General features: G+C 46.6%; 1 protein-coding gene across 1 annotated transcript; it reads left to right on the top strand.

Moving 5' to 3' along the window:
• Window positions 1–12965: 12965 nt before the first annotated feature.
• On the top strand, window positions 12966–60608 carry LOC149356970 (uncharacterized). Its single transcript, XM_089576475.1, has 10 exons — window positions 12966–13082; window positions 16236–16272; window positions 18055–18141; window positions 18811–18904; window positions 30602–30719; window positions 38449–38491; window positions 48231–48332; window positions 57635–57754; window positions 58227–58321; window positions 60442–60608. Exons 1-9 carry the CDS (start codon window positions 12966–12968, stop codon window positions 58307–58309), a joined length of 801 nt encoding a protein of 266 aa, XP_089432601.1. The 3' UTR covers window positions 58310–58321; window positions 60442–60608.
• Window positions 60609–72089: the final 11481 nt, after the last annotated feature.

The following is a 72089-nucleotide window of genomic DNA, read 5'->3' as shown; positions in this document are numbered from 1 at the left end:
AAAGATAAACGTGAATAAGCAAGCTGCTGCTCATTCTGTCGGAGAAGAACGGAAAAAACTTGCTGTTGATCCGTATAGGCACACTGTATCCCACAAGTTGAAGCGTACTGCTAAGTGCATAGAGGCACGCGTCGTTTTTTCGCACGTGATAACTTCGATAGGCCATGCAGGGTTAACAAACCAGAAAGTCATGTGTCCAGGATGTGCAAGAAGAAGCACACAGCTTCCTTTGTTGAATGTAAAGAGAGTGTGGTGTGTTAGATTCCTCTGTCGTGTGAGAAACGGTATGTAATACAGACTAGTTGGTGTTTAAATGATCGACTCTGAGAGCACCATCGCAATGTAGAGAAAAAAATGGCCTATGGTAAGACAGTTCTAATTGGTAAAAACAAAGATAAGAGCACGCAGGAATTAATTGAAGCAGACAAGAGAGATCAATTAGGAAGTGCCTGCGTAGCACCCTCTCTGTTAATCTGTCTCAAAAAACTGGCTGTGGTTTAGCTCTGGTTAAACCTGGAGGATTGCGAAAGCAACATCTGCGCGTAGCCATATATTGTTGCGTGAGCTACAGTGCCCACAGTCTCGCCGTTTCGCGTGCTCTTGCACGACCACACTCCGCATACTGCCCGTGTGGGGCACCATCGGGCCACATGGCCAGCGACACCGGAGGCATAGCAAATGGCCGGTTTCTTGCGTGCGCCATCGATTCGCGAGGTGCGGACCGGTGCGAGGCAGAGAATGGTGAACGAGTGGAATTATAGGCGCCAGCTGCAGCCGAGCGAAGACGGTGCCGGGCGGCGGATAGGCAGGAACAAAGGGCTAAAGTCTCGGCTGCTCCACGGCTTCCATATACGTCAGCGGAGCATTGACCAGACGGGCGGATTTCAGTGGCGGGATATCAGCAATCTGCGCCTAGAGGACACGCTGAAAGTGAGGGCAACAGGTATGGCGTTGGGCGGGTTGGCATGCAGCCAATGATAACTGGCGGGCGTCCGGTCGGCTGATCGGGATCAGTGTTGCCTAGAGCCGAGCTTGAAAGTTCACCTTCCGAGCACTGGTATGAAGGGTGACAAGACGCAGTTTTCAGAGCTCGTCAAAGCTCTGTCAAAAAGCGACGACGTCAGAGACGGTTTGGGGATTTTTCACACTAACATTTTAAACGCGCCATCCTCAATCCTTTTCAGAATGTGCTTGATTTTGTTAGCCTCACTAAAAAATGGATTCAGGCGTGTACATAAGTCGACGGCATCTCTGATATAACTTGTCAAGTTTTGGCCTGCCTGCTGGGCCCGACTGCGCAACTTTTGTTCGGCGCGAAGTTTCTGGGTAGTGGGGCTGCAGAACACGTCGGTCAGGCTGATTCTGAGCGCCGCTCTGGTAGAAAAATTGTCTTCGTGGTTTTGTAACGGTAACTGTTCGCGGCGTCTGTCAAGTAAAAGATGACGTTAGTGATCTTAACGGCATCATCCCGTTCGTTGAAGGGGCTCACAAGTTTGTAGGAGGCAACCCAGTCTTATATGTCGGTGTCGTTCGTGCAGCTGAAGATGGCAGGGTCGCGGTGACGCATGGTACAGGAAGAGATCACAGCGGCGGAAACAGGCTGGCCAGGTTGGATCGGGTTGTCGATCATCGCGTTAGAGCCAAGTAAGGTGCGAGAGCATAGCCCGAGCTCCGTCAGCTTCGTCTTCGGTGTGCGGTTCCTCTTTCGGCTCCACTTTGTGCTGTCGCTTATGCGGAAACTTCCTTAGTTACATAGCAGGTGTCACAGGAAAGCCGATTGCTAACTTTTGAAATAAATGCTGTTGAGTTAAAGGGAAGCTGTTGCGGCATATTAGTACCAGTGTTGGCGGACGTCAAAAAACTGGCGAATTACACAAGATACTAAAGTGCCGAACTAAATTCTCATAGTGAGGTTTAAGCTATTACACTACTAAGAGATTTGCTGCCTGCCCTTAATAATAGCCATGTCAGCTTTCAAAATTTAGAAAACGCGATCACCGTCACCGAAGGGGCTCAACTAACTTGTGGCTTTTAACGCGACAGCGTTAAGGGTCCCGTCTCGCAGAAAAGCCGGTGACGTCGTCGGCGGCGTTGGCCGTGAGCGAAAAATATCTCTTCGCTTGGCGCGCACGTAGCGCCATCAGACGGCGGCCCCTGAAACCTCCTCCTCGCAATGTACGCCACTGCCCCAACAGATAGCGCGCGACGGCAGCGCCTCCTAAAGCCCCTCAATAAACTAAAAATGGCTGAGGCTTAACTTGGTTAAGCCTCGAGAATGCGAAGCATCTTCGTGTCGCGTAATTTGGAGGCGCACAACCACAGCGACGGCGCGAGGTGGGCCCCCCGTTTCTCCACTGTCGTGATGTCATCGTGTCACGTGGTGTGACGTCATGTATCACGTGATTTGGAGGCGCATAACCACGGTGAAGGGCTGAAGTGGTAGCTAAAGTAGTATGCTTCGCATAAAAGTAACGACATCTCGTCCCTCCTCCTCCTATGCCGGCGCTCCTTCTCTCGGCTCCTCCCGGGCGCCGACGGTGGCGGCACCTAGGCCGCGGGAAGCTAGCAGACGCTCCCAACGCTCGCCCTATGGCGCGCAGTAGACCGTGCGTGCGTTTTCTGCCTTGTCTTCTCTCGAAATGAGATCATGGCATGGGAGATGAAGAATTAGTTACTCAAATAACTGCCCCCAGCATCGTTGGATTCCTTTATCGAAACTTTTTGTACTGCGATCGATGTGATTCGGTGGAAGTGGCGTGCGCGGCCGAGAATATCCTCAGAGTGTTGTTCCTCAATGCTCGCGCTTCGGCGCGCAGTGGACCGCCCGCTCGAATCAACTTTTTGCATTTTCTGCCTTCGATTCAGCCGCAATGCGATCATGATATGGGAGATTAAAAAATTATAGGTATACTCAAACAACTGCCCTGACCTATGCTGCACTGCTTTATCGGAACTTTTTGAACTGCGATCGCTTTGATTGCGGTGCACACGGTGGAAATAGACACCTTTAGCATACCGTGTACCATGTTACCGTTGCCGTTACTGGAGTACCGGGAGACCGCCCACCACCGGTGAGCACACTCTGATTGGTCCCGATGCTGCAGGCGTGCGTGTAGCTGCTCGGTACGTGGTGCCATCTGGCGCCGTCAAGGCGATGTGAGCATGCGCATTGGCTGCGCGCGGGCTCCCGGTACTCCGGTACTGGTAACGGGAACACGGTACACGGAATGCTAAAGGTGTCTAATAGCATGCGCGAGCGAGCTCGGCGTCTTTTGCCAAATCTTAACCATAATTAACTCCGCCAATGGGAAGTGGTACGACGTATAAATAGACGTGCGGCCTAGGCTTTATATGAATGGATGGCGGTGTAATGCTGCCATAGTATATTCTCTCAAAAGCGCGTTTGCTCGGGCAATCGGCTCTGCGTAGGTGCCTATTTACCTAAGTTGCAAATTTTTTTTATTGCAGGAAAGCCTAGCGGTTATTTCAGAGTTACTATATATCTCGGACACTTCGCAGGCTGACGATCCCTAGTTGCGCACTGTTACACGGTTGTGAGGAGAATAATTTTTATGTAGGGTTAATTGTTTGGGTTGAGTAACAGCAATTAAAAAAGGCTTTTGACCGCTGCATCGCGCGCAGCTACAGCGCTTTACGACCCACTCTAATGTTTGTTTAAGTGATTGTCATCTTGGGTCAGCATACGCAATAATGGCTTATAAGAGGACACTGTCTTCAATCGTGTAATTGCCATGCATAATGCGCAACAGTCTGGACTGCCGCAGTTCATTAATCGCTTTCGGTCGAAGCAGCGCGAAAAAAGTTGGAGCTGAAAAACAAAAACTCAAATTCACTCAGTCCAGTTCGAAGCAAAACGTTGTCCGTTTAGGAAGTTGCTTCACGCGAAAGTTGAAAACACACAAAAAAAGTATGCAACTATGTTTGACGGAGGTCCTCGCATGCATTCTCAAGTATTATCCAAGCAGATATCGAGTATTCAAGCGATAGTTCGGTCGCTATTCCTGGGCACAGTAACGACCGATTTCGGTATGAACCCTGCCAGAACAAATGCGGTCAGCAGTGCGCGCAGCATGAATGATAGTCCTGCACCGCGAGCAGCATGAACAGTAGTAGAACTTTTTGACGGGTTAGTTGGTACATTGTCTTGCCTCTTTCCTGTTCTGTGTTTTTTCCTTCCTGTTTCGTCCTTTTTTGGCGTACGACATTCTTTCAAGCATGAACAGCGGGGGCTTCAACAGCGAGGACCGCCCCTTTGGAATCGAGTTCGTGCGCGAAGGAGTCCAGCTGCAACAAAACAAATGCGTCCAGCGATGCGCGCAACATGAAACCTAGCTAGGCCTGCACCACGAGCAGCGTAAACAGCAGACTTCAAACAAAATGAAGCGCAAGTTCTGAGTCCAGCCCGCGAACGAGTCCGACATCAACCACGAATACGCCACAAAACGCGCGCTACATCAAAGCTACGCTTGCAGAGCCTAGCAGAGCCAGCAGCGTGAAAGGCGGGGCTAAGACAACGAGCAGCAAGACTTTTGTAGCCCGCGAGCGAACGAATCCATCTACAGCCATGCCAGATGGCATTAAGTGCGAAGAAAGACTGCAGTCGCTCGCGCTTCACACCAAATCCTCCGAAAAAAAAAACGCGACTGACAACTGAAGAGCGGCACTCGCATCGTAAAGACAGGGATCCAGCTCATTATCAATGCTTTCCCCGCCGATCCTATGCAGCCAAATTTTTCGGCGAGCCGCATTGCTTTTTGCGGACGGAATGACGAAAAACCTTTCCCACTGCCTCCTTGGCTGTTGCACCCGCAAGTGCAACAAAAGCTCGGCGTCGCCGCAGCGCGTAGACACCATCAAAGGTGGGAAAACGCTCCCGCCAAAACTGTGTTGCAAAAGGAAACGAAGCCCCGGCAATGGCGCCGGCGTCTGCTGCGGAGCCAAAAAGCGCGCGCTAACACGTGACCATGGCGCGTCAGCCAATGAGAGGCTCGATTACCCGGCAGCGCGCTAGGAGAGGAGGTGTGTCGGAAAGTTCAAAGCTTTTCGCTACTTTTGTTTCATTGAGGGGCTTTAGCGCCTCCCGCTCGTCTCGTTCGGGCAACGCAGCGCACATTCAAGGCGTGTTCACCATGCGGCTTGCTGCCCGTTCGTTCAGCGCGGAAGCTATGCTGGCATTCGTGGCATCGGATTTGTTGAGAGGCCTCCTAGAGACTTCGAGCAATTTGTCCAACGGGGTAGGCTTCGTGCCGAATTGGCGATGGCGTTCCGCGGGCTCCCTGGCAGGCTGCGACACTCTGTCGCGTTACACTCTTAAAGGCGAGGCTTAAGCGTCCTTTAACTTTTTGTCGCGCTATTCGGAAAAATTCAAGGAGGCACATAAGACAACTTACCTGAGATAATCGGAAAACATTTGTGCTTGCATTATGGCGCCATCTGCTGGGCTAGCATTGTACTTTGCGTGAGAGATTTTCCGTGGGTGCCGCATGATGGCGCTACAATACGCCAAGCAATACAATACGCCAAGCGTCTTGTACTCCGTAAATTGCGGCATCTGCAATTTATATGTGCATGTACGCTTCTAGGACAACTCTGCATTCACTAGGCACGCTTTCATTCTTTTGCTAAAGTCGAACCACCGTGGCGCAGAACAATCGTCCCCGTCTCGCACCTAGTCGAGTCGCACGCCGCAGGCCCGTGTTCGATTCCTACCTAGACGGAAATTTTCTAATAGTTTTCTTCATTGACAGCTCGTGTCTTTGTGGATTATGGATTGGATTGTGGATTATGGTTTCGCTTCTTGCATTATGAATTACAATAAGGATTGGCTTGTTGGATGGCTATAGAATTGATTGTGGAATCGGTATGGATCGGGTATCTCGCAATGTTACGCTTTACACGCCTCACGGGGTGTGACGTTTTGATAGACGTCGCTCTGCACCCTCCCGCAAGAGCGCGGTTTTCGAATGGCGCGAGAAATGGCAGAAATTTGTCCAGCCACAGCGATGAGACTAATCGCGTTTTGAAATTCGGAACTCTGATATGGCTATCACTAGTGGCCGGCTACAGATCTCTGATTGCAATTAGGTGTCTATCAGTGATAGTTAACTATTAGGATCTATTTATTCACTTCACTACATAACATGATTCACGTATTTTTGGACGGCCGCCAACACTGGTATTACTATGCCGAAAAAAAGCTGCTTTTTACCTGAAAAGCCTTGTTTTAAAAACAGTTTAAACTTTATTAGGCATACTACTCAATGACGCCGAAAGGTTTAGAACGTTTAGAGGTTTAGAAACGGGTTTAGAACGTGTTTGGAATTTTGGTTTCCCGGTGGCTCTCCTTCCTAGGAACCGATGTGGAGTTGCCAGCGGACATAATTTTGCCTGCGTAATTTTCTGCTCTCTCAGTGTCTATTGCCTCAATGATTGTAGTGACAGGGTCAGTGGTGACAGAATCCAAGAAGGCGGCTGGAGGCAGTCCATAGCGCGCATAACCCATCAGAGGGCAGCCGCTCATCTTCAGATGCCATGTGAATTCGAGACGCCATTGGAGTGCTTCATGTCCCCAAAGCGTTCCTTGCCATGGCAACTGAGGGTAGTCAAGCGATGCGAATGCACAACATGATTTTGTTGCCTCTTCTTCTTAGAACGGCGTTCATTTGCATACAAAGCAAGCAAAATTCACACGTCAGCTAAAAATGTGGCTTTATTTAGCAATCTCAATCTAAATTTAGCAATGTTCTGGAGTTATGCATGGCTTGCACTAGTGACATAACACACTTGTGTTGGAACGGTGTTTGTAACATGTGTGCTCTTTCCGCAAGTTGTCGCATTCTTCAACTGTAAAGGGAAATGGGACCAAAATGCGATCAAACATTACGGCGCGTGTAGCAAGTGCTATGCTCAGGCCGAGAAACCTACAAATGAAGCCGAAAACCGCAGTCGTGAGCAGCTAACCTGTGGAGAGAGCGCTGCTGTGCCGTATCTGTTCCCACGCGCTGAAATCGAGTCGTTTGTTGTCATACACACAGTGGTGTCGTTTTATGGCTTCGATGAACCTCTCCACCACGCCATCCGACGCATGTGCAACGTTCGAGCCGCCGGCGCCACTCATGTTCGGGGAGGCATCAGCCATTTTTCTCTGTGCGATGCATTGTGGGTCGACGCAGTCGGCTGTTCTGGCGCGCGAATGGAGCAAGAGCTAGATCTGTGCCGGGTACTTCGGGGCGCGCTGGCAGCCGCCGGCTACGTTGGCGCTGCAGAGCGTCGGACTATATTAGCAGTTGTTTTCGCCAACGTAAAGCAGCGTGGGCGAGCGCGTTACGTCGGACTGTATTCACATTTTAAGTTGTCAGTGAACGTCTAGACTATGTTTCCCTACTTTCTGAGCCGCTGGTCTAGTTTCTGTTCGGTGCTACTCGCGCTTCTGTCCTTCGTACAACACGGGATGCTTGCCCGAAGTTTCTCAATTCAAACACTCTGAGCAGACTCCCTTGGCCAGTCCAAACTGTTCACCGCTCTCTTCTTCAACGAATTTTTGAGAAGCATAGAATAATGTTTCGGATCATAGTTTTGCGGAAACGCATCTAAATCCCAGATTCTTGCGTGCCTATGGAAGCATAACCTCTACAAGAAGGCCCCGATGAAACTTTTTGCTCATGATACCTTGAATTCAGTCAAGAAAAACTCCACGAGCGGGGAATCAGCCCCGTGTCGTTACGTTCCCGCTGCTGTGGTTTAGCATGGAAAGTTAATGACGGTTGTTCATATAATTGCGTTTCGGACGACGCATACAACGAATCCCATCGTTTCCGCTCGAAGAGAACTTGGATTCTTCTATTGAAATCGGTCTTCTCCTTCCGCGACCTGTCCACACCATTTACCTGTTCTCGCATGTCTCCTGGGAAGATCTAAAAACAGAAATCAGCCCTTTGCCTGTATCTGTACAAAACTTGTGTGCGCGTAGATTGCGCTACTGTCAAAGCCAGTGAAAGCTGGTAGAGTTTGATCTGATAGTTTGGGTCGCGAACAAATACCATTTCAGCAGGCTTAATCGTGTTATGTTGACCTCTCAACGCACTACTTATGAATATGTGCATCAATGCATGTAACCACAGAATATATCATTTTAAAACGACTGCAAGCTATTAATAACTTATAAGAGACGGAAAGTGGCTGCAATTGGAAGTGCCCATGAAAGGACAAAGATGAAAAACGAACTGAACGCAAACAGTAGCGCTCCCAACAATTCCTGGCGGATGAACACGGTGTTATTGCCTCCAAATATACTCAGAAATACCTAATTGATCTTTTTTATCGGTGATATTTTATTTTTACGAAAAATAAAATATATCTTTTTCTGCCCTAATCTATCTCGGACAAACTGGATGGTGCTGAAATGTACTATGGGGGACAAAATTCTTCAGGACGCGCGTCAAGTGATTTTGGCTAATAGCGGTGATCTTTGTTAGCGAGCACCTGCTATCCATGCCTGCTATCACTATCACACATGACAGCATGCGAGTCCGAATTCACCTCGACAAGTATGGTCTGCAGGCAGCGGCTAATCATAGAGCTATCAGCTTCTGTTCCCGATGACGCGTCCTGGCGACATTAGTCCCCGACAGTACGCTTGCAAGAGCGCAACTTATCTTTCGGAAGGACGTCTTAAATTTTAGCAAAGCCTGTATTGAAGGCCGTGGGTGGGATTCTTTTATTGGTCAAACCACAAATTCCCTTTGCCATCCTAATAAACTGACTAGAACGGTGTCAGAGGTTTCTCTTATCTATAAGAACGTGTTCGCGGGCTGTCAGTTGTTCTGCGTGAAAGGCAGTTGTCATATCTAGACACGCCTCATTTCTTTCTTCTGTGTCAATGTTGTTTTGTGCACACATTTTTTTAGTATGTTTTGAAACTTGGATCAGTTATTTTTGTCACCATATTGAGTGTTTTACAAATAATGAACGCTAATCTGCGAGTCGCCACTTGTTTGTCTGTCCTTTGTGCGTCCGTCGTATTTCTGCGCAGTATGTCTGCAAGATGCTGTACCAACTAGGTCGCATGGCAGTTTTATCTTCAGAGTCAAGCGAAAAGGGGAGGAGCAGCACACGGTCGACGGGGCATCGCGCTAGCTTGACGCCGAGCTTGCAGTGTGAAGACGGTGGTGGAATGGAAAAGGAGCTGTGAACAGCATAGGCACCAGCGTTATGATCGTCGATGGTCATGCTTACAGGTCCCTACGTCATACCGCTGACTTACCTTTAGACAGAAGGCGTGAATGGATTTCCATAGGCACGTTACTGGCGCTTGTGTACGATGTATGAACTTTGCGGTGTGGAGATAAGAGCAGTGACAGCGGTGACATCCTGGCACGGATACAATTAGCGGTCTAAAGCATCGTGCTAGCGCTCTCTGTACCGAGCTTTAGCTGACTTTAACTATCTGAGCACGGGCAGCGTAAGCATTGCATTTTCTCTCTTTTGAAGCATGTGTTCCGGCTCTCTTTTCTCCTTTGCAGTCGTGCCGTGGGGAAGGCATGAAGCAATGCCCCTTCTCTCCTGACCACGAGGTGGAGCCGTACATGCTCATGCACCATATTTACACGTGCCCTCTGAACAAAGCCATCAATTACACCGAGCCACGTACGTCGACCAGCTGGTCATTTCTGTATAATTCTTGGGGTTATCCTGAGCTGATGCTTAAAAAAAGAGGCTTGAATTCCAGCGTACGAGAAGTGCATTATGACCAAATCGCCACACTGGAGCTTTGAAGCTTCACTCAGGCCGACTAAGTGCCGCTTTAAAAACGGTGAAGCTGAAACACCTAGAATTGCTGAATCTTTGTCATAAGCACACATTTATGTACAGCTCCAGATGCCTGTATCGCGCATTCTTTTCTTTTCTTTGCGACTAAAGTCTTAAAACTTTTTTTCTGTTTGCCATGTAGTGTCATCGAATAAGGTGTGATAGGAATAATTTACAATGGCTTTCGGTTGCAAATGGTATGCCTGCTTTCATCTGGGAGTGCATTAGATTGGTTTCCACGTGCATGCTTTATCATCCGAACATCAATAACTGTTCCAAGTTTGACTTCCCATGTTTGAGGGAAGCGGCTGTTTTGAACTTCATGTCCCGAATTCTTGTTTACATTCTGGTGCTTCAACTATGAAAATTGAGGTACCAGAGACCTGTCATTTACGGCCGTGGTTTGCTGCAATAAGCACGAAAAAGTGTGAAATCTGTTTAAGAGTGTTTTATGGGCGAGTACTGTGAGGTTTGGCACCTCTCCTTTAAACCGTCGAATTACCGAACTACACAACTATCAATTATCAAACAAACAATTCAGTGCGTTTTTACCTTACGCTAATAAGGATACTTGGTCTTTTGCATGATTTCACTAGTGCGCTGCAGAGGTCGACGAGACCCACTTCGCTAAAAAAAAAATCCATTTTGAAGAATATTTGAGCTGTTATCTTTTCTCATCAGTCAACTGACTCATAAGAGTTCATTAAGCAGTTTCCAATTGTAAGCCAAGTTGTCTTATACGTCGAAAAGACTCTGGTACAGATGCGTGCCGATGTTGAAATATTTTTTCGAAGGCATGGGTGCAACTGTGCACTGCTTTTTTTTAGCTCAAAATCTGTGGTCGAATCGGCTTGAAGGTAATGTCATTCATTTCTTAGAAACGCCCTGATTACAAGTCTTCCATCTGTATGCTTGACAGGCATGAATGCCGGTAAGCAAGATGCAGGCAGTGGGCGAGTATCGTCAGTGGTGTAGGAATTGCAAGGTGGAGTAATTCGTAGAGTTCATGGAGAGAAATAATTTATCGGTCTTCAAGACCTTCTTCCGGAAACAGAGCACAGGAAAAGTTATTGAAGCGCCCCAATGGAGAGACTCAACATGAAGTAGACTTTATGCTATGCGTTCACCCTGGCATAATGCAGGATGTCGAGGTACTCGTAACGGGACGTTATGGCGACCACATAATGCGAAGGTTTCGAATCAGGCATGGACAGTATCGAAGATGCATACATCTACATGTTCACCGTCTTCGCGCGTATAGACACAATCAAGATACATGTATCTTCGATACTATATTTCGATACCTTTTGTTTCTCGATATTAGGCACCTCTTGCCAAAAATGAAAGTATCGGCGTGTCGGTATCGAAAATACGTTTTTAGTGCATCGTGTATTTTAACGACACTCGATGCTCGGGTCAAAAAGGTCGAAGTGGGCCAGGGCAGGTGAGTTAGCGAGGACAGCAATGGGGCTGGAGAAAGCGTCCGATGAAATTGCTCACATCACTGGGCAAAAAGGGAGTGGTAAAGCCAATGACAGCGCGAGCTTTGTGGGGATCGGGCCGAAAGCTAGTAGTATCAGCCAGGCGGGCTAGAACTTTTAGCTTCTGGTGACAAAAACTGCATTTGTTTAAGTTAATCATGAACCCAGCGCAGCGGAAGCACGCAAAAAGGGGCGAAAATCCAGAAGGGGGTTTTCAAATGTGGGCGAGAAAACAATGACGCCGTCCAAGTAGTAAAGACAAGTTGTCCACTTAAAGGCGCAGAGCAAGAAGTCCATCATGAGTGAAAATGGGGGGGGGGCGCTACAAAGCCCAAAAAGCATTCCTTTAAATTGATAGAGAGTGTCGGGGGTAACAAAAGTAGTATTCTGACTGTCCCTTTCGTCGACAGAGATTTGCCAGTAGCCGCTACGAAGGTCAGCGGAGGAAAAGTGGCGAGCTCTGCGTAAACAGTCCAGGGCATCATCAATTCGTGGAACAGGAATGACATCTTTCTTGGTGACTTGTTAAGATGGCAATAGTGGACACAAGCGCGAATTCTGAGCTGTGTTATTAACGACACCAAAGGGGATTCCGGGGGCTATTGGAAGGTTCAGTAATGACGTTCGCCAGCACCTTGTGGAGCTCTCCATGTATGATGCAGCTTTCAGAAAGAGATACACATTACTGCCTCTGTGCATAGGACTGGCATCGCCGGTGTAAATCCGGTGAGGCACAGCAGACGTTTCACACAGGTCGAGTTACAAAGTCGAGAATGGTACTGTAGGACGTCAATAGGTGGTAAATATGTTCAGGTTACTCGGAGCTCAGCTCTTGTGCTCTTGTGCAGCTCTTGTGCAGATCTAAGAGGGCGATTGGAGGTGGATAACGGACGAGTGTGAGAAGGCGGAGCAGGTGTTTGAGGTAAAACGATTCAGGCGGCCAAAGGCGACAAATAAGCGAGCGAAATGCCTTCGGCACGAACTTGGGACGTCCGGCTGAAGTAAGGACAGGGAGTCAAGCGCTGTTCTGGGTGACACGAGAATGAAGTGCGGTAGAACGACGTTATGGTGCAAACAGCATCGGCAAGGGGCAATCGACGTAGTCGCCACCAGGAACAGGCGGAAAAGTATGCATAGAGAGGAAGACAGCTGCCAAGAGGCAGGCGAGCGAACTTCGTGGATCGAAGGCGGGTAGAGCTGGAGGGGGCGTTAGAGCATCGGGGCAAGTCCAGTCGAAGAAGGCCGCTTGAGCAGTCGATAAGGGCTTAGTGAGCTGTTAAGAAGTCCAGCCTAAGGATCACGCCATGAGGGCACTGGTTAAGGACGGTTAGCAGAACTGGGATGTAATGTCCGCCAACAGTGACAGGGGCAGTACTCATTCCAGTAACGGCAACAGTACTGCCATCCTCGAGGCGAACTGTGGGTGAAGCGGCAGGGACCGTTACTTCCTTAAGATAGCGGCGAAAAGATTAGCTGCGTACGGATCTTTCGGCGCCAGTATCAATGAGGGCATGGACAAGAGCATCATCCACTAGGACGTATAGGAGATGGCAAGGAAAAGCAGTCGCCAGCAGAAGATTTGCACTCCTGGGCATTAATGCTGCGTCGCCTCCTGGAGCTGCATCGCCTAGTTTCCCGAGAAGCGGCCGGCGGCAGATGGGGAGGAGCTGCGGCGAGGAAGAGGGCAACGAGAACGGTGGGTTTGCTGGAAAAGTGAGAAGCTCGGCCTATGAGCAGGTGAAGCGGTCTCGGAGCTGGGTGGCTCACAGCCAGGCAAGAAACGGCGTCCGTAGTCGGCACGACCATCACCGTAAGAGAAGGGCGTGGAGGCGTGCAGCAATAGCTGCCGCAATGACAAGGGATGTGACCAACCCGTAAGCACGCGAAACAGTTTGGCCGATCGTCAGGGGCATGCCATTCACCAGCATTGCGCGTTATAGGGAGCCTTTCGTGAAGGCGTTTGCAGGCGTAGCGGTAGCGGCCACAGAAGGGACTGGCCTTGATACAGGTTCTCCAGTGTGCGGCTAGAGGACATGGTCATGTTTGCAACCTCCTGGCGAGTAACGGCCTGAATGAGGGATACAGTAGCCAGCGTGTTGTCCGGCAAAGGCGGCGAGGGCCTCTATTTCACGGCGCACGATCCGAGTCAAGTTGTCAGGGTTCGAAGGTGCCGCAAGGTCGGTAGATCCTCGCGTGAGGAGCTGGCAGCTGGTTTGGTTGATGGTCAAAATGGTGCTAAATTTTTCGATGTTTGCCTGCTGAAGGCATCGGCACAGCTGTAGAATGGAATCATCTGTGGAGCAGTCTTTATACAGGAGAAGCATGAAGGCGTCGTCAGAAACGCCTTTTGTATGTGTCCCACCTTATCTGCCTTCGAATTTTCCTTATCAGCTTTCTGCGCAAAAGCAGGACTTCCTAAATATCGGAAATGCAGGATTCGATGGAAGATTGGACACCAGCAACAAGTTCCTCATTAGCGGTGAGCTGCTCTCCGAGAGGCTTCCCAGATAAGTCTCAGAGCTTCTGTTTGCATACATTCCGCACTTAAAGATCGTCCTTGGTTTCGAACCATACGCTTGCTTTTCCGGCAAGGTAAATTATAATGTTCGCAAGCATGAGCGTACTGTCCCACCTCTTGTGCTTGCTGAAACGGTCATGAAGCGAGAGGTCCTCGATATACACGTCGTCAGTGCCGCAGAAGGTGCCCGGATCACGGGGGTCAGCCAGGACGACAGTCGGTGCTGTTGGCATGGATGGAGCCGTTCGGTAGTCGTCGCCATCGTACCAAGGTGACGGCCATTGCGTAGGTTAAGCTTGTGGGTGCGCGCGCGGTGGTTGAAGGCGCCACCGAGCACCTTCACTAAATGTTACGGGCAGGTATACTAACAGCTGTGCGGCGCTGACAGGTACTATACGACCAGAGGCTCAGAAACGCTTACATGCACTCTCTCAGGGATGTCGTCTTCAAGAGCCCCGAAGGTGTCTTCCTTCTCGGCTCGTACAAAAATGTTAAGCTTGTGCGCACTCCGTGACAGAAGGATCAAAGAGACAGGCTCACTGATAAGGTAGAAATGACATTCTTCCACAGTGATCACAAAATGAACAAGGGAGGGGAAAACCTCAGGTTGCTAGAGCCAACGTTTCGACAAGGGGACTTGTCTTCGTCTGGGCAAAGCGTTCATCATCGGCAGGGATTATATAGGGCCTTCGCTCCGAGGAGGAAGGCCCCGGGGGTGGGGAAGGAAAGTGGTGTGGGAGGGGATGCGTGTCAGGAAGGGGAGGGAGGTGAATCATCATTCGCTAGGCTGCAATAGTGCAACAACCTATATCCGGGGGGTATGCAATGAACAAAAGGCTTTGAAGGGGCTGCGACGGGGGGGGGGAGGCGCTGGGTGAACCTGCAAAACTCAGATAAAAGGATTAGTCAGCGTGGTACAGGGAAATGATAACAAGGGGAAAAAAGGGGGGGGGGGCTGGCACTGGAAGGAGAAAGGAAGGGGGGCATTTCCAAGGAAGGACAAGGCAGGGGGGGGGGGGGAATGGCTCGTGTTCAGAGAAAGCCAAAAAGTGGGGGCGGAGGGGGTAACAGGAGTGTCATGGTTTCCGAGAACTGGTAGCAGGGGATTAGGAGAAAAAGAAAAAAAAAAGGTGAACAAAGGAAGAGGGTGACAAGGCCGGAAATGGGGTGGAAGATATGACTTGGGAAGGGTGCAAGGAGCGACAATATACTGACGCTGACTAATCCTTTTATCTGAGTTTTGCAGGTTCACCCAGCGCCTCCCCCCCCCCCCCCCCCCCCCCCCCGTCGCAGCCCCTTCAAAGCCTTTTGTTCATTGCATACCCCCCGGATATAGGTTGTTGCACTATTGCAGCCTAGCGAATGATGATTCACCTCCCTCCCCTTCCTGACACGCATCCCCTCCCACACCACTTTCCTTCACCACCCCCGGGGCCTTCCTCCTCGGAGCGAAGGCCCTATATAATCCCTGCCGATGATGAACGCTTTGCCCAGACGAAGACAAGTCCCCTTGTCGAAACGTTGGCTCTAGCAAACTGAGGTTTTCCCCTCCCTTGTTCATTTTGTGATCGCCAAGGACCATCTACTGCACCCTCTCTCTACCATATTCTTCCACAGTGTATTTCAAGTTGTGGTAGTTGCTAACAGAAACGAAATACTTTTGCAGTTATGCTGTGTAACTTACAGAACATTTGTTGATTACACCGCAAGCACGACAACGATCACACACTCATCCGCACTTGGTTGATTGGGGTCATCCTCGCCGGCGGCGTCAGTTGCATCAGCTGAAGCATTCATTTCATTAACAGGACTGGAACACTACAACATGGTGTAGTTTTCATGATACTGTAGTGAAACTTCAGTTTCTTAACTATGCCTCGAGCATCCTCGAATCGACGTGGCTATGCTTCATTTTTGTCGGCTGATAACAATTTTGGGGGCAATTAAAATCCGCCTTCAGAGTATGACGTCATAGTGCAAACGGGTCCCTTTGACAGCCTGGGGACCTCTTTGCTTATCACTTCCCAGACACGGACACGTCTCTTTATTTTGCTTCATTTTTTATTGTATTATGCTTACATTTTAGTGTTTCTTGCTCACAAGACTTCTCTTTAACCAAGTCTACCGAACGATGAAAAATCCACGACGTAATAAAGGACAGAGACTGCGATAATGAAAGTCGATTGTTGTTTCGGTATCTAGCCTCACTTAAAAATCCGAACGTTCATTACTAGCTAAGAGTGCTGCACTTTTGTAACGAATCACCTGAGTTGTACTGTATTTTATCCCCACTTCTTTCAACGCAATAAGGAAAAAACGGTTCTTCGGTGGTCAAGAACCAAGGGGCTACGGTTCGAGTCCCGGCTCGACAGTTTTTCTTTTTAGCCCGTTTATGTTTCTTTTTTCAGTTGCACTACATAATGGTGGTGAATGACGGCATGACCAGTGAGAAATTCTGTAGTGACGCCATCACTGTTGTACTGTGTGATTGTTACCGGGGTTATTTACCAGAGCAATTTAATGCGCTTGTGACGCCCCCCCGTTCTCCACCAGTCAGGAATTTACTCTAAACGCACATGAACTGAACGGGACCCTTAACGTTATGGCAGTAAAAGCCACCTTCATAAAATGATGCATGGAAACGTGCTCGCGTGGTGCTGTGTACCTAGGCTTTTTCATTTTCTTCGCTTAAAGCACGGCTGCATGGCGGGGCTCTTTTAGGACCAGCGGTTGTAGCGAAAGATCTTAGTACCGTGAAGTAAAAAAACGTATAAACTAGGGAGATTAGCAAGATAGGCTTTTCTATTAACAATTTTTACTTTTATCCTTTGCCTTTGTACTTTTCGTTCTAGCCTTAAACAAAGAATGTTAACCCTCAAACGTCTGCTGAACACAGTTATGGGGAAGTAACTGTCCAGCTTCGCCAAACGCATGGAGCTTTCATCTTTTAGCACATAGCAAAAGGAGAGGAACCGTTAAATATGCGGTAAGAAACGAAGAGCATTAGAAATATTTTTAGGTTGTTAGTGTGTAATTAAGGGCTCAGTGACCGATCCGCATGAAGAACGTTCGCCTTAACAAAAGTTTTGCAGTGATGGCAGTGATTGTTTCAATGCACCATGGCTTCATTGCAATGCTCAAATTGTAACGCAGCCACATGCTGTGACAGTGGAGCTAAAAAAAATCTGGAGAAATCTTTGCGGCCAGATTCTTTTGCACCCTTTCAAGTGCTCCATACAATGCTCCATGTCAGATGCAATAACAATTCCTGAATTTAGCAGACAATATAGCCAGATTTAAAATAGCTATTTCAGTGCTGCATCGGTGTATCGACGATACAGTATTGGAACTCAATTTTGGTTGGGTATCTTGTATCGGTATCTGATATACAAGTTTTGAGGGTATCTGTATAGAAGATCTTATTTCAGGCATCGCGCCCATACGTGGCCTTAGCTTTGCTGCTTTCATCTAGTTGCTGTCCTGGTGCAAAGTACCTTTCCACAACGACGAAAACACTGTTCCTCAGTAGGCGCCAAAATCAAGAAAACGACTGCTGGTCTGCCCTCTTAGGGCCGTTTCACATGCATGCGATTCTCGCCTGCGACGCTGCGAATTCTGCCTGTCTGCGACTGGGGAGAGCCGTCGGTCTAGGCGCAGACGGCCTGCGACCACGTTCCGTCCGGTTGGAATTCAGTCGCAGCGTCGGTGTGTTCGCTCTGCGACTGACCAGTGGGCAGCGCCGAGACTGCGCACGACGTGCTATCACGTGGGAGCTGTTGCCGCGGCCACGGCCGATCTCCAGGCGCGCGCGTCGAGACCGTCCGCGACAACAGCTCCCACGTGACGTCACATCACGCGCCGTCTCGGCGTGGGGTCACGTGGGAGCTGTTCCCGCGGCGTAAGCAAAACTGTTTATTCTAATCAAAACATACCAACTGTTGCCTTGCATCTAAAAACACGCTGGTCATAACATCAGCAACAAATTCTGTGCAGCGTTTCTGTCGCGTTTAATCGTGGGTTGCCTATGCGAACATCGAGCAACCTTGCGTGTCCCTTCGACCCAATTCGCTGGGCACGCGTTGCATGTGAAAGCACTGTGCGAAAATCGCACTGCGGCGTCACCGACTAGGCCGACTATTTTCGTTCTAGTTGCAGCATGTGCAGCTTGTTCTAGTGCCTATGGGTGGAGTGTGTCCGCCTCACACATTGGATGTCTACACTGCGCAGCCTCCGATGCAGATGTGCCAGTGATGAAGCGGATCGTGGCATATGACGGCAGCAAGGACATAGTGACCACGGAGAACTGGGAGAGCGGTACGTACTTTTCCTCGATTGCTGGCGATGTGGCTACCGCTTGGAGGAGAGAGTGTTAGCGCTATGACCTATTAACAGGGGTCAGCACGCCTGAGTTACTGCAGTGGGGTAGTCGACGCGTAACGTGGGCTAGATCACTACTTATTTTGCCTCTTTTCAGAAGAGAAGCAGTGCTGTATAGGCACTTGGGCCCTAACAGACACTCACTACTTCTAACAGGCACTCGGTGTTTAGAGCGCACAAAGAGAATGAAGCGTTTGAAAGGCAGGTTTCGTTTGCGGTCAGTTTCTTTTGTATGCATATTGCACCCAGCCCTTCATACCGTTAATGATGTCTCATAAAATCACAAAGAAACTGAAGCATCTATAACAATTTCTCGGCAACATGTTCTCAGAGGCGTATTTTGACAATATCATCATTGTCTAAACTGAATGCGTGCCAGACGTGCGCAGCGGAAGAGTTCATCTATGGTTACCTTTCCTACATTTATTATGCTGTAATGTGTGTCATGTGCCCTTCATTTATGTGCGTGTGAGGGATGTTTTTGAAGTTTCACATTCAAAATTACCTCGTAGCCTAACAAGGTCTCTTCTTACCCTTCGTTCTCTTTTGAGATGTTCCTCGTGAAGTGGTATTGGTTGCTATCGTACGTCTTCTCTTCGCATGCAGAGGCCAGTGAGCCAGGACTGCAGTTTCCTGGCACCTCCAACATGCAGTCTGCCACTCAATGGAGTCATCCAGAGGCTTCGCAGTACCACCATGGGTATAAGCTGTTTTCTTTTGCTTTGGCAGCAATACCCTGTTTCCTAGCTGGATCCGCGATGCCCACAGCGCTCAATTTGTTGAAGTTCAACAGGGGTGGCTTGTACAAGGCAAGTAAGAACGTCTTATTCCCAGTCTAATCTTACACAAGATCTACGAAAATGCGCATAGCTGGTTCACTTTGTCGGTGAGTGCCTCAAGTGCGCATGAACGCCGACTAAAACGTGGAGTTACTGAACTTTCAGTCGCAGTTCGTGGTGGATTTGAGGTGTCCACTGACAAAATGAACCAGCTATGCGCCTTTCCTTTTTTTTTCAAAACCGAGAGAGCTTTTAGACCGCGAATAAGATTAGACTGGAAATAAGACTGTCTTCTTTGCTTCGTGCAAGCCGGCCTAGGTATTCGCAGCGTTGGGATAACTTGAACTAGTTTTTCCGATCAGCTAGAATTGGGGTGGAGGTGCAGTGACGTAAACAGAACTCTTCTTTTAGCGGCGGGGAAAAGTTTACAGCTCAGTGTGGTGCGCCCTGAAAATTTTCTTGTTTATGTTCCTTGTGAGACACAGGCAACGTTTCTACGAGCACTGTTGCTCTCCGGTGGCAGCCAAACCACTCTGGCTCGACAGTTCTCACAGCTGCACATTTGCACGCGGCTTCCCTGAGACAAGAAATTTTGTTCCTTAATTTGAAACCCATTTTCTTACTCATATTAGATGTTACCCATCTTACACCTCACTATTCCTACCTGAGTCGACATGCTTGTCATACATGCTTGTCATCGACAGCATCGATATCAGTTTCGGTCCAATGTAAAATCTACGCTCCTCGCCACTTCGTGAAACAACTGCTAAATGGTTGTTCCTTGCGGTCAGTGGTTGCTGTCTATAACAGTGCAGAGAAGAGCTTGCACAAAGTACGTGACTTGAAGCGAAAGTGTTTGCCAAGAATTTTATGAATTCAGGAATGTTACATGAATATCCACCCTAGAAACGCTGATAGGTAATAGTGTCTAGAAATCGCATGTTGGAAAGAAGTGCAAATAGCCGAAATCGAAAGTGAGCTAGAGGTTTGAAGTGACCTCAAACACCTGAAACTTTTAGATGGTAGTCCCGAGATGGCTTTGCGTAGTCAAAGCTGGAAAGCAAGGCAGGCAACTTGCGCCGAAGTCCTTAAATGCAGGGCTGCTAACAAGGCATTGCTTTCCATCTGCGTTCGCCTCGAGCCAGCTTCTTCCTTCATTGCCTGCAGCGGCAGGCGAAAGTGTTCAACACGCTCCGGGCTCTGAGCTGAGTGGCGTTGAAGTGGCCAAAGCAGCTGTAATCCTCGTGCTAGTTCTCATCCTTGCTCTTACTGTCCTGGATAATAGCACTACATTTCCAAAACAGGTTTTGCACGCTGTCTTTTCAATGCCGTGTTTGTAGTCTTGAAACTGGCCTTTTCTCTCTTAAACTCGTCTTTGAGCTTCTTCAAGTTCTTTACCGCTGCTTCTCGCTTCATCTACATCTCCATCTCGCTCCATCTCGCTCCTTCTGGAGCGCCTTACTTTCCGTGACTAGCCCAGATACTCGACAGCCTTGGAGCTGCACTTGACTTGCATATCCTCTGCGGCCGTCAAGCGAGTTTCGCGCAGGCACTCTCATCTCGCTGCGGTCGCGTGAGAACTCCAACTGTGCTGCTTGTATTCTAAAGTGTACACTGTTCTCGTTTTCAATCTGTTCCATGTAGGAGCTGTGGTGTCTTTCCAGACGCGGCCTTGTTTGAGCAGCAAGCGCTCTTGTTTGCTTTGGAAGAACGTGCTGTGTTTCCCAGATGCGGAAAAGCCGCTTGTACTCAGACCGCAGCGTAGTTATCTCAACGAGAACAGAAAACTGGGCAAGTTGGAACGGAATCATCTTAAAGCAGCGCGATACACAGGACAAGTGATAGAAACAAGAGACGACACGAGCGAGTTATCTCAAGTTGAAGGAGTGGTTTGTCTTCGCCGAAATATTTTATTCCTGTCACTGAGGCCGGACATCGAGAGCATGCAGTCATAGCTGTGCCAGCGGTGGTTGTGTCATTGCTCGCGAAGTACAGTAGTGGACAATAAGGTACAGCATTTTCAATTTTTTCATGTAAACTGAAAACATAGCGAATATAAAATGCCTATACGCTATTTCTGAACATATTATGATGCAATGTTGCCCTCTTCTTCCGCCAGTAGTTGTTGAGGAAGAGGGGGGACTTCGCCTTCAGTCTGTTTTCTATTTTTGTCCTTTTCATCGGTGCTTTCTGTTGCATCCATTTTTCGTCTTTAGTAAGGTATTATTAACTTGCTGTCATTTTGAGCTGACATATTCTGCGGTTTCATGTATTATTGGATGTTTTTACTCGCAGCAGGCTTAGTGTGAGGCTAGCATTACGTCATCTAGACTGTTGAAATGGCAATGATCCGCGGCCACAACTTTGCTATGGAGCGCCATCAGCTCTCGAGGAACCTAAGAGTAGGGCACTCCATCCTTCTCAAAATTTCTTGCAGTATAGGTTTAGAGGAGGTTTGATTTTTCGATCTTCGCAGGAGACACTCCAGAACGACCAACGAAGCTGTCGCAAAAGACATGTTTCGCGTGAGGCTTACGTTATCCGGCTGTACAGCAACTCCATGAACTGCGAGACGTCCTGTTTCAATGTGCTGAACTAAACAATAGGAGATCAGCTCGAACCCCGCACATATTTGAAAATAATAGATTTCAGGGGGATGTAGGTAAAGGAGCACCTGGCTTTGATATATTAGTAAAAAGAGTGATTTCTTTAGACGAACGAAGTGACTGTTGCGCAGAAATGATAGGAATCATCGTATATGTTGCCTGATATCGTTTTTTTAAAATTCGCACTTTAAACCACACACAAGAGAACCTAATGGCAAGGGGCTGATTCTGTACTCCTGGAGTTTCTCTCCTTCACTGAATTCAAGGTACCATGAGCAAAAAGGTTGATCAGGCATTCTTGAAAATGTTTGTATCCATAAGTTGGCGAGAATCTGTGATTTGGATATGTGTTTCAACAGAATTAGGACAAGAAGTACTCCTCTACGCTTAAAAATTGGATGAAGAAATGAACGATGAAATTTATGCCGTGCCCAAGCTGGTCTACTTGATTATTTAAGTTCAATGTCTGTGGAAACCAACTGCACATCGTCCGAAGGATAAAAAAAGCCAGGGGCGCCTAGCAGAATGTCGAGAAACTGCTTTAAAAGTCGGCGAACATGAACTACACGCTCACTGACAGATTTCCTGGACGCCGTGATTCTGCGGTGTCAAGCAGTGATCGATGAAAAAGGGTTGCGTGCGTAAAACTGGCGCATTGAGTTATTGTTAAAAGGCATTATTTAAATTGTTGCTTAATTTAGTATTAAAAACATAATAGCTGCCACCTTCACGCAGCGTAGAAAGCAGCCCTTCGATAAACTGGATGAGGGAGCAAATTGTCTTTAATATGATGATGAACACTGGTTGTGGCTGTTTAAAAAGTTCAGTTTTGTCGTCTCACCAACCTCATGTGCACATTTTAGTCCGCAAACGAAAAGTTAAGTTCAAGAAAGTGATATATCTATTTGTTGACCACTGTAGATACTGGTCTCTTGAGGAATACCATTTCTGCGTCAAAAGCGTAAGCAGTTGCCCGATGTCGGAAGCACATAATACGGCTGGCTAACAAGGCTTCCGCAATCTGCCGCTACTCGCACAAGGTCTCGAAGACTTCCTTCGGCACTTGCTCAGAGAGAATATTTGCATATCACTTGTTGCGGTGCACCTTTGGTTGAGGGTGTAGGTATGGTTGCACGTGGTTTCACTCAGCAAATACCATTCATTAAGGTGGGAGTCTTTCGGTTATTGACGTTTAAATGTGCACTTGAAACATCTGCCAGTTTTCGCCAGCCAGCGTTTCTTCTTAAGCACGTCGACGTCAGACGGGTAGCTTTCTGTGGCGTGCCTAGGTGACCGGCAGATGAAACACTCATGCCTTGTTTGGACGCATTGCTGCGCAAAACAACGCGAGGAGCCTCGAGCTGCAGGGTTTACTTCTATCCTTTAATGAGACGCCTTGGGAACGTGACATTTTGGATGAGTTGGCTATTCTTACTGGAAATGTTGTACTGGATACGCTGCTTAGGAGCACTTATTCACTTCGGGCTGGCGCCTCGTGCTGCGCCCTGTGCTACTCTGGACCAGGTACCATTAAGCTTCGGCATTGACGTGCACCGGCATCTCAGAAAAGCCAATCTTTTTACCCTATCCTGATCATCGACAAAAAGGTAGCTGTACTTATCATTAGCAGCTTTCTTTAAACTTTAAAATTAAAACGAGAGCGCCACGTAGAAAGTAACTAGTATTTTTGAAGAAAAAACATGACTCATTTCATTTATCACAAGAAACTAATTCATTTTTGTAATTCCAGTGCTAATCTGATTTTAATTGCCCGTCACACATTATTGCACTCAAACCTATCAAATAAAATCATGTTTATTTCGGTCACCAATTTTGTTAATGGTCTTCTTGTTCTCATGGCCGTTCGTCTGTATTTTGTGCGACAATATTTTTCTTGATTTTCGTTTTGCTATTAGGCAACTTATGTCATGTTTGATAAAAAAATAGAAGAAATGACATATAGCAAGGAGTACCGTCATGCATTCCCATAAAATATAAAATATTTCAAGGGTGCCGCAGCAATCTATCAGACTAGGAAACCTCTGGGCATCCGCGGTAGATTTACGGACGCTGAACTACAAATAAATCCTATCGTGCCGGTTGCCTCATTGTGGTATCATTGGAACACTATTTCGAAACGGAGTTCTTAGTATCAATGAGCATGATTGGTAGATAGAGATCCCAGGTACTCTTGAATATTTTTCTCCTCCACCCAAATACTTATCCTGGAACTAACATCCAAGCGCACACCAGGTGCTCGCCCACACTCACGGCGCTGCCACATGGCCACTATAGATCCTTTTTCCCTCATTTTTGAGAGCCTCTCGTAGGGAAAAGTCGAAAGAAACAAGCAAAGAAAAAGGTCTGTTTAGAATATTCTCCTATCTTCATTAAATTTGGAAATGGCTTAATTTAGGCTTCTCTTATTTAAATAAGGTCATGGAAAAAGATTGCGAGGTGCAGGTTTGAGGAAAATAACTGATTTCTGCGTTTCCTCACTAGCCAGCCAGCTGATGTTTGTTCCAGCGAACCGAGCATCCGCGTCCTATCGTGCCTGTATGCTTTGATTGACCTCCTTTGCTTCAGGAGGACTGCAAAGTGGAAATGCAGCTGTTGAGGATCAGGTATAAGCAAATGTGTTGAAAGATGACGGAATGATTGTGCTAGAAAATGTAGCCACCCTCTATGGGCAATATCTTATGACCTCGATCATACCGTATTCTCCGAAGAGCGCTAACATCATCGTAATCTATAAGAAAGGAAACGTCAAGTACCTGGAACATTATTTACTGATTGGCTTACTGTCCATTGCCTTCAAACTATTTACTGAGGTAACCGCTTTCAATCGACCGAATGATCAGGCAGGCTTTCATAAAGGATACTCGACAATCCTTCGCTTTTAAATTTTCGCGATATTATGATTTACCCCGACCAGACGAGTTTTCGTCCATCTCTCTACTTCGTTGACCATGTTCACAATATCATTCAGCTGATAGGGAAATGTAAATAATATAACTAAACACTATATATATCCTTCATTGATTAGGAGAAAGCATATTACTCAGTGGAACCCTGAGCAGTCATGCAGGTATTTCGCAATTTCTTCGAATAATGGAGTCGCTTAATGATGTAACCATTGTCCAACCGGATAGCATACTGATTACACTTGACGCCGTCACTTTGTACACAAATATTCCCATAATTAAAGGGATCGACGTGCTCTCGATCGCTCTAATTCAAAATCCATAGCCGCATAAATCTGTAGTATTTACCGTGCTACTTCAGTTGGTACGCACCCTCCACTATTTTGAGTTCGAATCTTTTTATTGCCTCCAAGTATATGGAACAAGTATGGACACTCCGTTCGCAACGACTTATGCAGATTTTTATGAGGTTACTGGAGTCTAAACTTCTAAATTCATTTTTCGAAAAACCGCCATGTAAATGTGTTATATAGACGACGTTTATATGGTATGGTAACAAGGGTCTGAGTCTGTAAAAACCTTCGTGTCAGAACTTAATTGATTCCGCTTTAGCATTAACTTTACCTTCCTGTACCCTTAAACGCAAGTCGTTTCCCGACACTGCCGTCCGGTTAGAAGATAGCCTGTTTGAAACCACACACTAAAAGAAGCCTACAGACCAACAGCAACCCAGATGGCCAAGATTGTCGTACGGACGTCCGATTAAGGTCCGTATGTCCGACGCCGAATTCAGACATCAGAAGGAAGGACGAATCAGATCCGAAAACTGACATCCGAATCCAGATTTTCAGTGGGCTTACGAGGGGCGTCTTTCTTCGCACTAATTTTGAAATACGGGCAGAATAGAAAAATCCCTTTTCCAGTCGGCAGTAAACCAGTATATTTTGTGTCTGGTTGCTGGCGGAGGCGGGAAGGATTAGACAACTTCCGAATGCGGACTCCTATTATTAGAAGCTCGAATTATCTCGGCGGCATCTAGTCTATTACTTGTGCTTTGCACCTCTAATTTGCAGCCGGAAAACTTATCTAACTGTAAGCTGCAGGAGCAGTACATGGAATGGTGTCTGCATTGTATTCTTTAGCACAGTCGCTTGAACACAAACGCCGCGCTCTGTTTGCATTCGGCAGGTACCCTGTCGTTGCGTCCTCCAATATGTCAGCCAATATCCTACAAGTACTCCTCTTACCCCTCTATAAACACCCCTGTTTCCAGCAGCTCACCCCCTCTGTCTTGGCCACTCCCCCGTAGTGGGTATGTGCCAATTTGAGGCCAACCAACCAATCAACGTCCCCGGTGGCGCTGCTTGTCAAGCAGAAGACTTGTTTTCGTGTAAGCAAGCCACCTTTTATATGGAGACACAGACCTTCTAAAAGAGAATCTCTGCGCCGCTACACGCGTTCAATAAATCCGCCACGTGGACGTAACCTTCCCGGTGGTCTAACTCACTGGGTGGAGGCTGCACTCAGAATTCAAGTGGGCGCTGTGCTGCATCCTAAACATGATACACCCCTCCACTGACATGCCCTTTCTGCCCCACTCCAGCTATGGAAGCATGGTTAGCTTTTTGACAGCTTACTCCGGACTTCGTGTTGCGCGCGACTGACATCTACGCAGACACAGGTGCCACACAAACCACCCGCCAGATGTGCGCATGTGGACATATGCGTCTCAGCATCGAGCCTTAATGTATACCAATGGGTGAATTCACGCAATAAACAAAAAACGAGCCTCGAACAACGCGAACGATTGATTTTGGTGCAGTGCCCCGGTACTCTAAAGCGCTTTAATTCTGGTCCATCATGTTTTTCTTTTTTTTTTTGTGACGGAACAGCGCAAAACACCGGGACAAGAGACAAGCGCTGTCTCTTGTCCCGGTGTTTTGCGCTGTTCCGTCACAAATGAATAACCAACATACCCAAGCTGCTGTCCTGGCCATCATGTTTGTTTGCTTTTATCGGATATTCGCTACACTTGACTTGAACCTTGTATCCTGTATTGCTTTTAACTTAAAATAAATTTCCCAGTGGTTACCAACATTAAACTATAATTGTAAACGCTTTAAAAGCACCCTGTTAATCTTTATTTTTATTTTTATTCCTAAGAGCAAAAGAAAGGCCCGCGTAAAAGAATAAGACGGCAACGGTGGCGTCACCAATTAGCCAAAACTAGCCAAAGGTGATACCGAGCTGCGTTGAAGTAAATAACAAATATGGCTGGCGTTCTTTGTGGATGTGTGCTCGTGCGCTCGATTAGCAGGATTATTTTTCGTCGCCAAGCGCTGTTCGCCGATGATGTGGCTCTTGAGGTCGACGAATGAGTACCTCGCGCATCTAGAGGTGACATTTAATTTCGGCAAAGAACGTTCGACAGCAAGAGAAAGAGGCAATTTGCCATTATGCCTCGCTGTACTCATAAGCAGGGCAGTGGAACATTTCTTGCGAGAGTGGTTACTTAAGGGAAGCAAATGTGTGAAAATGCAGCATGGTGCCGTCAAGTGGTACTTTTAATTGAAAAAAAAAACGAAGTTAGAAAAAGTTTGCCTGCGTCGTGTCGTCTGACGTCCGTACACCTAGCCTCCACATCGTAACTCATCTGGAATGCGCGAAGGGTGAGCACAGTTCTCTGGAGCGCTCCGACGGTGCTCTGTTGAGAAAATAAAGTGAATTGTCGGAAAAGGTACTGAATTTGAGAAATAATATACACGCTCGACTCCAGACTCATAGCATTTCAACCGCGCGCAGGAAGAATTTATTCACCCTTATGCTGCATAAATTTCACATTATTAACGCTGCATGCCACCGCTCGAGACTTCTAGAAAAACGTGCTCAACTCTGTACGTGGACAGACCACCGTTGCTGTGTTTGCTGTGATTATGTAATTTGCCGTAAGTGTATATTGTTTGTACTGTTTATCGCTTCGGAAACAGCGTTCTCGTGCAATACATGAATTTTCTTTCCACCTCTTGCTAGTTATTTTTGTTCTTACAGTCGCCTGCCGACGTCCTGCGGCAAAAACCGTACGTAACCGCTTGAACAGCCTGGATATGCACGCTACCCTGCATTGTTCCGAGAAGTGTCCATACGTCCGCGTTCGGACGTCCGTCCTGTAAGCTGCACATAATCCGCGGTTTTTCATCGGATGGTCCGACGGACGTCCGGGGGTTGACTTTGGGCAAAAAATTGGATTTCCGACGGACATCCGAAAGTCCGAATTGGGATAACCGCTGTACTTCTGTCGGATATTAGTGGTCTTGTGGGAATACTCAGATCTCCCTAGCCATCATCCTAGACACTGTAAGGAAATCATATTTATAGTACAGGCAAAGCGCCGAAGAAGAATGTGTAACCATGGCGGCGACTATTTGAGACACCTCTACTCAATAAAAACACCCGGGAACTCCCCTAATAATGCTTTTCAACAAGCAACCGCTCTAAAACGATACGATGTACTTAAAGAACGGACAGAAGTTTACAGTCGGTGGCCTGCCGCCGCACTTATAACGAAATATTCGAACGCCCTTCCGAACATAAACAATATTCTGCGGAAATACCCCACTAACAACGTTCGTCTAGAGAAAGTATTACCTGACGCACCAAGGGTAGCATTCAGGTGGAACAAAAACCTGAAAGATAGACTAGGACATGCTAGGTTCGATAAGAAACCCCCGTCGACAGTGTGCTCATGCTCTCGACCTAGAATCAAGACACGCATGCATTTAAAGAGCGACACTACTATTAAAAGCACGGCAAGCGACTTCAGCTTCGATATTAATACTCGCTTTATCTGCGCGTCGTTTGTTGTGTGCATGCTTCGATGCTCCACTTGTCAGAAACAAGACATCGGAGAAACCGGGCAATCAGTGAGCCACAGAATAATTTACAACCGAGCGGACGCAGCAAAGAATGCAGAGAAGACAGCTTCGGAGCATTTTAATCAACGGGTGATAGCTTCGACGTACATAAACTGTTCATTCTTCACTCAGGCTTCGAATATGCAAGGGATAGAAAATAGAGAGAGACATTCCTAATCCACAGATTTAAACCCTTACAACCATCACGGATCAACATATTCAGAGGAAACCTCGTAGCCCTCAGGCACATTCCTGTACTGGTGACATTGTTCAAGGCGCTCTAGCACGTGGTCAGAGCATTGCTCAGTACTTTATAGCACCACTTTATCGTGTCTATTACCCTAACCCTACACCCCGCCCGATCGTTTCCTTCCTCACTTCCTCTTTTCTTCCTCCTTTCCTTTTTCCACTTGGTTTATTTGTCGTTCTACTTTTACCTCATGCCCTGCACCTCCTATCATTTCTCAGGAACCATTGGCTTCAAAATTCCTTCCCACCTTCCTTTCGCGCTTTCTCAGAACTCGTATCCATTTTCTGTTTTTTGTTCAATTTATTTTCTTGCTTGGCGTTTGAAGTCGGCGTTTGAAGAGAAAGAAACAGAAACCTGTGGAGCGCGAAAAGGTCAACTTCGCTGGCTGCTGTATTACATCAGTACACTATCGCCGAAACCCACCATCCTGCACGTTAAACTGCCGGTCCCTCGCGTTGTGGTTTCGTAGTCCTCGTCTTCATCATCTTTCATCTGCGCGAAAGTCAGTACAAAAGCAGCAGACGAGCACTTACACTTGCAGGCCAAAATTTGAATGCGTCGCCTCTTTACTGACATGAAGGAACACCATTTTGGAGGCGTGCCGCAAATCTATAATAAGGCTTGTTGTTGGCCCAGTTGAACAGAGGAAGGAAACGTGGACAACGCGTGTCTGTATTTTTCATCTTCCCAGTCTTGTATGCTTGCGCTGCTTTCCACCTTTTAAAAACATGCAGCCAATCACACAAAACAGCGGGAGACTTGAACCAAAAAATGGAATTGTCATCGGTGTGGATTAAGCGTTTGCTATCGCATTTTGTACTGCTCCGGGTCCTGAACATCTGCGAATTTTCATATTTTCGCAGGCCTCAGTCCTTTTTGTGTTCGCTCGCATTTCGGCCCGTAATTGTGCACTGGCATTGTAGTGATTTTTACAACAGCTTTCGCTAAAAAGGTAATAATCCTGAAGTCATTCTGTAGTGCGCGCCAAATGCACACTAACGAATCCTCATTTCCTACTGATGTCACTCATACACCAATTTTACTAATATCATTCAACTTATATACCACCCCTCAATATTTGTTTACCTCACGAAGTTTTCTGAAGTATCTGTTTTTCCTGCTGACTGTCATGTTTTTCCCATTTAAGAAGTACTGTTGTGTTCTGGGTGTACAAGCTCCGATTCATAGGCCTCGCATAATCTCTAATGTACTCGGCACAAGGCCATGATGTAAAACTCGGAAGCATTTGTGGTATTTTCGGTAAACTTTTATGCCTGGTTGTTCCTAATATAAGGCTCTGGATACATCTAAACACGCAGGGAATAATAGTGAGACTTCTCCAAATTACTCCTCCAAGACTTCTCCTCCAAGATGTTCCAAATTATTCTAGGCATGTAGGAAGCTACTCACTTTGCTACACGAAGCGGCAGCTCTGGACATTTCAAAGGTATAACGCAAAACATACTGAAAAGGACGTGAAAATGATTATAGTACAAGAAACCGATAGCCAACTTGTGCTGCAATTATTTGAAAGTGCCTGAAACTACTCATTTAAAAGCGTATTTGCACCAGAGGCGTGCTTTCTATTTTCAGTTTTCAATATCAGTGTGATAATGGATGTTTTTGGCAGAGAATCTAGCCTCGATATTCGCCACATGCTTCCACGAATACCAGAATTGCCATCTCCATAGGATAATGATCGGGCGGTTATGTCACCGCACTGGCACGGCCGCCGTGCGCGCTGTCGAAGGGGTCGTTAACGAAGAAGCGACCTTTCTTCTGGCACAAGGGTTCAAAAAAGAGCGAGAGGAGCAAGGAAAGAGAGGACGGCAGTAGGGTAGGGGATGCTGCCTATTTATGGGAAGGAAGGGCAGCTATTCTCGCGGCCTGGTTCTCACAGCCGCTGAACGTCTTCACACCACTGCAGGGATAGTGCCTCGCATGGTGGAGCCCGGCCCAAGACAACACTGCAGCAGCACGCTGCTCGGAGGCTATTCAAGCAGGACGGGTCTGAAGCGCCACCCCAGCCAACGTCTGAGCCGAAGGTGTGTAATCTACCTTCAATCGCACAAGATTTATCTATTCAGCTTCACCTTGCCAAAGAGGGAGTGCGCTTTCTGGTCTTGGCTTTTTGCTTTTTTTTATCTGGCACTGTGATGTAGGAATAGTACACAGCAGTGCACGCAAAGAAGGCAGACCTAATGCAAAAGTTCCTTCATACTAGCCGATTGGTTCACTAATTTTGGCTTTGTATTACCTCTTTCATTAATCCTTTCTCTGACTTCAGTACGGGGCTTTTCTGAACGGGACTTTTACGGGGCTTTTCTGAACGAAGAGAGGGCCTCACAGGCGCACCGTGAAGTCACAAAACTACGTTGAGGATTTCTTAGACACAATTCTATGTGCCGCACAATAACCTGTTAAACCCAGTGGGCGACAGCAGAGACAAGGCATCTTACTTCCGCCACAGGTAAGTACTGGCCTGTAAAGTGGGTCAGCCAAAGCTTGTAATGCAGGAAGACACTTTGCATAATACGTAAGGGCTTCCAGCAACAAACGAAGTTATTTCTTATTGGCTAGCAATAACATAAGGAAGGGTGTCTGGCAAGGAGACAACCTAGCAAATGCTCTTTACCGCCTGTTTACAGGAGGTAATCAGAGAACTGAATTAGGAAGTTGAAACTTGGGGAGAAAAAAAAACCCACCTAGGCGCAAATAATTTCAAAAGGACACAAAAAGAGACGAGGAGACAACGGACAGGCGCCAGGTGGGTTTTTTCCCCAAGTTTCAAGATGCAAAAGCAACTAGCCCGTCAACATGCCTTACTGAAATAGGAAGAGTTTGGGATAATAGTAAATGGAGAATAATCTAGTAATCTTCGATTCGCAGACGACACTGCTTTGCTAGGTCAACCAGGAGATGAACTGCAAAGCATGATCAATGAGTTAGATAGGGAGAACATAACAGTAGGTCTGAAAATTAATATGCGAAAACCCAAATTAATGTTTAACTGTCTCGGAAACTAACAGCAGTTTGCGTTCGGTAGTGAGGGGCTGGAAGTGGAAAGGGAATACGTCTACATAGGGCAGATATTGACCGCAGATTTGGTTCATGAGAGCGAAATAACTAGCAGAATAAGAATGGGGGGGAACGCATTTGGCAGGTTCTCTCAGACCATGAAGTGTAGTTTACCAGCATCCCTCAAGACAAATGCATATGCCAGCTATATCCTGTGGTACGCACCTGTGGGGACGAAACGTGGAGGGTAACGGAAAGGGTTTAACTTAAATAGAGGACCACTCGGCGAGCTACGGAGAGGAAAATGATGGGTGCAACGTTAAGAGACAGGAAGAGGACAGAGTGGGTCAAGGAACATGCTAGTTGAAATGAAGAGAAAAAAATGGGTGTGGGCACGTCTTGTGGTGCGAAGGCAAAGTAACCGATGGTCCTTAAGACTAACGAAATGGATTCCGAGAGATGGAAAGCGTAGCAGGAGGCGGCCGAAATTTAGTTGGGTGCATGACATTAGAAGTTTGTGGGGGTAGGATGGCCGCAGCTAGCACAGGACAGGGTTAATTGAAGAGATATGGGAGAGTTCTTGTTTTTGCAGTGTGCGTAGCCAGGATGATGATGACGATGATGATGGCTAGTACTAATGCCGCTATAGGTGTCTTCGGCTGACGGCACTCGTGGAGTTTTCTACGCACTCGTGCGGTGGCCACGTTCGGCTGGATGCCACTCGTGCAGTGCCGTACATTCGCGTGGGACGAGCACGACACGCGTGCGCGCCACCGCGCCGCCGTGGAGACCGACGTTGGAGCGCGGTGCAATCCCGTCGTGCAGCTCGCGCCAGCAGACGACGCTGTTCACGCTCGTTGGTTGACGCAGCATCGACGAAGACGAAAAGCGGACGAAGCATTGCAAGTGGGCACATTTTAAAGAAATGTTGAATATTATAGCAGCTGCAATGCATTTATTCGCGCTGCAAACAAGCAGCCTCCGGCCGGCGAGCCATGTGCCTTCCGTTATGAGGAAATTAAAGCTTTCTGAATATTGTCAGTCTTCCAAGTTCTGCCTTAGCTCTTGCAGCGAACGTCATATGCTGTTCATCCGGCATGCCTGCGCTTTATAACATCGTACTTTTTGCCAATGTATGCACAGCTTAAAGGATATCAATAAAGCGACAATGTGGGGCGCTTAGTGGATTGAGAATAACCTGCTGATATTTTCGGAAGTTACTCTAGCTGAATCTTGAAGGGCGTATGCATCAAAACTGGCAAGCATAACGCCTTGGTGTGGTGTCTTACAAACCTGCGCCCCCATTATTAATCGCAGTATCTCACGGGCAGGCCCGTGGGTCCCGCGTGTCCCGCCGATTCTATCAACGCCTGTTACTGCACTGTTCTGAAGAGGCTGTTGCTAACTATAAAACTGTTGACTGCGTTGCAACGTCACCATGGCGTCAAGCGAGGCGCTCTCAAAACTAAATGAAGCTTTCACGTTTTGGTTGCCTTTGCGCATTAACATTGCCAAAAGCGAAACATAATCAATCAGAAATAAGGAAGGGAATGGTCACGGCTTTAACCCGCATTACCCGTCATTATTTAAAGCCCACTGGAGAGAGTGTTCTCAATTTCTCTCATTAGTGTTTATAGCACAGTGTTCGTATTTTATCCGTTTGTACCTTACGGTACCAAGCTTATTACTGCTGAAGCGCCGAAAACTAGTGGCGGCCACGGTATCCACGTGAGGTCACTCACTAGTATCGGGTGGCCATGTGCAGTTGTACGAAGCATTCCGGTTGCAATAAGTATCTCTAAAGTGGAGAGCAGCTTCGCAGCACGAATTACATCATTTAAAGTCCAAGGCAGGTATTAATTAAACGGCAGTGGTGGCAAGTCACTGGCGGGCCAATAATAAAGCCCGCAGGTGATCATGCCATTTATTTCCATCGAAATAATGATGTTTGAAGATGTGTGTAGTTATTTCTCTTTGCATATGGTTGTTTGGTAACAAAGAGAGAAAGCGCCGGAAGTACATGTCATGATGGGTGCCTCATTATAGCTTCACTTAGGCGGCGCTATCGGTGGCATACTGCGGTCGCGCCTCTGCTCAAGGAAAGCAGGGAGACACAAACGGTCGTGTGGGAATTAAAATTGCAACTGATATTAAACAGCAGCTTGGCTGTTTAAGTAAATGCGAGTGCTGCGTAAGGAAGGCTTTCCGACATACTGGCAGCAAGAATGGCGGGCGCGCGTCGCAAAAAAGCCCGCTGGCGCCACTCCTGCAGTAAAGGAGCTCGGACGTCGAAAAAAGGGCCATTAGAAGACGGTTTTCGCGGCCTTCAAGCCTGTTTTAGCGTGGCTTGAAGTCCGCACGCGCACCGCTTCTGCTCCCGTTTTCGAAGTTTGCTGCCTCGGCGAGTTTAGGGTGGACCTAGGAAAGCTAACGGCGGGACGCGAGGCGCAGGACAACTTGTCATGGGCGGGCAAACCTAGGGAGAGGTCACGCGAAGAAAAGCGGTCTCCAACCATCTCCTTTTCCTTTCCTTGGAGTAGGTGCGGTACCAGCGCTCTTATCGGCCGTCTCGTGTGCGCCGCGTCGTTGGACTCATATTATTACTAGATTCCTCGCTTGCATAACGAAGTTTTCGCTCATCTTGATCTGTTCCAGATAAAGGAGCCAATGTTTTCTTGCTGACAATTAGTTTTTCACCGATAAGTAGTGGCATTCGTTTTATTTTTGGTATTGCTGTCTCTTCTATGTTGGGTTTGATATTATGCAGTGCAAAGCTGTCGATGCAAACATTATGTGAACAGTTCACGTTTTTAATCACGAAAATGTTTTTTATGCTAGCCATTTTACTTATGTATTTTGCTGTGCCATACGCTGTGCGGCATTTTTCTTTTGGCTGCACAAAAGACGTGACTGTAATGCTGTCTTGTTTCCTTTATTAATTTTTATTCGACCTAGACAGTTTTTGATTTTAATGTTTGTAATAATTGTGAGGCTTCCACTGTGGATTATAAGAGCAGTTTTCAATAGTCTAGCTGATACGCCTTGGTTGTGCTGCTCAGCTTTTTTTTTTGCGTTTTGCATCTTCCATGTGTTCTGTGCCAGGCACTACATTATTTCTGTCAGCCAAGAGAAGGTATGTTCCTATACACTATAATCCTCCAGGGAATTGTCTGTGAAAATTTCAGTTTCATCTCTGGTTGCCTAATGAGGTGTATTTTCTTATTTGTGATACCTATGAGAACCTATTTTTTATTTTTGATAGCTGCGGAAAAACTCCACTGCAGTGAGATAGGATCTAACATCCTCTTTCCTTTGCCCCCAAGGTTTCGAGGTTTCTTTCTGCGCAGGTACATGAAAAATAATGTTTTCATTGATGGGCCTGCCAGTGCACAAGATATTAAGGCGAGGATCATCACAGAATGTGCTGCAGTTTAGCCTGCAATGCTAGGGCGGGTGCCTGGTTGGGTACATGAGCGATACATGATTTGTGTTGCGGCGGAGGGGCAGCATTTCGAGAGTTTCTTGTAAAAGTTGTGTGCTTCTAGTACCGCTTCTTGTTCGCATGTTACTCCTCAACTTGTAATTTTCCCAGTAAGGCACAACTTCAATAAAGTGTTTCCATCAAATCTGGGCACGCTGCTTAGCTGCTGGGACGTAAGCATTCAATTCTCTTTTTTGTGGTTCAGAATTTCAAGTTGGTAGTTTTATTTTTTTTCTTAAAGATATCCAACTTCAAGAGTGCTGTCAATCAACCATGGTAGGAACGTTCGCTTCTATAAGAACTTGCGTTATGTAGGTTTTTTAAATAAGCAAGTTTACTTAAGCTAGCGATTAACAAAAGTGATTTGAATAGCGAAATGTATAAGGCACTGAAACTCATTTGCAGTGTCGAGATTTTGTATAATTTCATGCAGCCGGCTGCGAAGGTGCCTTTTTCTCGCGCCATAACGCGCACTTAAAATTTTATGAATGGAATTTTTTTCTCTGCTTTACTGCTTAGAGGACGAGCTCCAATTCTGCAAATACAACATGTCCTCTAAAACACATTTAGGGAACATGTCCTCTGAAACAAAGTAAGGGTTGTTAATAAACGTGGTTAGTTAAGTCGATAACCAATTAAATCATTCTACCTCTTACCTGGTTCCCGCCGTCTCCCTTGATATAGCTACAGAACTAAAATATATCTACATAAAGTAACCTTATTGTTTTAGTTCAGGTGCTTCTAACTAAACCGCCCTGTATAGTCGTCACTGATTGCGGAAAACATTTTAATCAGCGGGAATGTCACTAGTCGTGCAGGCACTGAGTGATCAGGGTGTAGAAGAGCTGTATGTAAAGGTGCCAGAAAATGTCAAAAGAGAACGCACAGCCACCAGAGCCCTTAACAGGACACGTCATAGAACAGCGATTGCGAAATGTGCCAAGCAGAGAGACGCAAGCTCTCCGCTGGCAATGGTAGCACTCTTGAGAGCAGTTTAGAGGGTGGGAGTAGGAAGGGCTGGCGATAAGTCAGTAGAAATGCTTGGCTGCGGCTAATCGAAACGGGCATTGCTGCGCACGACTGCGGGCCTGAACACGGGCAGGAGAACTGTGGCGCTAAAACTTATAGAGAAAAGTAATGTAGAGCAGCCCACAAGAGGAACAAAGGGCCCGCTTACAAGAAGCAAATTAGACAGCCTAGTTCACAGTTTTGTCTCATTTTCATGCAGTCTAAACCTTCAGTTAGTTTCGAGAAAACGAAAGACGCATAAATATATGACTTTGTAATAAGGGAGTAATTACCCATTGACATCCACCCGAGCGCAGCCATACGGCTACAAAGGAAAGCTATACAGCTTTCTCAGAAACTTCGTACTTAAAAAAAAATTCGTCCTGGTCCGGAGTTCGAACCCGGGAACACCGCTTCACCGGAGCAGTCGCTCTTCCAATTGAGCTAACGGGGACGGCCAGCTTATGGTAGGGCGAGAGCGAATTGATCAATAACTCGAAGTGGGAACTGTGTTGGTCAAATCTGGTGGTAGGGCGAGAGTGAATTGATCAATAACTCAAAGTGGTAACTGTGTTGGTCAAATCTGGTGGTAGGGCGAGAGCGAATTGATCAATAACTCGAAGTGGGAACTGTGTTGGTGAAATGTGGCGGTAGGGCTAGAGCGAATTGATCAATAACTCGAAGTGGGAACTGTGCTGGTCAAATATGGTGGTAGGGCGAAAGCAAATTGATCAATAACTCGAAGTTGGAACTGTATTGGTCAAATGTGGTGGTAGGGCGAGAGCGAATTGATCATTAACTCGAAGTGGGAACTGTGCTGGTTAAATGTTTGACCAACACATTTGACCAACACAGTTCCCACTTCGAGTTATTGATCAATTAGCTCTCGCCCTACCATAATCTTGCCGTCCCGGTTAGCTTAATTGGTAGAGCTACTGCTCAGGTGAAGCGGTGGTCCCGGGTTCGAACCAGGACGATTTCTTCTTTAACTACGAAGTTTCTCAGAAAGCTGTATAGCTTTCCTTTGTAGCCGCATGGCTGCGCTCGGGTGCATGTCAATGAGTAATTACTCCATTATTAGAAATCTACACAACCTTGGGGCTTTCTTCTAAACATCCTCCTAAGCAGTTTTCCTGTCCGTTTTGTCCAGTGACGCTGCTTCATGTTTTTTATTCCTGTTTCGCAAATTTATTACTCTTGGGAAGAGTTTCTATACTTGTACGCTCTATTTTGCATAAGACAATTGGGAAAGACGCTCTATGGGTCATTCAAGTACGGTATAACAAAGTATCGAGAATGCCTTAGTAGTTGTAGGATATTTGTGACGTAGTTTGGTTGGAATGTTTAGAGCTTACTTCTACTTCTCAGTACCGATACTAGGAAATAGTGCTCACCATACATAGGCTTAACCTAATATTGGGTCCGCTATTTTGGTAAATGCGAGAACCTGATAAATGTAGGACTTTTTGCCAGTGTGCGTTTTGGTACATATCGAGCCCGTATCCCGTAGGGTTTGAATGGATGCTGCTGGCTGTGTCCATCTCAGTTTAGGTCTTAAGCTCTCAGCTTCGTCAACACCTGGCTCGATGTGTTTTCGCACATTGCCGTGACGCGTTGGAGAGCATAGCAGAAAATGGGTGCTAGAACAATCTTGCTTCCTGGGGTATGCCATGTGCTTTGGTCGTAGAGGAGCTATCCAAAATGTCACAGCGCCTTTGTGGAGCAGCACGTCACTCGGAGCGTGTCTTCTGCTCTGGGTGACACAAGCATATTTACATTAAAATGTAAACAGAAGAGCCCCTGTGGTAAGTCTCGTTATCGGCATGTTTAAAAAGACTTTTTAATACAATTTGTAAAATCCTTATGTAATCCTTATAATGCGTAAAAGCTGATATTCCGATTAACTTCCTATCAGTGATGATGCCCGAAACCCTCTCTATGTTTTGCGCTGTTCATGGCGTTTGGGTCCAAAGGCCCATACTAACACAGCATGTTTGAGAGGCTTTCGGCCGTGCAGCTGTACAAACCATAGCAGGTGGAGCCTCAATAGCAAAGTAGCTCATCAGTAAACACTTTTGGGGCTCCAAGTGTATCCATGGTTTACATATTTTGTACAGTGTGCTGCATAATCCAGCCATGTCCCTTTCAGGTTCTGGGATCACATAGCCCATTATTTTCGTAACGCACGTCTATAGAACGTGGTTGTCGAAAGAAACCGCAGGTGCCTAAAGTTGCGTTTTGTTATTTTGTTTGCTTACTTCTTATAGGTTCTTCAGAGCCTAAAGATGAAGCCGCATCAAACACTGGAAGGTAAGTTTGTGCAAAAGGATTCGTTAAGGTGCACTTGAAGGTGGTATTAGAGCCTGCTTTCTCAGCCGGCCTGTAAAATTACCTTGCCAGCAGTGACCTACGCCCTACAACGTACTCAAGTCGTCATTGGACTGAGCTGATGGATACCTTTGGAGTGCTATCTGTATGAATTTGAACCTAAACGCCGGCAAATGATAGTTGAAACAAATAATTAAAGCACTATAGAAAACCAAGTGCGCCACAAAAATTTACTGTGTGCTGCTTTAAATTTCTAATGCCGTCTTTCAACATCAAAATTTTTACAGCGGCGTCTGTTAAGATCCCGTTCCTGTGTTTCGCGTCGTAGTAGTAGGTCGTAGTCCATGCGTTGCCATTTGAACCACTCGAAAGGTGGTTACTGCGGAAGTAGGAGGCTATGATTTTGTGGAGAAAGCCGTAACCGCTGGGTGGTTACCACAGGAACCATCCGGAGGGTGTTTACCGTGGAAGGAGGAGGGTACGACTAGAATGCAAGGCGCAGCCCGTTGATGGTTGCCACGGGAACCAGTATTCGCTCTGGAAGGTGGTTACCGTGGTAGGTGAATAGTGTGACGTGAGCGGAGGAATCCGAAACCGGCGGTTGGTTATCATGGAAGGAGGAGGTATCCTCGAGTGGGGAGTAAAGCCGTAGGATGGTTACCGTGGGAGGAGGCGTAACCGGTGGGTGGGTGCCACGCGAACCACCCAGTGGGTATGGCGAAGGAGGGTACCCTGGAAGGAGGGTATGGCGAGAGGATAGGAAAGCCTAACCGGAAGGTGGTTACCACGGGAATCGTTCACAAGATGGTTACCGCGGAAGACGGAAGGTGTGACGGGAGTGAATGAATCCCCAACGAGAGGGTGGTTATAGTAGAAAGTGGAAGGTATGGTGAGACACTACGGCGCATACAGGGCGTGGCTGCTACGGGAGCCTATCTGAGGGTGGTTACTCAGGAAGAAGGAGCAGGGCGGTTACGTATAAACAGGAGGGTTTGGTGAGCGAGAAGTAATTCGCAGCAGGAAGGTGCTTGCCACGGGAACAGTCGAGAGGATGGTCACCATAGAAGGAGGAGGGAAAGTATGGCCAGAACTTAGAAATTTAGCATGGTCCATCTGCGAGAGGTGCAGCAAAGTGCGCCGCCCTAGGAGATTATCTTTGGTGCCTATTGTGCGCCCGAAGTTTTATCGAAATGTGAAGGTCCTTAGATAATCACAAGTAGTTTAAGTTGCATTCTATGCACTTCTATATTGGAAATTATAAATATCATGGATACATGTATTACGTCCGTAAATTACCCTGGAGCACACTTCAAGAATGTACAGAGCTGAAAAAATTGGGATGACGGTAAGAAAAAGGTTGTACGAATATTTTTTCAACTCTGCCAAGGTATTTCCCACGATGTGATTATTCGAAAACATCTGAAAGCGTATTGCACTGCAGCAGTTTTCGGCCTGCATTCCGAGCACAGCGCCTCCCTTTTGCAGAAAGTAGAGCCGCTGAGCTGCACCGTAAGACGAGGCTGCAAATTTCGTGCGGGAGATGGGGGAGACAGTGGGATTACCACATCCCCAAGCATCGCTTAGTATGGCGGGAATATCGCATTTATTATACGAGGTCTGAAAACTTCTAGGTTCTCCTCGATATATGTCGTCCCCTGTTTTGTGCGCCAGAAATGCAAATACCGGCATAAGTTACGCGAACTTAAGTCCCTGCTTTATTTCACGGTTGTGCTGTTATTGTGCAGATTATGGGGGCTTCATATATTGCATTGCCTGTTCGCGCCCCACTGCAGTGAACTCTCAGGGGTTGACACAAGTTCATAAAGAGAGTTTCTTCACAGCTAGAAAGGGTTTCGAGCCTGTAAGAAGAGAATGTTTACAAGTTCATCTACCAGCGGAAATATTGTGCACCTGCTGATGCTGCCAATGAATATTTATACAAGGCTGAAAACATGATTAGAACATAACAAAAATATAAACAATCCCTTCTTTTTTAAATAATCAAATTCTTTGTTATTGTGGATTTTCTTGAAATTCGCCATGTTTCAGCACCGAGTTTCATATTTTTTTAGTAAATACGTGCGTCGTATAGATCACAACGCAAACTAGTACTAGTTATAGCTTCTGAGTGCAAGAACTCCCCATTTGCATATAAAGTTACCTGTGCACTAACATTCCAAAATCTTTTTCAAAAGACGGAAGTTAAGAAATCGGCATGAAAATAACGGCGAGGTCAAACGTCTGATGCCACAGTTCTGCGAGGGTATTTGTATTTACCCTCAATTAATTATTTATGCTTTTACTCTAAACCAAGGCTTCACGCATGCTACGAAGTTTTTCTAGAGATTGAGGTTGAGCAGGAGTACATAAAAGGTTGTGTTGGCGGGTGGCAGCTGGCTGCCTATGGTGGTGGGGTGGTGGGCGAATGTGGCTCGAGAGATGCTTTTGCAGAGAAGCTGGTATTCTGACTGCACCTTTCAATTCAGTTTCGTTGCCGCTTTTTCCTGCTGGTGTTGCGTTGGGTTCTTGTGGTGGAGGCCTTGTGGAGGGTGCAAGCATGCTTTAAACATGAATTAGCCTACATAGGAATTAAGAGGGAGCAGCTGTCCTCTGGCGCACCCTCTTTTAGAGGCAGCGTAAGCTGCGCAAGCCTTGGGATAGATTTTGTTCAACAAAAGTATCGAACACTTACGGTTAAAAATGAAAATTAATTCTCTCTTCAAAAACATACGAATTTGTAGCTGCTACGAAGATTTTAATCCAGGCTTTGACCTCAATATGTACGGTGCCGCGTTTAACAGCTGCCTGCTATTTCCAACTCCATCATTTGAGTAAAGTACTATACTTTTCATTGCGAATTTGCCACCGTTGCCAAGAGTGAGGATTCTGTATATTTTCCGATCCACATTTGCTCCGAGTTTTATGTTGAATACCCTGCCCCAAAAAGGGTGTGCGGCAGAGGACCGCTTGCTCCGTTTTGACTTGCATAAAGGCTTATTCATGCTTGGTTCTAGGTGGATTGCGGCTCATAGGCGCTTCTGGAGGGCGGAGCTTGGCGGATGGGCGACGGAGGGTGAAGCTAGGCATAGGTTGGGCGCCAGATTTAGGGTGGCTGGCGGGTTGTGCCTCTGCAGAGGTGAGGAGGAGGCTCTTCGCTTGGGCTGAAAGCTTTCACAAAACATCAATCACAAGATTATTCTCAACAAGCTAGAATAGTAAGGCATAGGGGGTGCAGGGCTCGCATTCTTATCCTCCTATCTTTAAATGAGGCACTGATTTGTCTAAATAACTGAAGTAATATTGCAAACCAAAGAAATAATGTCAGGTGTACCACAGGAAAGTGCTCTTGGGCCGCTTCTTTTCAGTTTTTACGTCAATGATCAAGCACCTATTTATCAAAAAGCAAAATTTGTATTGTATACTGACCACACAAGTATTTTCTTATCGGTCCACAATAGCACGCAATTAATGCGAATAACAAATGAACTTCTTCGCAGACATTCTGTTTTGTTCAAAACAAATTGCCTGAGGGTTAACTGCAATAAACCCAATGCCCTAATATGTCGAACTCAAGATAAACAAATCCGATAGCATTACACCCTAATGATCTAGTCTATGCATATTGAGGCCGTGAACACAATTCAAATTCTTCTGATAACCCTGTCCAGCAACTCACAATGGGATGACCACACAGGCTGAGCCTTCAATAACCTGAGCATAACAGTTCATAGGTTATGTCGCAATACAGACATTTTCCCTACTGCTGTTAAAATAATGCTATACAACGCTTCTTTTGCCGCGCACAATAATTACTTTCTTTAAGTATGGTGTAAAACCGCACAATAAAATCTTAGTAACATATTAGTCATGCAGAAAAGGGCGCTGGGTATTATTTTGCTTCCTATACTTAACACACTTACCCTCTCTTCGACAAGTGCTACACAGAAAAAATCCACGCCCTTTACACATGCAGACAAGTGGGGAGGTTTTACTTCAGTACAAATAAGCTTAATTTTACTGGAAATTGCCAATGCACTGAAAAATGTGCCCGCTTACAGTACACGCCGCAGAGAAATGTTCAACCTTATTTTATATAGGACAAATTGCAGCAAACCTTAATAAACGCCCTAAATGAAATAGGCATTGGCATCCGAAACATGAACCATTCAGAAATGAAACCTTCGCTACAGTCCTATACTTAATTATGACTGTATGAAATATACCATATTTTCTCTTCATTATTTTTCTAAAGAGAGAATTGCTTGCCAGTTGGTTAAAGTGTTCTAGGAAAAGGAACCGGCGAAAAAAACAGCCACGACTAGAGGAAATACGCACAGTCGCTGGACTTACAACTGATTTATTATTGGCACAGCCACGTACTTAAAACCACCTTCCTGTGGAAGCGCACATCAAAAAATGCAAAGTAAGGCCATGATTCAAATACCCGACAAAAAAAAAATGGCACTCTTTCTCGGTGATAGCTACGGACGGAATACTAATGCAGGTCAGCTCATTCTTTTTGATTAGAAATGTCTGGAGAAACTCGCGTTCTTGTCTAGTCTTTTCCCATCGAATTATTGTGGTTCGCTGAAACAAAGGTGAACAATAAGTGCATTTTTTTACATGCAAGACCAGGTTTTTTCCTGTACCTAATCGACAGGTGTTGCCGTGCTCTCCAAGACGTTCGTTCAAACATTGGCCAGTTTTTATATCTTTACGTTATGGGCTTAATTTTGTTGAGGTTTAACGTCCCAAAGCGACCCAAGGTATGAGGGACGCCGTATTGAAGTCCTCCGAAAAATTCAACCACGTGGGGTTCATTAACATGCACAGATATTGCGCACGACATGGATGTCTAGAATTTAGCCTCCATCGAAATCCGACCACCGCGGACGGGATCGAAACCGCGTCCTTCTGGTCAGCAGCCGAGCTCCATATGCACTGAGGCACCGCGGTGTCTTGCTATATGTTTGTAATATTTTCCTCTAGGAGAGGCAATCTGCAAATTTCAAGTTCATCGTTTGCATATTTAGGTTACCATTATCTCGTTGTAAACTTTATTAGTGAAAGTGTCACGATGTACTAAGTATGCCATGCATTTCCGAGCTGCTGAATGTAAAGGCGGCCGAGGGCCTTTCGAGCTGCTATCTCGGCCATCTCCATTATTTGCAATGAAAATCAATAAAGACAGAAATAAAGAAGAAAAGATTCCCAGATAAGGGGTAGTGTAATGGTGCTCTCGTAGTACTATCTAGACTCCTTGTAAAATAATCGCAAATGTACCCTCATGATTTTCAAACATGTCCTTGCAAGATATCTTACGTTATCGACAACCGAAGTTTTCAAAAAGTATGGTCTGCGCAAAGTGCGGTCACTCTGAAACCACTTAGATATGATCCACCAGCGATATTATGCACGAATTTTTAAGGGGTATGATATTTAAACAGTGTAGAATATGAGGAGAAATTATAGAAACATAAAAACCGGACTTTCATTGCCGATTAAAAACTCATAGTGCTTTGTGCTTTCTGAAGTTTTTGCAGTAATATATCTGTTCGTAAATTATGTGTCCGTCACTTTTACATTGATAAGTAGATAAGTTTCCTTAGAATGCAGAAGGAAAGCTGACGGTTCTACGTAATTGTTTATATGAAGACCTCCATTGTTACCAAAATAGTTTTCCTTCGCCCAGTGGGAAAATTTTAGAAAAAAAGAACAAAATTGTAGAATTGGCGAAAATGGCAGGAAGAAATTTATAAAAAAGCATAAATTGCCACAGAAATTTTAATGTCTATCCTTGGAACATATTTTCAGCTATTCGTAACCCAAATTTGCAAAAACAACAGTTCCGGGAAGCTTCAAAACTGTTTTCTTTGACAAAAATAATACAGGTAGATATTATTTGCACTTAGCAAACAATGACATTTATAAATATTAGGTAAATGAAGGGATCCCGCTAAATTTCGCATTCAGTCTCTGCGGCGTCGATGCTGACGTGTGCTTGGAAGTCTCTGACGCTGGACGCTCGTTTCTCCTCTTCTATTCGCCCCCGAGCAGCCTGTCGGGTACCAATGCGCCATTTTTTGCCAGAAATCCATGAAGACATCTCGATTTTTTATCTCCTCTCTTTTTTGTTCGGCTTGATGCCGGTTGCCGTGTGGATGGAAATGTCTAACCTCCTCGTCGGGCAGTATAGAAAAGCTTGACAAATTAGGGTTCGCTCATTGGTTGCGATTGAAGCATCTTGGGTGTCTTTTGTAAATGCTAAGGAACTAAATCAATTGTATGGTGTATCCCAATGTGTGAGGTACTCCTTACTTTTACCACGCTCTCCTGTTTCCAGAAATAAGCGATGCAATTGAATTTTCTGTATCGCATACGTGTTGCACTTGTCCTGGGAATCAGCGTCAGTAATTCTTGATAGTTGTATTTATTACGTCCAGCCATTTTGTATAAATCAGTGCTGCAGTGAATTATTTTTCAGTACTGAATTGCCGTACTCTTCTGTGGTGTCACAGTGCCGCTCACCCTCAGATGGTCGTGAATGCTGCCCGATTAACCCATGTGAGGCCGCGGTTCGTTTGTTGCAGCGTAATTTGTGCGATAGCGCACATTCAGGGTCGCAGCCCTCCGGAGGGACGCAGTGTTCTCGTGTTCTTTTCAATCTCACTTTAGATGTCTCCTGTAGCCTGCAACATGGGTGGCGCTGGTAGAACACACTCAAAGGGTAGGTCACACGCAACACACTGGAAGTAGCTGGATGGCCAGCCATGGCCGTAGCTCATTCAACAAAAAAAGGCCGTTGTAGCTCAGTTTGGAGAGCAGCTTAGCGACATAGGGAGGTCGAGGTTTCTGTTCCCACCGACGAAGTGTAGCTGTTTTTGTGGTCCTCTCTAATAGATTATCTTTTACTTAAAAAGTGTGCATTAGTTTTTCCTTGAACGCTACCACAAATAAAAAAAATCATTCTTTCTTGCGTTCCTTGATTTTCATCACTGATGACGGCCTTAATTTGAAGCTTTCAGCAGTCACTCTTGCGGGTGTATTTCTAGATTGGCATCGCCTTTGCGTTTTAGATAGTCCCACTCAAAAAAGACGCGAGAATCAAATCCAAAACACAGCGAAATATTTCAGCTATAATACTGTAGTAAGTTTTCTGTGGTAGTGTCGCTACGACAGAGGGCAGCACAATGCTGTCTACAGAAAGTACACAAAAATTTGGCTTTAGTTAAAGTTCATGTCTCAGAATTCGACGTAAATCTGTCGTGATGACAGAAAAAAAATGTGCTGTGTATCTAGATAAGGCTGCAGCTTTTTACAGGGAAAGAACAATGCTTTTCAGTTAGCTATAGGCCTGTACTGAAGCATATTCTGTTTCAGAACAGCATTTGATGCCAAAGAATCCTTAAAAATCAAAAGCCGCTCATCGCCCGAAATGTAGTGCTGCAATCTGTGCTACACCTAGAGAATCTCAATGCAGGAACGTATGCCTGCCGGTTAACCGGCCTCCCGAAGGCCCTGGTATGCCTCCCGAAGGCATTCTTGATCTCGCTCCTCTTCTTTGGCCCACCATTTCGTCGGACGCTTCCTTAGGCGATCGTGCTCTTCTGTGGTGGAGATCTCGCATGTCGCTTCCGAAACCGACCGCGTTCTCGTCGACCGGCAGCAGTACTCGTGAAAGGTTCTGCCGATGTAGACGCAGTTTTGATCGGTCATAGTAAAACAGCTGAGGAAAATCAGAGGCCAGTCAAACTGGTCGTTCTATCTTGAGCACCGGGTGATAAAAGACTAGCGCTGATAATGCACACCCGCAGATTGGTCCCGACGCATGCGCAGGCATGCGCGCACCTCACCGACACGTGGCGATTCTTGCGTACAGATGCGCGGATAGAGCACCGCAGTGCGCACGCGCTGCGGACTCCTCCGGCCTGCCACTGCCTGGTGTTGCAACAGTTTTTCTTTAAAATACCTTGAGTGTCTGCCTTCGTAACGCCTTTATTGTAGGAGCCGCCGCGGCCGCTCTCTGGCTATGGAGCTCGGCTGCTGACCCGAAAGACGTGGGTTTGATCCCGGACGCACCAGTCCTAATTCGATGGAGGTAAATTGCTAGAGGCCGCTGTACTGTGCGATGCCAGTGCACGTTAAAGAACCCTAATCCGTCAAAATTGTCCGGAGCTCTTCACTACGGCGTCCCTAATTATCTAAGTCACTTTGGGAGGTTAAACCTGATAAAACCAGCCCTTATTGTTGGGGATAAAATCTAAAACCCTGAGTAGTTGGCGCAGCTCAAATTAACGATGTCCCGAAATAACTGCAGTTTGAATTAGGGTACGTATATTTAGAGCATGCTTTAAGCAGTACGGTGTCGCTTACGCAAGTCCTGGTAGTACAGCTTTGGACGGAAAAACTTGCGGACAAACAGTGGCGAGAGTTTACCAATTGAAGCATTCCTGCACTGCTAATGACTCCATTCCCTATAGCAGTTATTGATGCAATTATTCACATTTCTCATATGTGACAGTCAGTCTTGTCACATACTCCATCAGAAAACTCAGTTAGAATATCAGCCTAATTCGAATAAGTTGTGCACGGGAAACCTAAACTCTTGTCCTGTAGTGAATGTGTGTGTTCTGCACATTATACATAGTTTGTCATGTGCGTTTTCATCATTGTTATCTTCACTGAACGTACTGAACTTCATGAAGCCGTTTTCTTCCTTTTCGTTTTTAAGTAGGTAAGGTTGGCATATTCACCAGATTTTCTTATCAGCGACTGGGGCATGCGCAATTTCATACTGTGTGCAGTGCTAGTTTAAAGTAGACACAGCATGACTCAGCGCCCGTGCCATTGTAAGGCTAGTTTGTTTCCTCCAGGCCGGAGCTAGTGCACTTGAAAGCATTGAAACCCAGAAAACGCCAGTTTAAAGAAGGCCTAGGGCCGGATGCATTCACACTCTCGGCTCCAAGCAATTTGAATGCATCGTAGCAAAATGGTGTCGATCTGTTCTTGCAAAGTGAAGTGTTGTTTCCTTCTCTGGGGGTGGAAGGTCATGTTGGGGCTGTGCACGTTTGGAAACTTATGGGTAATGTATTTTCACTTGCCTTCCTTATGAGTTTGGATTCAAAAAGCCTGGACTTATTTTAGCTAGCCACGATGTTCTGCATGCATTTCACTGTGAAGGATATCATCTCTTGCGGCAACGACGGTCAGCTTTTTGGACACCCCATGTCAAAATTTTTCCCCAGGCGGATAGCTTTAATCCCAGGAAGTCAGTGATGCCGGGTACATTTAAAATACCTGAAGGAGAGAATCGCCGTGCCACTTCGTGTCTAGAAATTAAGAGTCACTTTACCAAACCAAGAAATACACACGGACTTCGCCTAGTTTAACGGCGCGCTTAGGAAGTTCTGCCTGGTACACTCACTTATTCTCTCAAGGGGTGGAATGTTTTACTAATGGACACTATACTGCCGTTAATTTTGTGTTGCATAAACAGCTTCGTGTGATAAAGTAAATATCTTGGCATAAATAGTTAAAAAATCATACTAAAATTTTGCTTTTCTGGAAGTGTGCGATGCGCGCGAACTCCTAAATTTTATCAGCCGTTCACGTTATTCGCGTAATATAGGAGGGTCTAGTACAGGGAACGAAACATGGAGATTTTCCCGGGTCGCAGAAAGCAGCGTGTTTGACGCCCCTGTTGATTCTTTTCTGGCTGCAGCACTGGGGGCCAAGATGATGGTCAGCAATGATGTGAGCACTGAAGAGGGTGACGAAGTCTACTACATGAGCCTAGGCCGTGGAAGCAATTCCTCCAGAGATGGTAAGTGGCGGTAACTTCTTTCACACCGTTTATATGCTGTGGCTGAAATCCTCGCGTAGATTACCCCTAGATTTCGCAAGCTGTTCTTTCCTTATTTCAAGTCGTTTGAAAATTGCTGTTCCTTATGCAAAACGCCGTCTTGCTGCAAGCATTTGCCGCGTCCATCATGCTATGAGATACCAGCGTCTTTTGGCGGGTACCTTTGCGAGGATCGAATCTTCCTCTTAAAAGGACAGAATTAGCAAGACGACCACAAAATGGAAGGTAGACGACGAAACAAGCGTATTTGAAGTATATACTCTTTTAATAGAACTTCTTGCTGGGCTAGTTGGTAATTCATTGTAAAGTGAAGGCGTCAAAAACCACACGCACACAAGACAAGAGAACGGGACAGAGCGCCACTCACAACTAGCTATTTGGCAGAACCCAGATACATATATACACAGCCAGCGCCTGCGCGCGGAACAAAATTACGCATCAATGTGATAACGAACGCTCAAAAAACTTTTTTTCTGCCTGATACAGAGATACAGATGTTTCGCTGACACACGAACTGCCTTTCTTACTGACATAGAATGCTTCAATCAGTTCTCTGGCTTTGATATAGCTGCTTCTGGCAGGGATTTGCACGGATGAGAAGCATGGCTCGCAAGACCGTGAAGGGCAGGATCTGATATGTTTCGGCAAATTTGGGCCCTCTTTATTTTGCTCTACGTTTCGTTCATGTTCCCTGATTCGCTCATTAACGCAGCTCCCTGTTTGCCCTATACAGGAACGACCGCACGAGAGGGGAATTTCATAAATAACCCGTTCGGCACAATTCATGAAAGGTCGCCCATGCTTAGTACCACAACCTCTTTCTTGTTCGTTTTCTTTTCTTTTGTCGATTCGAGGGCAAATCCTGCCGAGCTTCAGGGGGCTGAAAAGACGAGCGGGACACTATGCCTGCTCGCAACCTTCTTCAGATTGTGGGCCAACTTATGCACGTACGGCACCGCCACAGGTCTCACCACTTCACGAGGGACTTCTGCCCCGGCTCTCACTGCCCTCATCTTCAACTTCTGTAAGAGGCTTTCGGCGACCCCTGTCACGAGCGAACCAGGGAATCCGGCTGAAATCAGCCTAGCCAATTGCTTTTCAAAACTCGGTCGCATCTTGTGAACGCATGACTTCCTTAGCGCGGACTCAAGGCAAAGTGACGCAATACCACTTTTCACTAATTTGGAGTGCGAAGAGTCGTATGGCAGAAGCCCTTTTTATGCTCGCGGAGCGTCAGCCCAGCACGCATGATCCGCACAGAACTCAGTTTTGATATCTAAAAACTAGAACATTGTTCACTAGCAGTTCACACGTAAAATCCAAGCCTTTTTCATGTTGTCTGAATATAGTAGATAAAACAATATGTGCAGCTTCAGCGAAGCAGCCTGCTAACGCCGTTTTTAAAGTTTTTAGATAGGTGGACGATTTTTTTATTGTTTTAACCAAGGTCGCAAGCTTAAACTTCACTGAAGCTGCACATAATGTTTTATCCCTATTCAGACAACATGGAAAAGGCTTGGATTTTGCGTGTGAATGCTAGTGAACAATTTTTAGTTTTTAGATATCAAAACTGAGTTCTGTACGGATCATGTGTGCTGGGCTGACGCTCCGCGAGCATAAAAAGGCCTTCGGCCATACGACTCTTCGCACTCCAAATTAGTGAAAAGTGGTATTGCGTCACTTTGCCTTGAGTCCGCGTTAAGGAAGACATGCGTTCACAAGATGCGACCGAGTTTTGAAAACCAATTGGCTAGGCTGGCTTCAGCCGGATTCCATGGTTCGCTCGTGACAGGGGTCGCCGAAAGCCTCTTACAGAAGTTGAAGATGAGGGCAGTGAGAGCTGGGTCAGAGGTCCCTCGTGAAGAGGTGAGACCTATGACGGTGCCGTACTTGCACATGTTCGCCCACAACTTGAAGAAGGTTGCGAGCAGGCATAGTGTGCCGCTCGTCGTTTCAGCCCCCCTGAAGCTCGGAAGCATTTGCCCTCAAATCGACAAAAGAAAAGAAAAAGAACAAGAAAGAGGCTGCGGTACTAAGCATGGGCGGCCTTTCGTGAACTGTGCCGAAGGAGTTTTTATGAAATTCCCCTCTCGTGCGGTCGTTCCTATATAGGACAAACAGGGCGCTGCGTTGATGAGCGAATCAGGGAACATGAACGAAACGTAGAAAAAAATAAAGAGGGCCCAAATTTGCCGAAACATATCAGATCCTGCCCTTCACGCTCTTGTGAGCCATGCTTCTCATCCGTGTAAATCCCTGCCAGAAGCAGCAATATCAAAGCCAGAGAACTGATTGAAACATTCTATGTCAGTAAGAAAGGCAGTTCGTGTGTCAGCGAAACATCTGTATCTCTGTATCAGGCGGAAAAAAGTTTTTTGAGCGTTCGTTATCACATTGATGCTTAATTTTGTCCCTCGCGCAGTTGCTGGCTGTGTATATATGTATCTAGGTTCTGCAAAATAAACTATTTGTGACCGTTCTCTTGTCTTATGTGTGTGTGTGTGGTTTTTGGCGCCTTTACTTTACAATATACTCTTTTATTTAAGAAAAGAAGCCACTTTTCATGGAATATAGACACCCAACTTTTCGGTGCACGTTTTTACTTTGTAAAGATGCGTAACGCCGTGTCATACATGGATTACCTCGAGGCATTCTCCAACGAGCGCTAAATATTTGAGACTCAAATTTCTTGGTCGCGCTGTTTCGGTTTTGGTTTCAACAGACGAACGATTATGTGACATCAACGTATCCTTTCAGGTGATGTGACGCATGAAAAATTGTGGTATAATTGCTGCTCATGATGTAAAAAATAGCGCACAGGGAACACACGGGACGGAAAGTAAACGACGCAGACAAGCGCTAACTCGCAACTGAGGTTTATTGCTGACGCGCGCAATATAAGGTAGTCACTTTAAAAACATAAAACAAAAACAACCACAAACAGTCCCTCCTGGAAAGACCAAGTCAGAGGAAAAAATTGAAATTGAAGCATCAGGCGCCACTCATCGCTGTGGAAGATCAGTTAAAAAAACCGTTATCAAAAAAGGAATTCAATGCAACGCTGAGGCAAAAAAAATCGATTTCACAGTCTGCCAAGTTAACAGAGGGCTCACTGATACACGGATTCCGACATTTCCTAATATGGTATGCCTCCATTATCTCGCGTACACGCTGATCTCGATGTCTGAAAAGTATGACGGTACTAGAAAAAATCGGTTTACAAGTTTTCCCCTTCTGCTCTTCTTTATTGCTACATTCCCGGCAATGCTCAGGAAGATTGCCATAATGATCTTTTAGGGAGTTACGGTGTTCACCAAGCCTAACGTTGAGGCATCGCCCCGTTTGTCCTACATAGACGGCTCCGCAGGACAACGGTAGTTTGTACACTACACCCAAGCTGCAGGGAACAAACGGGGCGCGGTGCCTAACGGTGCATCCGCGCTTTTTTCGTTTATCTCCAACACCTTCTTGCCTGTTCCGTATCTGAGAGCATGAACTGCTCAGCTTGCTTGGCCCGGAAAAAACCACCTGGACGCCGTAGCGGCTCCCTACCTTCTTTAACCCATGTGCCATTCTATGCACGTAGGGCACCACGCCGACTTTTTGCACATGGGTTAAAGAAGGTAGGGAGCCGCTACGGCGTCCAGGTGGTTTTTTCCGGGCCAAGCAAGCTGAGCAGTTTATGCTCTCAGATACGGAACAGGCAAGAAGGTGTTGGAGATAAACGAAAAAAGCGCGGATGCACCGTTAGGCACCGCGCCCCGTTTGTTCCCTGCAGCTTGGGTGTAGTGTACAAACTACCGTTGTCCTGCGGAGCCGTCTATGCAGGACAAACGGGGCGATGCCTCAACGTTAGGCTTGGTGAACACCGTAACTCCCTAAAAGATCATTATGGCAATCTTCCTGAGCATTGCCGGGAATGTAGCAAAAAAGAAGAGCAGAAGGGGAAAACTTGTAAACCGATTTTTTCTAGTACCGTCATACTTTTCAGACATCGAGATCAGCGTGTACGCGAGATAATGGAGGCATACCATATTAGGAAATGTCGGAATCCGTGTATCAGTGAGCCCTCTGTTAACTTGGCAGACTGTGAAATCGATTTTTTAGCCTCAATGTTGCATTGAATTCCTTTTTTGATAACGGTTTTTTTAACTGATCTTCCACAGCGATGAGTGGCGCCTGATGCTTCAATTTCAATTTTTTCCTCTGACTTGGTCTTTCCAGGAGGGACTGTTTGTGGTTGTTTTTGTTTTATGTTTTTAAAGTGAGTACCTTATATTGCGCGCGTCAGCAATAAACCTCAGTTGCGAGTTAGCGCTTGTCTGCGTCGTTTACTTTCCGTCCCGTGTGTTCCCTGTGCGCTATTTTTTACATCATGAACGTTATCCAACTTGCCCAACTTTCCGCTTTGCTGTATAATTGCTGCTCCGTCGTTTTAATTCACTACAATACCAACGTCAGCCTACAGGCAACGATTGTAGAATCAACGATTGTATTGCAGTTTTTTCATGCCTCAGTTGGCTATAAGCACACTTTGACGTCACAGTCATCATTCGGCTTTTGAAGGCGAAACCCCAACATAATGACAAAACCTCGATTACAAATTATTTATTGCCCGTAACTGAAAACTACGTCATGATTAGTGCAAACTAATGTCTCCTGCATCATCATAAAGAAGAAAACATGCCAGAGAATTTAAGTGTCTGTACTCCTCTGTCTCCTGCACCATCATAAAGAAGAAAACATGCCAGAAAATTTAAGTGTCTGTACTCCTTTAATAGCACGCCAGAGCACAGGCAACCAAGATCGAGCCAACAAGAAAGTCGTTTGGTTCACGCATTCCTTTCGAGATGACTAATCTATTTGGAACTTTATTTTGAGTGTATTTGCATGCACTTCAGAAAAGAGGCAAAAAGGCACGATGCCTGGCAAGGGCCTTCACATACGATAGGTGTTGAAACGTAGGTCGTCAGATACGACAGGTGCTGAAAAGCAACGTAAGATAAACGTACGAAAAAGAAAAACTGCACTGTGCTTGCTACACAAGCTGCGGAGTTCATAAGCACATGCAAGCTGTAACAATACATGGAGCCATACACAGAAAAATAAACAGTCTTATGCAGAAAACACTCGTGCACTATTCGCAATCTTGCAGTAGATCACATGTTTTAGCAAGCAATCATGCAGGCAACATTTCAGTCCCTTTTTTCGTGCATATTTCTTGATTTTTACAATCGTACAGGAGGTCATTAGTGCTTCTGTTTTCATTCAGAAAGGAACTCATTTGGTATTTAAAGGTTTTGAACCCGTAATTTGTTCTTTCTTTTGGTGCTTAATTGCAGTGTGCCGAAGGTAGTACAACTTTCCAACTCGCCACCTTGCTTCTGAATCGAACGTTTTTATTGGCATCAGTTTTGTTAGTAAATCCGAAAGATGTGGAAGGTTTGGTTTGGTTTGGTTTATGGGGCTTAACGTCCCAAAGCGACTAAGGCTAGAAAGATGTAGAAGATATATTACAGACTGCCACGTTTGCCTGTAAGAGTCAGTGCTTTTTCGACTATGGTCATTAATTGCTGATTAATCTCTTCGTATTTCTCGTACGTGCGACTGCGTGTGTGGCGTGCTGTCTCCTTTTAGCCGTATCCCTACAACAACGCCAGGTTGCCTGCTGTCGGTGCAGAATAAATCATCACTGCCAGGGTTTTAATGTCGTTGGAAGCAGCGTCTACGAACAAAGTGTATTTCAGCGTCGACCAGATAAACATTGCAGCTCAAAGGCGATGCGTGCGTGGGATGCCACGTCCAAGGGAAGCGCTGCCAGCGTGGCTTAGAACTCAGTTGGTCATCTGACTTGGTACTTGATAGATTTCTGACGGAGTCTCTAATCTACTGCGTCTACATGTACCCTGCAGTAAGCTCGGTCTGCGAATGATCCTGCAAGATTTTTTGTGCCGCATATCTAAACGAATACTGCGGGGGAAATTTAATGCAATTTTTTGTCTTAGTAAAATTGATTTTTTTTTCTGATGATGATTTCGCGGCAGCAGAAGGATTTAGAGCCAAAAAATTGAATCTGAAGATTTTCGCGCCACTCGAACAAAACCTGCGACCTCATGATCGGAAAGGACTCTGCCATCGCCATTTACAAGTTAATGACTATAAGGACTATCCTGAAAGATCAGCAAAAAAAAAATGTCTTGACCTCAGTCCAGTTATCTTGTGAGAAACACTGGCGATGACGATACCAGTATTCCATTTTTAGCCTTTTCCAGTATATAAAAACTCAGTGTTTAGGAAAAGCAGCCTACTCTTCACTAAACACGGTTGAGCATCGATACACGACATCTTCCATTTGAATTTCTTCTCAGCGTGTCTCAGAGCGTTCCTCCGGAAAATTCTTTGGCAGCCCTTTTAGAGCTGAAATCTCGTAAACTGCCCATCGCGCTTCTAATAGATAGAAGATGAACACCCAGGGAATCGGCGCAGATTGGTGGGTAAATTTCTACCTTCTCACTGTCATGAATAAATTTGAATAGATTTGGCATGCAGCTGACGACGAAGCGATAACCCACAGATGTTTAGCACAAACTTTTCAAACTTGTCTTACTTAGAGTCCCCGTGAAAATTTGAAGAAATGCACAGGGGTGGTCATCGAAGATGCCTCTTTGAAAATATTGTATGCCGACATCAAACGATACTTTTTATGTTGAACATTTGTGCTAATGAGGTCCACTGCCCAATTACATGAGATATAGCATTCTACAGTTCTGAGAATAAATATTTCTTGGTTTCTGCGCTTCGAGCCGTCATACTAAACGGATGCACACACGGGGGGGGTAATTTCTTACTCCACTTAGTTCATTCTTATCTACGTGAAGATGAAATTCTTGCGCGAGTTCTATGTTCAATACATTTACGAGCTCATTCAGACCAGGTGGTCACGGCAGAAATGCACGTTATGACTTTTGCCTCCGTCGCTCATCGCTCAATTCTCCCCGGCATGCGCTTGTATCTTGTATACTACCAGAGAGTTTGTAATTCTCTGGCTCATTTTTGAGCTCTTATAGTTTTAGCTTCTGAAATGTAGGCGGCGTTGTTGATTCCTGTGGATTACTCTGTTACAGTATTGTTCTGTCTTTTTTCAAGAAACTCAAAAGCTTTCGCCAAAGAGTCACCCTGAAATGCTAGCTCCATCCTTAAGGGGCCAAGCGTAAGCTACAGGCCAGCATCTGAAGAATGGAAAGTGCGAATGGGCCATGCTTTCTGTTTAGTCTAGATATGATGGAAGCTAACAGCCACCGAAACCAAGATGCATAGGGGATGTCTTTTTTTAACTTGTGTACTTTCATCAATTGGAGATTGATAAACGCAGAAGAAACAAGAAGCTGCCGATTGAATCCGAACCCAGGACTTTAGAATTTCGTCGCTGGTGCTGTAACAACTGAGCTATGGCGACGGCGGTCCAATATTCTGCTTTTGGGAGTATTTATGTGTGGTGTAAGCGAACCTTGAGAGTGTTCACCAGCGCCACTCTCGTCCATAGCGGTGGACGCAGTGCGTCGTGTATTACCGCGAGTGCCATATAGGAACGTGGTCAAATGGCGAAAGCGGAGGCTCTACGAGAGCCCTATTATGCTACCTATGGTATCAAGAGTACCAAATTCGAGGCCGTCGTTAAACTATTCAGCAGACAAGGGGATGGGAAGTGATGCTCGTTATCAGAAATGTGACGGAAGCCAACAGCCGTCGAAGCATAGAGGATGTCCTTTTTTAATTTGTAGTTTTTGATCAATGGGAGAATAATAAAAGGAGAAGAAAAAAAAAGAACCATTGGCCGCCAGTGGGATTCGTACCCACGACTTACAAATTTCGCGTCTGATGCTATACCAAGGGATTTTACCGAGGGCCTCCAATCTGGCAGCCTTGATGCAATAGCTAGCATAACGTGGTTCTCGCACAGCCTCCACCCTCACTCTTCGGTCACGTTCCTGCATGACACTAGCGGTAATACAGGACACACTACGTCCGCCGCTATGTACAGGGTCAGTCAAAAGTTCCCAGGCCACATGCACCGCTTTTCATCGGTATATCCTGACACTTAAGATTCCGATAGAGCTATCGAGGTTCTCAGATGGTAGAACGACCCTTCTTCTATTCTGTACAGATATTTTAGCTTCGAGGGTATCTCAACAGCCCGACTATGCTGCTCAAAAGCAAACCCTGTGGCCTTGCAACTTTTGACTGACCCTGTACGAGGGTGGTGCTATTGAACCCTCTCAAGGTTCGCTTACACTCCGCATAAATACCCCCGAAGGCAGCAGATAGGACAGCCGTCACCGTAGCTCTTTCGCTAGAGCACAGGACGCGAAATTAGCAGGTCGTTTTTCTTCTGCTTTTATTATTCTCCCATTAAAACTGCAAATTGAAAAAAGACGTCCCCTATGCTTCTCGGTTTCGGTGCCTGTTGGCTTCCGTCATACTTGCTTATTCTATAGTTACTTTAAATGCTCTTTATACTGCAATTAGGCTCCGTGCGCAGGCTTATATTGTCACGTTGTTTAGTCGAATTTTCCAGCCGTATATACCAAGAATTTGAGGCATGAATGTATCCATGTTCCTGGTGGCATCTCCTACGTGCACCATTTGACTGACTCCTCACCATCGACTTCGAGGGGTGGTCTTTTTGGCAGTGTGTGGATCGCTCTTTTGCTCTGCGCGTATCACGTGTTGGTGCTCACAGTTATTTGTAGCATGTGGTACTCCTTATACTTGTGATATGAGAAGGCTTGGACGAAATGAAGCGGGGATATAGGCGGAGAGACGTCGCCACAGTCATCGGCACCTGGGGTGGCAGCCCGGTGCACTCCCCCCCCCCCGCATTCACCACCTCAAGAGCTGTTCCAGTAGTTCGTTTTCCTCGTACCAGACGACTGAAAGTTCGCTGAAATACCGCGTGGCAGCCGTACTTAGTGAAGGCATTTGACTGTTCGCTTCTGCAAGAAGGAGCAGAAAAAGATGCCCGTGACATGGTTTCAGGACAGTAATGGACGGATAAATATCTGGGTTTATATCGTGAAATTGACCGGGGCGGATCAATTTGCAGGATGAGTAAACACACCCTGAGCATGTAAGAAGGCATGTTTTTATATTCGTATGTATGGTACGTGTCGATATTTTTTTTTTGCTCTGCTATCCTCTCAAATCGCATTGGATTGATAGACTAGCATTTTTTTATTGCCATTTGCGACATTCCAAACACGCAGGCCGGGGTAACCAGCAGAGCATCGGGGCCATGGCCACGCCCGGCTTGTCTTGCGTTGCGGCTGCACCGCCCTTCAGTGCTGCACACGGCCCTGTCGACAGCCCGTTTGTGACACCACCTGGTGAGGAAATATGCAAAGATAAAGCATGACGCACATCGCTGACGAGTTGAATATATGAAAAATAACAGTGGCATCTCAGCTGTAGTAACAGCTCCCTCGTTCGTGACTAAATTTGCTGTTCTACTCTTCGCAATAGATTTCCGGAAGTATATCTACTGTTTACCATTTCCAGGTGATTGGAATTGTGTGCTATTTGGAAGAAATTGAGTAAACAGGACCATTATATCGTCTCAAGTTTTATTCATGAAACATACAATGCTCGTTAAACAATAGCTGTCACACTAGGAGGCCCCAAAGTGAGACTGCCGTAGGGCCTTCTAACAGTAAGCATATTGCAAGGTGATACGCAATGCAGCACGCAGAGACAATATTTCTGGCATAGGTTCCACATGATTTGCTGCCAATGTTCGTGATATTAGTTGCTGTAGTTCGTGACTCTACTGCCAGAGCCGCTGCCTATTATCTTGAGCAGAATCCGATCCGTGGGCCGAGGAAGAGGAGGCCTGTTCGCGGATGCGGCTGCTGGGCATCGGCCGGGGGCAACGGCTGAAGTGACCAGCTGCCGCAGTGAGTAGAACTTCCTCGTAGTGATGTTGCTTTTTTATTCATGCTGGGCATTATTAAACCTTCAGGAAGAGGATGCGAGAGCAGCTTTCCTTTTCAACGTGAAATATTTTTAGCGCCGATTCTCGACATTTGGTAGACTTAGGGGGACATCATCGTGCAGTCGGACCGCAGTGGCCAACTTATCGGATGCTGAAGCCATCTGCCGCAAAAGAACTTTGGTGGGAATAGTTTCAAAGAGAAAAAAAAAAGTATCTCCCAGGGATCCGAGGAGCACCGTTTTCACAGGCCTCAGACCACTTGGCCGTCGTCGGTACGACTTGCGCCTTGTGTTGCAATGTGTGTAATTAACAGAGACAGCGGCACGTATTAGAAACTGAGCCGGCGCGCGTGTAACAGACGGTGCAGCCAAGGTAGATGTACTATGGTAGCGTAGGCTGCATAGAAGCCCATACGTTCAAAACATGGCGGCTCATGGTGCGCAGCCAGCGCCGTCTTCGAAATGCGTGGACAACTAAAAAGTGACGTCATAATTAAAACATAAACGCGACGTTAAAGTCACGTGTTTTAGTGACGTCATATTCGTGACGTCAGCGTCACGTGCTGCTTGGCGGGAAAAATAAACTGCTGAACGCCGCGACGCTTCAGCGCGACACCCGACACGAGAACGAAGAAAGAAGACACGACGAGTGCCGACCACCAACGCTATCTTTAGGCAGTCAGTTCTCGTTGTGCCTTTTTCCTTCGTCCTCGCCTCAGGTGTCGCGCTGAATGTCGCAGGTGTAGCGCTGAAGCGATGAAATGTGACGCCGTCAGACAGGTTATCGCTCGCACATCGTGCAACCGCACACCTCTTTTTTGCGTACGGGTGCCCCATGGCCACAGACGATGCCCTTTTGAGGCAAAAGCGACAGAACCGCACCCAACCGAACGAAACTACACAGAAGCGCTGGCAAAAGGGAAAAGCGGAAACTGTACACGAACGATGCACACCAAGAACTCGAGCAACAAGCAACGACGAAAAAGTAGGGCTAGCAGAATCGAGTTTCAAACAAAAGCAAGCAGAATGGTCAAAAGATATGACAAGGGTATGATATCAGAACACCGTCAACCTTGGCATCGTCCCGCTGCCATTGCCGCTGCTCTGAGCGAACGCTGTCATAAGCGAACGCTGTCATAAAAATTTTTACAAAGCAAGCGCTATACTTTCTAACAAAATGCACACAACTAAAACATTTTAAAAAGTAATCACTGCAATTGTTTTCGAATGCTTTTGAAATACAAAATATGTCTTAATTATTTTCCTCTTCTAGTCGTGTTTGTCCACTCATTTCATTTTGGCGCTTTAGTTCCACCACTAATTTGATGTCGCTAGCACTTGGTTCTGGACCACATTCAGGCTCCGGCTTCGCGACCTATTTCAATTGACCTTGGTGCAGCTTTAGGGGCGCTATGTTCGTTTCGTGACAGCACAGGTGCGTCATGTCACAACACAGATGCCAAGAAGTGCATAGATCAACGTCGTCGTTTTTCATACGTTCGCCCAGCACTTGAAAATACTAGGTGACGTAGCGCTGCTGTAGCATCTCAACGCAGCCGGATACGTCACTATCTAGGCCTTGAAGATTCCACATCATGAAGACGATTTGTTTGTTATCATGACGTCAACTTCAGGAGAGAAGACTTTCGGCTGTAAATTATTTACCATGTGCAAGCTACTCCAATGTGATGATTCATTTTTAAGGACGTCTTGCGCATCATTTTAAAGTAGGAGGATAGCGAAATTTTGCTTCTACCCTTTAAGGTACAAGTTTTTGGCAGCTTGCATTGCCTGTCAGTAGTTTTATACTTCACTCATCTGCCGCCGCTGATTTCTTAGACCCGTACAGTAAAAGAAAAGTGTCCCATGCAGCACGAGTGTCGGCACATTTTTGTCCACCACCTGAGGCACAAAATAGCTGTTCAGATGTCCTGGCTGGAATTTAACCTGCATCGATAATATTTCTGGCAGGGTGGGCTTTCAAGTCAGGTCTTTTTATATGATGATGATGACCTCAGGCTTAATGGCACATTTTCTCAATTTATTCTTCTTTTCTTACTCTGCTATTTTTTCTTCTTCGCAGGAACTATTTCGCACAAGGGCAAGGTCATATGAAGTGGAGGGTTTGCTCACGTGTCCACACCAGCGGACGTCCTCTCGAACCTGATTTATTTCCTTGTTCTTTTCTTCTGATTGTGGCTTTGTGGATTGTTTTCTATGAGCCACTATTTCTTTGCTGTGATTTTGTTCGTTTCTTCTTTATTCGTGTTCCTTTCTTCGATGTATCCATCGGTCAAATAAAAAAAAAGTTTTTTTGGGCTGTTTGAAGTACAGAAAACAAGTTTCTTAGCGAAATCAGTTAAATATTACAGAACAGTATGCGCGCTACGCACGAAAACCACTACAAGCGGAATACAATTATGTCATGGTGAAGAATTCTTCGCACTAAAAACACAAGAAACAAAAATCAGGATAGAGCGTGTCTTTTATACCGTCTCACTAGTTTTGTTGATTTATGCGTGAGAATATAACTATGAGCACCAAAACCGAGCTAACCCAGCTGGTAGTTTTCTTCCTATGCCTTGCACTCTTGGCGCTCCCCCTCTTGTTAATCAGTGCTGCTCACTGGAGCCTAAGAAACCTCATTCATAGCTCTCTTTGGAGATGTAATCAATGTTTGTAGACCCCCCCCCCCCCGTCCTCTCTCAGAGGCATGAACATAATTCGGGCTGCAATTTTAGAAATAAGCATCCAAAGCCTGAGAAAAAAATAATTGTAAGGTCACATGCAGAAGGGCGCTACCTATGTGTACAGTATAGAATTCAACAGAAGCAACGAAGAAATGTGCGTACAGTACTTCGTCTTCACCTTTCAATTCAACATTTTACTGGAATTTGATTTAGTTGCGTGAAAAAATTGAGCCCATAGTCGCATTGTTTCAAGTCGCGACTGCTTGGGCTAGCCTCTCCGCGTTCCAATTCAACCTGGGCAAAATGCGCTGCAAAACATCACCCTTCTGATGACTTCCTAACCCGCGCAACTCCTGGAAGTTCTGGGTGGCTCCTCCACTTGCACTCCGCCCAAAAAATTCGAGATCACTGTGGTTACCCGAATTGTAGTAATGCGAAAGCAATGACGCCTCCTCATTTCAAGTTGCTTTCTTGTTTTTAATTGGTTCGTTGATTATCCACTTAATTCGCAATTATTTATTCTAATTCCCCTTATTTCAAAATTAGCATTTTACAGTAATTCACCTAAATCACAAAAAAATCACAAAGATTCACCTTAATTCATAATTAAATCACCTTCATTCACAATTAATGCGCCTTAATTCACTCTTGACACTTTCTATAATCGTTAATTATTGATTGAATTTCGATTAACTGCACATTTTCCCTCGTTTCTTCTGAGTATTCATTCCGGACTTTCAAATTTGGTGTCATGCGTTGGCTCCGCCCACCAAACCAAACCACACTTATGGTACATGGCCCCACACTTCCGGCTTATTCAAATTTGGCGCGAGTTTTGCTCTGGCCCCGCCCAATGTTTGAACATTTTTGGCTCTAATTAATTAACTATTCTTCCGATTTCTAATTTTTTTTTAGAAGCATCCTCACATCATCCACTTTCGATTGCACCCATTCGTTTGACGCTGCCTCTTCAGAGTTGCCCACAACTGCTGCCAACACATCTTGCGGACACGACGCCGCCTACATAGCCTAGTAATACTTTCGAATCAATAGCATTGCCGCTTGTGGTAGCGGACGTCTCCCACGGATGTGGTAACCAATACACTGCGCGAAGCTACACCTCGACTAATTCGCTGCTACCAACATGCTCATCGTGCCACTAAACGTTAAGAACGACTTTTGTAGCGAGAGCTACACTAAGCTAGCCGCTTCGCGAGGTCAGCGTGGCTGGGCGCTGAGCGGCACCACAGGCAAGGCGTCGCGTTCCTTCATAAAATTTAAAAGCGGTTTTTGAGTAAAGGGAACACGCTGTAACTGTCTCACATATCTCTATGAACACCCGAACCGCGCCATAGAGGAAGCGATAAACAGTGGGATCAAAGAAGTGGTTTATGGTTTATAAGGGTTTAACGTCCCAAAGCGACTCAAGGGCTCCGGAAAATTCGGCCACCTGGGGTTCTTTAACATGCACTCACATCGCACAGTACACGGGACACTAGAATTTAGCCTCTATCAAAAATCTACGCGCCCGCCGCGTCAGTTGTGCGCATGCGCGGAGTGTCGTCAGAGATGCGGCGGTTATGTATATCGCAACGATACGGAGCTGTGGCAGAAATGGACAGCTCGGAGGAAGCTAGGGCTCATGGTACGAACGAAGGCAAGAGGAGGCGACCAGCTGAGGAGACCGAGGAAGAGCGTACTAAGCGTCTCGATAACTGACGTAAAGACGACGTGGTTAGACGGGCCCGCTTAGCAGACGACAGTGCATCCACGACGACAGATGACGACGAACCGAGTTCTGCGTCTCTGAAAGAAGCTAGACTCTCGCTACTCTACCAGGTTTGACCAGATCGAAACCACAGCCAATTTTTTGTTTCCAAAAAAAAGCACGCACAGCAGATGCCTTTAAATATTGCCGCGAATCTGTGTAGCGTTTGTTTGTTGTGTTTATTTTTTAATGCTTCAAGGCTGCCGGCACGTCGCTTTATCGCTTCGTTTGTGACGCAAGACGCGCCTAGAATTATCTCGATTGATCGCATCCAGGCGGAGCCGATTCTACTTTGTGCCAGAATGTTCTAGTAACTTCCCAAGCTTTATCTCGAATGTTCGCTATCAGCTTTAAAAAGAGCACGGCAGACAGTGGCGGGCATTCTGTTCGACGACCGCCGAGCACGCTTGTTGTTACGCCGCCGCCGAGTGATTAAGTTCTTTGCGGGCGCAAGTCAGCCCAAATAAAGAGTTCCGTTTCGAAGACATCCTCGTTGTTTTCCTGTTCGCCGGACTGCAGTCACCACTACGTGACATCTGGTGGAGTGCTGATCTGCTATCCAGCTATGCCCCTCACTATCGAACCTGGTGCACAGCCAACGCTTGTCGTGCTTCGCCAGCCCCGGAAGCAACCGACTTTTCGTGGAGAACCACACGAAGATATAGAAGACTGGCTGGACATGTACGACCGTGTGGCAGCTCTGAACGCCTGGGACGACAGCTCTAAGTTCCGAAACGTTTATTTTGCATTGGCGGCCCTGCCAGAACGTGGTTTGAAAACCACGAATCTTCTCTCACGACCTGGGCGGCCTTCAAGAAGCAGTTCCTGGGTACGTTCACTGGCGTCGTACGCAAAGAAAGAGCGCAGCTGCTTCTAGAATCACGCGTCCAGCAACCGAGTGAGACTGTGACTGCATACGTAGAAGACATGAAGCGCCTTTTTCAACGTGTCGATCCTGACATGACAGAGGAGAAGAAGGTGCAGCTTTTGATGCGTAGCGCTAAAGAGGCACTTTGCGGCGGTCTGATCCGCAATCCACCGAAGACGGTCGCGGAATTCACCAGTGAAGTAGCCGCCATTGAGAAAACTTTGGAAGCACGAGCCCGTCACTTTCCCCGACAGCCCCAAGTGACCACGACTGCCCTCTCGGAAGGCACTCCATTCGAAGGCAACCTGCGGGATGTTTATTTATTTATTTATTTATTGGTACATACTGTCAACCCTTATGGGATTATAACAGGAAGGGCATAAGTTGAACAGTCTAAAGCACAATAAGGCAAGCAAGCATAATACAAAGGTAAATACAGCGTTGTGGGGGTAAGATGTTTAACAAGAAACTCAAGAATAGAAGTAAAGGGGTATAAACTTTCAAATGGACGGAACAGAAAACAGTAATCATGGAACAGAACAAGACACTGGAAGCCAATGAATCAATATTTTAAAAATAATAGGCAAAAATGGAAGGTAATGCAACGGAAGAACATATAGGAAAGCACACACAATGAACACGATTTGTGCCTGACTGGAAGGCGGGTACATATGAAAAGTACGTCAAGCATTTATTCCGAACCCAGTTGGTGTTCGACGAGGGCTACAAAGGTATTTAATGATGAGCAGCTTGTGATGGTTGGGTCAAGGGTATTCCATTCGCGTATGGTTAGTGGGAAGAATGAGTGTTTAAAGCAGTCGGTCCGGAAAGTGTACTCGTTTAAAGTATGAGAGTGCTTATGGCGTGTGGGCCTGGTATCTGTAAAGGATAAATATTTGGAAGTGTCAATATGCAGTTGATTATTGAGCAACTGGTGCATGAATCTAAGACGTGCTAGTTTGGCTCTCTTCTGCAAGGTAAGCATACCAGCTTTATGGAGTAGGTCAGTTGGTGAGTCAGTTTGGCTATATTTATTAAAAATGAATCTGATTGCCTTCCTTTGTACTTGTTCTAGTTTACTTACATGTTGTTTAGTAGAGGGAAACCAGACAGTATTAGAGTATTCAAGTATTGGCCTTACAAGGGTATTTATTATAGGCTAATAGTTTTGTCTCTGATGGTGCTAGTTTCAGGAGCCTTCTCAGGAAGAAGAGTCTTTTTAGAGCCTTTGATGTAATGTGAGTTATATGGGAGCTCCATCTAAGGTCATGGGATATGATTATACCGAGGTATTTGCGTTCCACAACTTGGGGGAGTAGGATATTGTTAATGGCATACTGAGATGCTGATTTTTGTATTTTCCTGGTTATTGATAACGCGGCGGATTTTTTTACGTTTAGGTTCATTTGCCAATCGTTACACCATTTATTTACTGCTTCAAGGTCGTCGTTCAGAGCTACATTGTCTGCCGCTGAACTGATCTCGCGGTAAATAATGCAATCATCGGCAAAGAGCCTAATGTTAGAACTAATATTTGATGGTAAGTCATTAATAAAGATGAGGAACAAGACAGGGGCTAATACGCAACCTTGTGGCACTCCGGATGTTACAGGCACTAAGTTCGAGTTTTCCAGGCTAAGTGAGACGTATTGTGATCTGTTTGTTAGATAGTCTTTGATCCAAGTAACTATGGGGCTATTACCTAATGCAGATTCCAGCTTCATTATTAGTTTACAATGGGATACGCGATCAAATGCTTTCGAAAAATCTAATAGTAATAGGTCTATTTGTATTTGATTATCGATACTGGAGGATAAATCATGCACTAATTCAATTAGCTGCGTAGTTGTGGACAACCCCCTTCGAAATCCGTGCTGTAATGGTGATAAGATGTGTTCCCGTTCCAGGTATGTCGTTATATGTTTTACGATGATGTGTTCCAGGAGTTTACAAGTCGTGGAAGTGAGTGAGATGGGCCTGTAGTTTGCGACATCATCCTTGTTTCCGGATTTGTGTATCGGTATGATTTTTGCAATTTTCCACTCATTCGGAAGAGCACAGGATGACAATGATTTGTTAAAGATTATGCATAGATATTTGGCTGTCCATTCGGCATACCTCTTAAGAAATGAGTTCGGCAGGTTGTCTGGGCCTAGTCCTTTCTTTGTGTCTAAAGCAAGTAATAAATTTAGTATTCCTGACTCGGTCACAGTGAGTGGTTCTAGCTGCTTTTCGTTGCTGTAGTTTAGGTGTGGAGCAAAACCGTTATCTTTAGTAAAAATCGATTGAAAGTAGTTGTTTAGGGATGTGGCAGTAATATGGTGTACTTCTCTTGAGCTTTCAGGTTCACTCTTTTTAGGGTTTATATAATCCCAGAATTTCCGGGGCGCGCGTTCCAAAAGCTTAGGTAGGGTTTTTGCGAAGTAGTTAGTTCTGGCTGCTTTGATTTTTGATTTCATTGTTTGGATGGCTAGTGTAAGTTGATTTTTGGCTTGTGGATTTGACTTCAAATGCTTTCGCAGTCTTTTCACCTTCCTCTTGGCGTGAATGATGTCCCGCGTAATCCATGGATTTTGTTTCTTTGTTTTCTTTGTTTTAGTTGGAACAAAACATTGAATGCAGTGCAATACAATTGTTTTGAACCTAAGCCATAACATTTCAATGTGTGTTGAAGCGTTGGAAGATAAAACCTCGAAACGTGAGAATTCGAAATTCAGGTGATCTAGAATACTGGTGTCGTCTGCGTTACAAAAATCAGGGTATAAAATTTGCGTTTGAGACGAGATTACGGTATCATGAACGGGGACATTGCATAAAACCAATTTGTGATCAGATATCCCGTCTAGGGTTTCAGTTTGAGCTTTGTCAGTAGGAAAATGATCGCTGAGAAATATTAAGTCAAGGATGTTCGATGCGAGTCCCTGTGATCGTGTGGGTTGATATACTACTTGTGATATCAACCCACACGATCACAGGGACTCACACGATCACAGGGACTATCCGCGAAATTGTACGGAAAGAGCTGCGTCGCCTGCTACCATCTTCTAACCAGCCTCAAGTAGCGACCCTTGAGGAAATCGTACGCGAGGAAGTGCAGCATACGCTTGCCACCCCGTCATCTCCGCCTCCAGCCTTAACCTACGCCGCTGCAGTACGCAGTCCTCATCCCCAACGCGAGAGCTGAAGTCCGCCTCTTCGACGTGAACAAGCTGTTCCCGAACGCCGCCCCCCAGCGACCGCCCGCCCAGCATACGACCGACGCCCAAGCACCAGGAAGTGCGGCGCCAGGAGGACTTCCAACAACCGCCCGTTGTGCTTCCACTGCGGCGAAGCCGGTCATATACTTCGCCACTGCCCGTACAGACGCATCTGCCTGCGTGGTTTCGCCATCGACGCCCCACGACCCTTCCCCGGCCAGCGACCACGGGAAATCGACGACTACCTGCACAGAGGGGAGTACGCGTCGACAAACAGTCTTTCTCGCTCGCCGTCCCCGTCCACCGCACGTTTTGCATCATCGGGCCGCAGCTACGCCGCGGCTGTCCGACGAAGGTCCCCTAGCCCACGTGGGGGAAATTAAACAAAGCAACCTGTGGAGGTCAGGTTGCTTTGTTTAGTGGAGGTCAGGTTGCTTGCCGAGGAAACGACGAAGATCCTCCAGCGACCAGACCGTACATAGACGCCGCACCTAATACGCCGATGACGCATGCAACAACAGCCTCGACCACGACGCGAACCGCCTTCAAAACGAAGCCGTCATCAGGAAAAGCTTCGACCACACGCCCCACCCACAATTCACATATCCGACAAAGCCGTGACCTGACGCCGAAGACGACATGCAACGCCAGAGCCAGGACATCCGACTTAGAAGTCGTTATCGACGGCCGAAAAGTTACCGCTCTGGTAGACACAGGAGCCGATTATTCGGTGATGAATGGACCATTCGCTGTGCAGCTGAGGAAAGTAACGATCGCTTGGAACGGCCCAAAAATTCGCACCGCAGGGGGCCACCTCATTACGCCATCAGGACGGTGCACAGCTCGAGTGACTCTCAAGGGACATACCTATCCCGCGACATTCGTAGTAATACGGCAATGTTCCCGCGAAGTGATCTTGGGCATGGATTTCCTTAATGAGCATCAAGCGATCATCGACCTGCGATCCAAGATGATCACACTTTCCACGGACGAGGCCATCCCGTCGATGAGGACTCCGAAACATCACGTTGCGCTTGGTGTCCTGGAAGACCAAATGAGTGTCCCACCCCGGTCAAGCGTCATCATCACTGTAGGCGCCACGGAAGCGAATAACACTGAAGCCATTATCGAGGGGAACATGCAGTTGCTTCTCGACCGAGGAATCGGTATCGCAAGAGTCATTGCACATTTCCGCAAAGGACAAGCCGAAGTACTGCTGACTAACTTCAGCGAAGAATACCGGCACGTTAACAGAGGAACGATAATTGCATTCCTCGACGAAATATCCGGCGTACGAGGCTTCTTCGCGCTCTCCCATCCATCCGTAGAAGATTCGCCTGACCTGAGAACTCGCCCACTTTCGACATAAACCGAGCCCTGCCCCCGAACAGACAAGATCAGATCCGCAATCTCCTTCGAAGCTACAGCGAGTGCTTCTCGTCATCGCCGAAGGTCCGACAAACGCCGATTGCCAAGCATCGCATTATAACCGACCAGCACGCCCGACCTCTCCTCCAGAGCCCCTACCGAGTGTAGCCACGAGAACGACAAGCCATCCGGGACCAAGTGGAAGAAATGCTGCGCGACGACGTTATTCAGCCTTCAAAGAGCCCCTGGGCGGCACCTGTTGTTCTAGTGAGAAAGAAAGACGTTGCACTTCGATTCTGCGTTGATTACCAGCGCTTGAACAACATCACAAAGAAGGACGTCTACCGCCTCCCTCGCATCGACGACACACTAGACCAGCTCTGCAACGCCAGATATTTCTCATCGATGGACCTCAAGAGCGGCAACTGGCAAATTGAGGTCGATGAAAGAGATCGCGAGAAGACCGCATTCATCACTCCAGATGGCTTTTTCGAGTTCAAGGTGATGCCATTTGGTCTCTGTTCCGCGCCAGCCACATTTCAGCGAGTAATGGATGCAGTGCTGGCAGGCCTGCAGTGGCAGATTTGTCTGGTATATTTAGATGACGTCGTTGTCTTCGCCTCGAACTTTGAGGAACACCTAGAAAGGCTTCGAACAGTACTAGACGCAATCAAATCGTCCGGCCTAACTTTGAAAGCAGAGAAGTGCCACTTTGCCTATGAAGAGCTGCTGTTTCTAGGCCTCATCGTTAGCAAGGAGAGAGTACGGCCAGACCCGCAGAAAACCGCTGCTATCGCAATGTTTCCACCATCGGCCGATAAGAAAGCTGTGCGCAGATTCCTCGGACTGTGCGCGTACTACCGACGATTTGTGAAGAACTTTTCGCGCATCGCCGAGCCACTGACCAACTTGAAAAAGGCAGATGTGCCATTTAAATGGGAAGCGCCGCAAGTGGAAGCCTTCAAGGAACTTCAGCGTCGTTTACAGTCCCCACCGATCCTCGCGCACTTCGATGAAAACGCCGAGACTGAAATTCACACCGACGCAAGTAGTGTCGGCCTAGGCGCTGTCCTCGTTCAGAAAATTGACGGAGTGGAGAAGGTCATCGCGTACGCTAGCCGTTCCCTGTCCAAAGCCGAAGCTAATTATTTGACAACTGAGAACGAGTGCCTTGCCGTCATCTGGGCTACGTCGAAATTCCGCCCCTACCTGTACGGACGACCGTTCAAGGTGGTCAGCGATCACCGCGTACTGTGCTGGCTCGCCAGTTTGAAGGACCCCTCCGGCCGCCTCGCTCGATGGAGCCTGCGGCTCCAGGAGTTGGATGTAACCGTCGTTTACAAGTCCGGACGCAAGCACTCTGACGCCGACTGCCTGCCACGAGCCCCTGTAGATGCACCGCCGTCGGACGACGAAGAGGACGCCTTCCTGGGACCCATCAGCTCCAGCTCTTTTGTACAGCAGCAACGTGCAGATCCCGACATAAAATGCCTCATCGAATACTTGGAAGGCAAGGTTTGTTCACCCCCCGCCTCGTTCAAGCGAGGATTGTCTTCGTTCTGTTTACAGAACGATGTCCTCGTGAAGAAGAACCTTGCAGCGAACAAGGCAGCCTACCTCCTTGTTGTACCTTTAAGTCTGCGTGGGGAAGTTCTTCAGGCCTCACACGACGAGCCGACAGCTGGACATCACGGGTTTTCTCGCACCCTCCGCCGCATTCAAGACAAGTATTACTGGCCCCGACTGTCTGCCGATGTCGCACATTATGTGAGAACCTGCCGAGATTGTCAGCGACGAAAGACCCCTGCAACGCGACCAGCAGGATTTCTGAACCCCATTGAACCCCCATCCAGGCCCTTTCAGCAGATCGTCATGGACTTGCTTGGCCCTTTCCCGAAATCAGCATCTGGAAATAAGTGGATCGTTATAGCGACCGACTACCTAACCCGCTACGCCGAGGCAAAAGCCCTACCGAAAAGAACAGCAGCATAAGTCTCCAAATTTTTCGTGGGGAATATTCTTCTGTGACACGGCGCCCCCGATGTGCTCATCACTGACAGACGAACAGCATTCACGGCGGAACTGACGCAAGCCATCCTCCATTACAGCCAAACCAGCCACCGGAGAACAACTGCATACCCCCCGCAGACCAACGGACTGACCGAGCGTCTCAACAAAACCATCGCCAATATGCTCGCCATGTATGTTGATGCCGAACACAAGACCTGGGACGTCATCTTGCCTTACGTAGTCTTCGCCTACAACACCGCAGTGCAGTGCAGGAGACCACCCAGATGACGCCTTTTAGGCTCGTCCATGGAAGAGAGGCCATGACAACGCTGGACGCCATGCTGCCGAACGTTACCGAGGAAGATAACGTCGACGTCGCCGCCTACCTGCAACGCGCAGAAGAAGCCCGAAGACTTGCCCGATTAAGGATCAAAGACCAGCAGCGGACCGACGCCACACGCTAGAACCTACGAAGACGCAACGCGGAATACAAGCCAGGAGACCGAGTCTGGGTTTGGACGCCTATTCGCCGCCGAGGATTGAATGAAAAGCTTTTGCGCCGCTATTTCGGCCCGTACAAGTTTCTTCGTCGGCTAGGTGAATTGGTCTATGAAGTAGTCCCTGACCAAATGACTGCATCCCAGCGACGCCGCGTACGACCAGATGTGGTTCATGTCGTACGCCTAAAGCCCTATCATGCACGCTAAAGGACGCCGTGTTTCCACATTCGGTGTTTATTTTTGCATAATCCGTTTTTGATTGTTTATAGCCGCATTATGTTCTAAAGCATCGAGTCGATTCTTCTTTGAGAGGGAAGTAATGCCGCGAATCTTTGTAGCGTTTGTTTGTTGTGTTTATTTTTTCATGCTTCAAGGCTTCCGGCACGCCGCTTTATCGCTTCGTTTGTGACGCAAGACACGCCTACAATCATCTCGATTGACCGCATCCAGGCGGAGCCGATTCTACTTTGTGCCAGAATGTTCTAGTAACTTCCCAAGCTTTATCTCGAATGTTCGCTATCAGCTTTAAGAAGAGCACGGCCGACTGCGGCGGGCATTCTGTTCGACGACCGACGAGCACGCTTGTTGCTACGCCGCCGCCGAGTGATTCAGTTCTTTGCGGGCGCAAGTCAGCCCAAATAAAGAGTTCCGTTTCTGCAGGAATGCAGGACTGCATTCACCACTACGTGACAATATGTTTCCAAAATATTGTCACGAGACGGATGCCTCACCTTTATATTTGTGCTCTCAAAGTTCATCAACCCAGACGTTGCAAGTGCGGCTTCAAAAGACACTATTGCGGAATTCAGGGGTTGGAGAAGGCCACCACTGCAGCCCACAATTCTAGGAAAAATCTCTTCAGCGCTTGTCGGAAAAGCGTCCACGATCCCAACTCTATCTCAGGCCAGATATGCATTCAAAAGCTTGTACTCACCACGTGTGTGAAATTGCACGGAAATGCTGCGATAATGAAGCATCGATCACTGTGGAGGTACTATAGGCTCATAAAGGGCCGACAGGTATTTCGACAGATATAATGGTGACAGGACTTCCGTTTGAGTACTATTTGGTATTGTGCCTAAGGTCACAAGTGCAATCTGGGTTAGAAATAAATCTGAGAGCTCTTGGAGATATGGAGATGCTCTTGGCAAAACCAGGAACGAGGCAATTAAGGGCCACATGAGTTGGATCAGGTTTAAGCAGCGGAAAAAATAACACTGCAATATTGAACGAAGATGGCTAAGGAAGATAGACCTAAATTGATCGGTTCCTAAAATATTCAGTGATAAATGATGAAGAGGATGCGAACTGGACTATTTCGATGCTCTGT

Source organism: Amblyomma mixtum, chromosome 3 (assembly GCF_055824585.1).
Source record: "Amblyomma mixtum isolate Tamu chromosome 3, ASM5582458v1, whole genome shotgun sequence".
NCBI classification, from domain to species: Eukaryota; Metazoa; Arthropoda; class Arachnida; order Ixodida; family Ixodidae; genus Amblyomma; species Amblyomma mixtum.
The sequence above is the reverse complement of the archived record's forward strand: the minus strand, read 5'-3'. Positions and strand labels throughout refer to the sequence as shown.

Bases quoted from the DNA above. Each gene is read 5' to 3' on its own strand.
- LOC149356970 (XM_089576475.1), top strand. From the start codon at position 12,966: ATGGGGAGGAGCTGCGGCGAGGAAGAGGGCAACGAGAACGGTGGGTTT. The intron at 13,083-16,235 runs GCAAGAAACGGC...TTCTTTTTTCAG, and splicing joins GCTGGGTGGCTCACAGCCAG to TTGCACTACATAATGGTGGT. The intron at 57,755-58,226 runs GTGAGGAAATAT...TATCTTGAGCAG, and splicing joins CCCGTTTGTGACACCACCTG to AATCCGATCCGTGGGCCGAG.